Genomic DNA, 72,089 nt, shown 5'->3' with positions numbered 1-72,089 from the left:
GTTTGTGCACCAAGCTTTGTTGACATAAATGCACAATCCACCACCTCTGGTCTTACCGGAGCCATCTAATGTCCTATCCGCCCGGAGTGTGTGTCGTCCCGCTAGCTCAATAGCGTTGTCCGGAATGCCGCTGTGTAGCCATGTTTCCGTGAAAATCATGACATTACAGTTCCGAAGTTTCATGCTGTGTGTGATGCTGAGTCGAATCTCCTCCATTTTGTTTACCAGTGACCGAACATTGGCGAGGTAGCTTTCAATCCACCACGCTTCCCCTGCCTTTGTTTACAATCTCGACGCCGCCTGCGAGCACTTCCGCCCGGGCGGGTAGAGTAAGCTGCCTCGGGTGCTCTGGTGATCTCAGGAAGGAGATAAGGTTGTCGATAAAACTGTCGGGAAGTCGTAATCCAATATCCAAAAGCTCACGTCCGGTGTACGATGTATATGCACAGCTGTTCTGCACGAACAGACCCGATATGAGCAACAAAAATACCGCAAAATTGCAGATTCTGGAGAGACCCTGAGCCTCGCGATGTGCCCGCGCCGCCATCTTGGGTTGTCGACGAGAATGGGAGAAGCCGAAAGAAGAAAAAGATCATGCAGATTAGTGGTTGCACGATTCCTGTACCGTAACAGTGTCTGGTGGTCATATACATGAACACAGCTGTCTCATGGTGTCCATGAATTATGAAAAGTCAGGCTAAATACGGTAAAAGCACCATTTTTGGATCCAGAGAGGCCGCTGCGAGCTACTGTCGTGCTGCCATCCAGTAGTAGTACTACTAGACTACAGAAATCTGTTTCTTCTGACCTTGCTGCTGTACGAGAATTTTCATGACTGAAAGCAAAAGAGCATTCTGCCTGATCGCTTTATCACAATTACTGCGTCTAGTTTATTAGGGGGCGTGACTAAGCGTAACTAGGACCAGTTGCTTTCTTTGTTGTTTTTATGATTAAATCTAATTGTTAATTTGCTTAAACTCACCTTAGTGTTGATTTAGGTTATTCTCCATAGGGTTAACCATCTTTCACAGAACCAATTTTGAAAGAGGGCAAATCCACATACTGGTGTTACAGTAAATAGAAAGGGAAAAAGGAGGGAAATTAATAGTAATAGCAAATACAAAGATGGTTTCTTCTGTTTTTCATGTGGGGAGGGACACATAGCCACCAAGTAATAAGCACCTGAAAACACCTTACAAGGAATACAGAAATTGGTTCATGCTCTCCAAAAAGCTATGAATGAAAGGAACTGGATGGCTGGAGGCGGTGTTACTGCTAGCAGTTTAGATTGTTTCTCCAAAAGTAGTCAAAACTAGGTATGTGGAGTAAGTCTACTTCCCAGATGGTTAATGTGCTCTGCATCAAACATTTTAGTGGAGTTGAATGGATGTCTTAGTCAAGCTTTCTTGTATAATCAGTGGTCACCATTGTGTTTCACCAGTGGTATTCAGCAATCACCCACAAAACTGGTTTTAAATAAGTTGTTCCTGAGCCAGCTGAAAGACATGTCAATTGGAGAGGACCAGGAGTCCTGACTATTCCTTAGAGAAGTGAAAGGTATGCAGTCTGCAAAGTGGAGTGTGAAGCCTCTGAGAAAATAAATTGTTCTTGTGGAAACCCCTGTGGAGAGTCAACCTTCATCTGGAATGTTTATTCCATTGACTGTTCTGTCTTCCTCCGATATTATGTGAACCACTTCAGAGTGCAATGAGACTTCTAAAGACATCCGCATTCCATATGACACTGTAATTCCTAAAGTCTTTTCTACAACACAGTTACTTTTATGCCAGATGCTCCTGCTCTCCTGTAAAGGTTAGATCCTCAAGCTTTTAAGTTTGGGGATTCTCCTGTCCCTGCTGAGTGGGAGAAAAGGCTTAGCACAAAATTAGCAGAATGTGGCAACATGTTTTCTCTTGAACTGTAAAATGTGCCAAATGTGTGAAGCATAATATCTGGCTGAGTGACTGCAGACAATTTAGGGAGCAATCTAGACATTGTACATGCAGATATTGATGGTGCGCAGATTCACTTCTATGACCCGTTAGCTGCAGGCATCATAACCGAATCCAGGAACCATTACGCCTCAGCAGTAATTATTGCCTGAAAGAAGAACAGAGCTATTAGCATGTGCATAGGCTACTGCAAATTGAATTCCAGAACAATTCCTTATCAATATACCACTCCCTGAATGGAAGCCTTGGCTCTCTGTTTTGGACATCATACATGATTACTGGAGCCTCAGCTACATTTCAGCAGCTAATGGAGAGAGCTGTGGGAAATCAATCTTCTCCAGGTCATTGTTTATTTTGATGACCCCATTGCCTTTGGCTGTACACTAGAAGAGCATGAGCAGAGGCTACTGAATTTGTTGTATCGGCTGAAGTTCAAAGTGTCTATAAATAAGTGCCAGTTTTGTCAATCACACGTAAAATATTGACCATTTACATTTGCATAATTTAGCAGACACCTTGTCCAGAGCAAAATACAAAAGTGCTTTAATCAATGAATAAATAAAATATACACTGGTATGCTGGATTACTAACTTGGATCTGCCTACAACTAAAAGCAAAAGTTACATGATAATTGGATGTCAAACTTGCTTGTATATAATCTTTTTCTCCCTCTATACGCATATCCTTAGATGGGTTTCCTTACCACTGCTTTGCTGATGACAACTCAGATACCACAGCTTCTGCTCAGATCTTGGCATGCTGGATGGACATATCTTCATGGATGAGTGCTCATCAATTAAAACTCAATCCCAGCAAAACAGATGTTTGCCTACAAAACTGGACCAGCACCATCTTACCTCAAAGACCTCATCACACCTCACACTGAGGTCTGAGAGCCAACTGGTACTACCTTCTCCCAGGGTAAGAGGTAAGCATACTTCAAGGCTCTTCTCTGTTCCGGCACCAAAGTGGTGGAATGAATTTCCCCAAGATGTCCGAACAGCAGAGTCCCTGGCAGTCTTCAAGCGAAGTTTGAAGACCTACCTACTCCTGAAACACTTTTCCAAGTTGTTTTATTTTTTAAGATAAAATCAGCCTACAACTTTGAGTCTCTAGCAATAAATAAATCTACACTGGTATGCTAGATTACAAACTTAACACAAAGCACTTTTGTACGTCGCTCTGTACAAGGGCATCTGCTAAATGCGACAAATGTAAAATTATTGTAAAACCAGAAGATTGGCAAAGGAGAAATCAGGATGTTGCAATGGAACCACTGCCTATTAGAGTTAAGTGAGGATGCACTTATCTTAAGGAGTGAAAGAAGTCCAGTGTTCATTGGTGACCAGGGCATGAGCAGTGGAGAAAGCCCAAATAGATCAATCTGCACATCATGAGTCAGTAGATCGTGACGAAACTAGCCTGTGTTATGACTTCCCAGTTTAACGTCAAATAGCTTTTATCGTCTTTTCAACCAGATATAGCTGACAGTACAAAGTGAAATCAAACAACATTTCTTCTACATCACATGACAAAGCTACATACAGGCACAAAGCTAAAAGGACTAAAGTAGGTTCTCCAAGCCACATAAAGTGCATTGTGTGTACTGTAGTATCTTAAATGTATAGTATCTTAAATGTGTAATATCAAAAGGCCTAAATTTATGTTATTCTGCAATGGTGACATTCCTGGAGAGGCCAAAAGTTAATTACTGAACCGCCGGGACGGATGGTTCTCTTTAAGCAAAAGTGTATGAGAAGGCTTTAATGTTATCTCAAGGCTACAGTGAGACTGGCGCCGTGTTCTTAAAACAAATATAGAATGTGGTCAAGGATGTATATCCTTTTGGGAGGCGACCTCTGACCCGTTCACCATATACGAGGAGGTACAGGAAACAGGATGTGCTTTATGTTTATGTTCTGGGGATGTAACCCCTGGAAACATCTGGACATTTCAGTAGGGCAAAGGCAGGCTTTTCTTTACGTTCAACATTATTGTACAGTAAGCTCATATGCATCTCATTTACATTAAGAGGCGGACCCGGGAAACGGGCAAGCATTTAATGTGTGTGTAAGCATGGATCTGGAGTCAGACTTTGAATCAGAGCGTGCTGACTCCAGGCTTGACCGGAAGGCCTGTAAAGATGCTATATTTCTGTGCTGAATAAAAATCATTATTTACACGAAATACGGTGTCTAAGTAGAGTCCTTCCAGCCGACAACTACACCTCAAGACGACGAAATATACAACAGTACAAACAGTGCAAGACAATACAAGGCAGTGTAGGACAGAAACAAACAGCACTGACCAGTATACCTATTGAAAAATGTGTACAGTACAATATGCAAAAAGTAAACAAGCAAAAAACAGCAACAAGTAGGTGTGCAAAATAGCATGTAAACAGTTGTAATATATAGTTATAGCATAATATTGGTGGTGCTGACACATGCATGTGTAGGTGGTAGTTCAGTGGTTAAAGCATTGGACTTTTGGTCACAGGTTCAAATCCCAACACCACCAAGCTGCCACTGCTGGGATCTTGATCAAGGCCCTTAACCCTTTCCCTGCTCAGTTGTAAGTTGCTCTGGATAAGGGTGTCTGCAAAATGGCATAAATTTGAATGAAATTAAATGAGTAGAGTGTTGATTTCAAGTTGAGTGTGTGTAAATTCAGTTCCATTCTGTGCGTTAAGGAGAGATGCCGAGGGAATGAAACTGTTACACAGTCTGGATGTGAGGGCCTGATAGCTGTTAAAGTGTGTACGAGGGGTGTTTGGGGTCGTCCATAATGTCGATGAACAGCATTTGTACTTTTGTCCCTATTGTCCAGGTGGCTGAGGGCCAGATGGTGGGTCGTGTCGATAACTTTATCTGTGCAATGGTTTGGATGATACACGAATTGCAAATCAAACACCAAATAACACTCAGTGAGGATGTTAGCTGGGTCTTTGTGCCTCTTGAGGAGCCTCTTGAAGCACTTCATTACAATTGGTGAGTGCTATGGGACAAAAGTACCTAAGGCAGGGAGATTGTAGACTTCTTAGGCACAGAGACAATGGTCATTGTCTTGAGGCAGTGACTTAAAACATCCACTAGTTGTTCTGCACATTCCCTGACCACTGTCAGGAATGTTGTCGGGTCCAGCAGACTCCCATGGGTTAAGTCTGCATAGGAGTTTCTTACTTCAGCTGTGGTTAGACAGGGCTCTTGGTGGTTGGGAGGAGGGGTGTTCTTTCTTGCCACCACGCAAACGAAACATAGAAGTCATTTAGCCCATCTGGGAGGGATGCATCACTGTCACAGGCAGATGAAGTTGATAGCCTGGATGCATTGCCACATGTGCCGGTGTCTCCACGGTCCTGGGAAACACCGTGAATTCTCAGTGCGTGCGCTTTGGGACAGTTTGACCCTTGATGTTCTTTGTCCCCTTTTCTGAAGACAGAGTCTCGAAATTTTAGCAGCGCACACACCTTTGGGGTCATCCACAACTTTTGGTCGGAGTGTATGTGATTATCTTGGAGATGTGATGGTCTTGTTGACGTAGCTGGTCACTAACTAGGTGTACTCCAATTCAGTAACTTCACCATTGGTAGCAACCTCATGTCCCAGTTCATTCAAAGCAGTCCTGAAGAAAAGAGATGGCTCCTGCTGGCTAAGTTCTCGCCTGCATGTGAACTGGCTTTGAAAGACTGTTACGAGGTCTGTATCCTGGGCTCAGCATAACAGATGTGGCCGAGGTGGGGTGGAGTTTTGCCCAGTATACGCCCAGGATGTTTGTATAAACATCCAGCTCGTTTATGCAACCCCGTGTGTGCAATGTCCACATGCTGATTAAATTTAGGGAGCACAGTCCTGAGATTTGCAAGATTGAAATCTCCGGTGACAGTTCGTCAGGGTGCGTGTTCTGCAGTTTGCTTATGGCCCCATTGAGTACACGGAGTGCCTCCTTAGCATTAGTGCTATGAGGAATGCACACTCCAAGTACGATAACTGTGGTGAAATCCCAGGGTAAATAAGGGTCACAACTGAATCAAACTCCACCAGAGGTGAGCAATAGGTGGCAACAAGGACAGAGTTATTAGACCAATCCATGTTGATGAAAACGTAGTCCGCCACGAGTCTTACTGCACAGGGCTAGCCCCTCCAGCTGAATAACGGTATCTGGAACTCTCAAATGCGCAGCCACAGCGCCATTAAAACACATAAAGACACAGCAGACTTTGTACTCACACTGAGTGGCTTGCTGAAGTCTGATGTAGTCCAATGTATTGTCCAGGGAGAAGACCTTTACTAGCAAGATGGCAGGTAGAGCAGGCCAGCTAGGGTTAACCTTTAGCTTAGCACTAGCCCCACTTGCTTTCCACTTCCTTGCACACCCCTTTTAATGCCCCCTCCTCAATCAGTCTGCAGTAGGTAAAGCCAAGTTCTTGAAGCAATCAGAGGTCACTTAGCTTCTCCCACAGATCATTAATGTTGTTGGGGTTATTTCTGAAGAGTTTGGCGATTGCCCCAATGTCCATATGTTGCCCAAGTCTCTCGCTGACAACGGATTAAATGGCGGATCTGGAATTGGAAGGGGAAGACTGATGCATGTATGTTTTACAGGGGCTGAAGCCGAAATAGTTGAACTTCATCCTAAAAGAGAAATAAAACCAGTGAAAAACTATTAGCTGGGAAAACCCATAAAAAGGGAATTAACTCTGAAATTTCACTTGTTTCCACCCCTGTGAATGTAATGAGAAGGCTGATCGTAGAATTGGGAGAGGAGTGTTGCAGAATGGTGTTTTTCCCTGGGAGTTTTAAGCAAAAGTTTAAGGCTATAATGTACAACTGGCATTTTAGTGCAAAGATTATAATTTTTATATATATATATATATATATATATATAAAAAGTAGATTACGAGAATGGTCATTGCACTATAAGAATAAACTCAAATTATGAGAATAAAGTTGTAGCAGCACCATCTGAAGTACTGGCATGCAGGTGTATCTTCCTGTTAACCAACACCTCTCCATCTCAAACAGCACAGATATAACCATCGAAATTCTTTGAGCTGACAACTGGTCAGCATTTCAGCCTGCACAAACGAAGCAGTGTCCAATATTGATGGTTCAATTACATCTGAATAAAAGATAGTTAGACCCTATTTTGTGACCGTATTTTTTGGCCTTACAGGACGCGGTTGCCTAAATGTCAAGTCAGTCAAGTTTATTTCTATAGCACTTTTCACAATGGACATTGTCTCATTTACAGAATTTAAAAATTGAATGTGTTTATCCCTGATGAGCAGCCTGGGGTGACTGGTGGGGAAAAACTCAGATGTTATGAGGAAGAAACTTTTAGGAACAAGACTCAAAAGGGGAACCCATCCTCATTTGGGTGAGATCAAGAGTGTGATTATAAATCCCAATAATACAAAACACCGGAGAGTGAGAACAAACAGTCAGTCACTTTACTTTATGGAACCAGGTGCTACAGTGCAACATACAAGATCATAGATCCAACGGCAGCTTCTCTATGCCAGAGCCTTTAAACACGGAGGTCAAATGTCCAAACTCTTCATGAAGTGCAATCCAAATGGCGCTGGTATGTCTCTAGATGGTTTGGGATGTTTGCAGGCTCAGCATCTACTTTAAAAGGTCATTAATCTTAATGAGCTGGGAAACAATGGGAGCTAGCACAACCTCAGGATGGGTAGAGATAGAGAAGCTGCTTTTTATAATATTAACAAGCACAAGTTGATATGTGCATGTGAACAGATGTACTGGAGCACAAGGTTATGATGTGACGTGCGTTATGTGTAGGCCTTGCAAGTATTAATGTCTACTATTTCTAAACTGTGAGGGAATACATTTTTTAGATACCTGATTTGTAGTTAAGTTAGCCACTGTACTAAAATGAAACCTGGGATTGTTGTTTTCTATGAGTTTTCACAGGTGCTTGGCCCTAGCAGCATTTAGCGCCTGTCTGTAGCTGAGCATACAGTCTATAAGCAAGTCTAAAAACCTCAGGCAGGTTATTGGTGAACCTGTCCTTAGTGGTCGGAACAATAGTCCTACCAAGTCCATAGCATGGTAAAATGCAGATAATCTGCTTTACCGGTAGTGTACACAGTATAAGGTAATGTCTGTGATATCATCACTCTGGCAAAATATCTACCAGTGGTAACTTCTCCTTGGGATATTAAATCTAGTGTGTGATTAAACCGATGAGTTGATCTAGTGATGTTTGTGTAACCAAGAGTTTAGTAAATCCACAAATTTTAGTCCTGGGGAATCTTTTGCATCATCTACATGAATATTAAAATCTCCTACAAGCAGCACTTAATTTATCAAGCTGTCTGAAAGAAAATAAGCAAACACTTAAAGAAAATCAACGTAGTCCCCCGGGGGTCTGTACATGGTGGCCAGAGCGAGAGTACAACATTAAGAACAAGCACTTAATTATTTAAGCCTGAATCCTAATCTGAATAACATTAAGAAGGGCACTATAAAAGGTTGCTACACCACCCCTATGAACAGTCTGATTGGGCTCATGCTTTTAAATAAAAAATAAAATAAATAAATAAATAATATATATATATATATATATATATATATATATATATATATATATATATATATATATATATATATATATATATATATATATATATATATATATATATATCCTGAATGTGTAGACTAATGTAATCATTCAGTTAATCCAGGTCTCAGTGAGACAGAACAGAGATTATTATCTGTGATCTCATTTACTGTGAGTGTTTGGGTGCAAGTGATGTAATGTTTAAAAAGACCAAACTTTAGAACTTGTTTGCTTATTTAACATTTTCTAGTTTTAACTACAATAAGATTTCTGGATGTGTATTTATCCCTTGGTCTAGTCAAGGAAAAGACATGGTTTCTATAAAGTGGGCTGTGTGTGTACTTATTACTATTTGGTTTTTGTACAACTGCTATCATAATTGTAAATTGCATGATGTTTTACCAGTTAGAGGGTATGCAACATCCTGGAGATGTTGTCTGATAGAACCGTAGCTTTAACTCTGCTGTGGTGCAGGCCATCAGGACAGAAAAACCTAGGACACTGCCAGAGAAAATTCTAATTATCAACAAAGTGTAGTGCATGTTGGACACCCTACAGACAGTAGCCATTAATTTAGTGCAAAAAGTCTACTAAACTTCTCAATTCCTCGCTGGTAAGTGGTCCTCACACTCCACTCATCGTGGGCAATTTGCTGCATACCGTCTTTACCAGGACCCTGAAATCCCTCTTCAAGATCTGTTTGCCTCACCCTGGTGTCTCTTGTTCCGGCATGAACAGATACGAAGTTCTTTTTCAGGTTCGTGGGTACCTGTGCAGAGACATCGAGAACACGAGCACCAGGAAAACAGCGAGTGTGTACCTTACCTTTGACTCCAGGAGTGCGGACATGCCGGATGATGGAATCTCCAAGAATCACTGTCATGTGGGAGAGGGGCAAAGCGGTTCCAAATCGAGATCTGGAAGGCCAGTGGCAGTGGAAGGGGAGACGTCCTCAACCAGGGATTGGCTCATGTCTTTCACTGCATTCAGGGTCCGTGGCATCGGTGTAAAGAAAACCTGGGTGGGCCACGTTCTAGGTGTGCTGGGCCTGGACAGGGAAACATTTGGAGTTGAGGTGGTGGGAGTATTAGATTCAACCCGAGAATTAAAAATGGGACGAGTGAGTGTCCGCTTGGGATGATTCCAGTGCAGCTTCTCCGCTCCTGCAGCTGGGCATGCTTTGCATGTAGTTTGTGGCTGTTTCTCCACAGCCTCCAGCTCCGAGTCTTCACCTGTGCTCAAAGGCAGACACACAACAAAGTGCTTATAATGGCGAGTAGAGAAACTATGTGAGGCAATGCAATCAACACTGTTGCAGAGAAGTGTAAGGGGGAAAAAAGGAAAAACTAAGTTACTGTAAGCATGAGAACACTGACCTTGCGGCAAACAAATCAAACACAAAAAGCTACAGCCAATATGTAAAGGAGTCTTCTGTACATTTCAATTGGCGCATCCGTTTCTTCACAGCACACCAACTAACTGTTCCCCAGGCATTTTCAAAGTAATTATTGCATGGACATTTAACAAACAGCGGCCTCCAAATTTACACTTTGCATAGTGACATTTTCTGAGTCATCAATTTTAAGCTGCATTTGAGTAATAGTGCATTTTTTTTCCCTTGCCACCAAAACTTGTCATAATAAGGGGGACGTGTGCTAAAAGGGACAAATTTGGGCACAGAAGTGTTACCATGTTTGTTCAGTTGGTATTTGCGATTTGTTTCTTCTGAACTCACTGCTACACGCAGCACAAAACTTCATTTATTGTCATAACTGAAAGTGAAGTGCGTTAGCCCTGAACTCAACCCTACTGAAAACCTTTGAGATGATTTGAAATGCTGACTGCACCACTGACCTTCCTACCTGACCAGTGAGCAGCCCAAGGACAATTTACTGAAACCTGAATGTTTAAAAGTTGGAAGGAAATCCAGGACCTCTGAGGACATCTACATGGATTTGAGGAGAAATACGCCCAAGCTCACAATTAACCTACAAACCCTAAAACTCAAGACAGCAATTCAACCCTCCTATAAAATAAGATCAGGCTACATTAGATTAGATTAGAAGCACAGCTGTATGATGATTATGCTATAGCTCCCTAAGCTAGTCTCTTCATTTATGACTTCAAGCCTCTCTCTTTGTTACATTTCCAGGCCTAGGGGAGTGTAGGAACAATTTAGTTGTTGCAGGTTGTTTGGATAACAATGTGTAAAGGTGGTTAAAAACACAAGAAGTGACAAGAATACTAAACTTACTCACACAAAGAACATGGACAGTGCAAAGAAAAGAACATAGGAAAAAGGACAAACTGACAAAAAAGAACTAATTTGCTGACTAGACTAGGCTAGGCTACACTGTCAGAAGAATACAAGGGGTGGCACCTGCCCTCTAACCTAGGGTGTCTGAACAATGACAACTGTGGTGGAATGTAGGTGTGCACACACAATTACGTGTTCTCAAACCCAGCGAGCTTGTATAACAACAGCACTAGCAACTCCTCTTTCTTTCTCCTAGCCTGGGCTTCAGGTTGCTGCTTTTAAACCTTAGGCTCCACCTCCTCTGGTCAGGTTCTTGCTCTTCATTGGTTCCCTTTTTTTCCAGCTACCAATTACAATTAACAGTTGACTCCACCTATACAGCAGCAGAGAGTCAGAGACAGAGCAAACACAAGGGGTTTGGAAAAATACAAAAACAGAGAAAACAGCACAGACACATAACACCCTTTAAAGATTTGACATCTTTAAATAACAGTTGGTGGCATTTATCATTGTTTTAAATGTAAGCATGCTTGAAAAAGATGCAAAAAGAAGGAGGACATGAACAAGGATGAGAAAGTGAATAAAGATGCAATTACACTGTCTGATGTTTAGCGAAAGAGAAAGCGCAAAATGCGTCTGTAACAAGTAACATTCAGGCTATTCGGTTATTCTATTGTAACATATTCATTACTGAGTTGAAGTTAAGGCAATGGGGTGTTACATTTTTGCATTGGCCAGGTTAACTGATAGATTTGGGATAGAATTTAAAAATTACCTTATTTTTTATAAAAACATTTTATCACAAATAACATTTTATAATTTTTTTTTCAAAGTCATCTATAATAACCACAATAATTATCTTGGAACATATTTAACTGTGATACTGATATATCGTTTGTGGTCTACATGTAGCAACATTTTTTATTTATTTTTTGAGTTGTCTTTATTTGAATTTTTATTGGTCAGATAATTAAAAATAAAAAGCAAAAAAGTGCAAGATTGAACAAAAACGCGATGTAATTACACAAAATGAACAGCAGATGGCGGGGGGGCGTGCTTATCGTACAGGCATTTTTTAGATGAAAGGCAGAAAAAGAAGAGCGAAGTCGCACCTGTAGTGACACGATTTAACCAGCAAGGGGCATCATTGTGTCGTGCTTGGCGTGTAGACAATTAATAGACTATGTAAACTGTGACATGATTTCACCAGCAGGTGGCAGCACGATGTCGTGTTTAACGTGTAAGCGTTCATAAAAAAAAAAAAAAAACGTAGTCGTAATAGCAGTTGCACATTTTAACCAGCAAAGGGCAGCATTTTGCCGGGGCGTGTAGACATTTGTTAACAATTAGTAAAAGAAGTGTGTGTGTGTATATTACATACATATATATATATATATATATATATATATATATATATATATATATATATATATATATATATATATATATATATATATATATGTCATTTTTGGATCGATGGATTGATATGGCAAGGAATGCATATGTATGAGAAATGCATTAACAAGCTACTGGAAAAATGTTACCATGGCTAACATTATATAAAAACAAGCAGAAAATAATATAGTTAGTTGATCCCAAGAGCGTTCATCACTAGGCAACTTGGATGCTCGCAGACACACACACACACACACACACAAACACACACACACACACACACACATTATATATATATATATATATATATATATATATATATATATATATATATATATATATATATATATATATATATATATATATATATATATACACACAGCATATATGTAATGTATTGTGGAACCTTGAACCCTTATGGAACAATACATATGATATATTATGTATATATATTTATGCCTGGAATTTTGCAGTTGATATGGCATGTTTGACCAACGTGTTTGTGGTGACCAGTGTGCTAGAAGAGAAAAGATCTCAGACTGGCCACTCTGTATGTCAATCAAGTGGCAAATGCCATAGGGAGGATAAAATATTTTTTAAAGGTGACCAGTTTGAGCAGATTTGGAAGACTGTCTAAGATTGCCAAACTAGTTTGAGTTCTTCCCCACTCAAATGCAGATGCATAGAGAGTGTTGTCTATGGTGGGTTTGAACAATACTTAAACTAGGAGCAGTTTGACTCTGGATGGAAGGCTATCATCCTTCATGATGGTAAAAATCGCTGGCCTTGAGCCACAGTGCTTTAAGTGGAAGCTGCTGCAAATATTGAGAGGCTGAATAGCTCCTCCCCTATCAGATGTAATCTTACTCCAGACATTTTATAAAGGTTGCACAGGTTAGTGCAGGTGTATCATCTGCCTAAAAAAAAGAACCTGAACAAAAATGACAGACTTGAATAAAGAGTGAATGTTAACTGACCGAAAATCTTGGTCCAATGGACCAAGAAAAAACCGTGGTCTAATGCAAGTATGAGCTTTATGGATACAAGGCCAGGTCTGTTTAAATAAAAAAATGCTGGAATAAAAAATATTTTATCCTATTTGATGACATTTTTTTACATTTTCTTTTACAAAGCCAGATAATATCTGTTGATCACATCAACCAACCACATATCCGAACCATATAATAAGTGGGGCAGTGCATCTCATTTCATTAACACACATCTGAAAATATAGATTGTTGTTCATTTGGGTTATTAAAATTTCTACTGATCTTTTTTTAACTGTTAAATATATTAAATGCAAACTTCAGTGCAGGATCTAAATATCATCTAAATATTTAAATATGATACTTACTGACCCTTTGTTGTTGTCATGTTTTGGGGTAAACGAGAAAGCAATGCAGTTTACAGGCAGAAAATTGGCAGACAAATACAAACTGACAGTCAGAATAATAAACAGTAAAAAGGCAGTAGGTCAAACTGCTAGACATGATGTATGCAGGTGGTGCAGCTGCGGCTACAATGAAAGGAGACTTGTTGAGTTGTGTTTATTGGGTTTCTTGATTTAATAATAAAAATTCATTCTCAATGCATGAGATTCTGTGATGTTATACTACATTTCTGTACAATATAGATGGTTTCAAAAGCCAGGGTGTCACAATGATAGTATTAATTCAGGTAGGACACCACTGAAGGCCTAGTTGTTAAATGCATGGCCTGCCATTGCTTTGTTGACATACAACGTTTAAATTAGGGCTGCCAATCGATTAAAATATGTAATCACGGTTAATCGCATGATTGTCATGAGTTAATTCATGATTCTCTGAATGTACCTTGAATTAATAGATTAAAAGATTAAAAGGGCGTGGAAAAATATTGATGCCTTATCCAAATGTATGTTTATTTTTAGTAAATCCAACCTCAATATAGAGCATGAAGACAAAATATCTTTGTCAATGTTTTAAAATAATTATGTTGTTTAAATTACGTAATTCATCAGGACATCAACTGGAACTTTTGCTCTGTTTCCACACAGACGGATTTAATTGCCGGATGTGTGCATAATGGTGGATTTTGGTGCTCGATTTAAAACTTGGCACATCAATAAATAAAAGTTTAGTGAATACATATAACTTTTTGTTAAAGATTATTTGTTTTTTATGAAGAAAAAGAACAAGTAAAGAAAGGACATAGCGAATAAATGTGTATTGTGTCGAAGGTTTTTTAATTTTGCCTTTTATATTTATTTATTTTTAATAAAAAGGGTCAAACGGAAATGCATGCTGCATTAATCACGTGTAAATAAAATTAGTGCTGTTAAAATAAATTTGCTTCAATGCTCTATTAATTTGTTAATTTTTACAGCCCTAGTATTTATACAAAAACTAATCGAAAACTAAACTCAAAGGTGCAAAAAAATAAAGATGAGCAAAAAAATATCCAAGACAAGTATGGAGACATGACATTAATCAAAACAAAGTGCTGCAAGCCAGCATAAGGTCCTTGGACTCCAAGATACATTTGAGGAGATAATTTCTGACAGGTGTTCCCAGACCTCACTTTGAAAACCTCTGTCTTCTGGGTTTGATGGCCCAGAAGAGACAAACTGAAAAGGACTACAAGGTGCTGATGATGAGTAAAACTGTATGTGCACAAAATTCTTCATGTAGCAAATTTGGTTCACTTCAATTCCACGAATCAAATCCACTTTCCATTTATTAAAAAAGAACATTAGACAGTCCACATGCTGTAATATTTAATTAAAACTTATGGTGGATCTCAAATCTACACTGAGAACTCTGAGAAAAAGAATGTGAACATACACACCATTCAAACATATTCACTCAAGCTCAGGATCGCAAAAAGGACAGAATAATAAGAATTCAAAAGCATAAAGCATAAGCAATAATGGGTTTCTCTGACAAAATGTTTTAAATCTAGAACCCATGGCTCAGTGTCTGTGGAATTTCATGGACCCCACTTTGTGAACTACTACTCTGTGCCAACTACATTTGCAATATTACAGAATGAATTTGAATAGGAAATTATAGAATAAATAACAGAATCTGGACCCAGCATGACCCTGACTAAGATGATGATGAAGATATTCAAAACTACATACAATAGAAAATAGTAATAATTGTACATATCAATAGATGTATGTAGACTATGCATGATGTTCACACCGCACATTAATTCACAAGTTAAAGTTACAGTTTGTGAACCCCAACAGAATTCCTGGACATGATAAACTATAGATGTGGTATATACACTCACTGGCCACTTTATCAGGTACACCTTTCTAGTACCGGGTTGGACCCCCTTTTGTCTTCAGAACTGCCTTAATCCTTCGTGGCATAGATTCAATGCGAATCTTCCGTTCCACCACATCCCAAAGGTTCTCTATTCAATTGAGATCTGGTGACTGTGGAGCCATTTAGTACAGTGAGATTCACATGAGTACAGTGAGTTCACATGAGTACAGTGAACTCATTGTCATGTTCAAGAAACCAGTCTGAGATGATTCACGCTTTATGACATGGCGTGTTATCCTGCTGGAAGTAGCCATCAGAAGATGGGTACACTGTGGTCATAAAGGGATGGACATGATCAGCAACAATACTCAGGTAGGCTGTGTCGTTGACACGATGCTCAACTGGTACTAATGGGCCCAAAGTGTGCCAAGAAAATATCCCCCACACCATTACACCACCACCAGCCTGAACCGTTGATACAAGGCAGGATGCTTTCATGTTGTTGATGACAAATTCTGATCCTACCATCCGAATGTCGCAGCAGAAATCGAGACTCATCAGACCAGGCAACGTTTTTACAATCTTCTATTGTCCAATTTTGGTGAGCCTGTGTGAACTTTAGCCTCAGTTTCCTGTTCTTAGCTGTCAGGAGTGGCACCCGGTGTTGTCTTCTGCTGCTGTAGCCCATCCGCTTTAATGTTCGACGTGTTGTGTGTTCAAAGATGCTCTTCTGCATACCTAGGTTGTAACGAGTGGTTATTTGAGTTACTGTTGCCTTTCTATCAGCTTGAACCAGTCTGGCCATTCTCCTCTGACCTCTGGCACCAACAATGCATTTGCGCCCACAGAACTGCCGCTCACTGGATATTTTCTCTTTTTCTGACCATTCTCTGTAAACCCTAGAGATGGTTGTGCGTGAAAATCCTAGTAGATCAGCAGTTTCTGAAATACTCAGCCCAGCCCGTCTGGCACCAACAACCATGCCGCGTTCAAAGTCACTTAAATCACCTTTCTTCCCCATTCTGACGTTCGGTCTGAACTGCAGCAGATCGTCTTGACCATGTCTACATGCCTAAAAGCATTGAGTTGCTGCCATGTGATTGGCTGATTAGAAATTTGCGTAAACGAGCAGTTGGACTCCAAGCTCTTACATGCAATTAAATAGTTTGTTTCACAAGGTTTGTTTTGCAATTAGTTACAGGGAGAGAAAAAAAAATTGCTTATTGGTTAAATGTAGATAGAATTAACATTAATCATCATAAATGCTTGCATGATTAACAAAAATTTAACACAATGAATGTAAGAATAATTTTATCTCATCAGTTTACAAGCCCATTCTTGTCTTCATGCATAAGGTGACATGAAAATAACTTCTTACAGGTGTCTGAAACCAGTCCGGATGGATTTCTTACACTGTCTACTACTGTCAGGGATCCACCTGCCATGCCCCCTTTGGTGGCTCTCTATGCCTCTGCTCTCCCTGGAGCTCCAGGCATAACCACGCACACCTGGAGCTCGTTGTCACTCATGCCTCTGCTCTCTCTGAGGCTCCAGGTTTAACGATGCACACCTGAAGCTTATCATCACTCCACCCCTCTCCTACATAAACCCCTCACTCCCCGTTCGTTATTGCATGTGTTGGGACTTTACGTGCGGTCTATGTTTACGTGTGCTCAGCTCCGCTCCAGGACTTCCAGGAGAGCTCAGCTCCGCTCCAGGACTTCCAGGAGAGCTCAGCTCCGTTTCAGGACTTCCAGGAGAGCTCAGCTCCGCTCCAGGACTTCCAGGAGAGCTCAGCTCCGCTCCAGGACTTCCAGGAGAGCTCAGCTCCGCTCCAGGACTTCCAGGAGAGCTCAGCTCCGCTCCAGGACTTCCAGGAGAGCTCAGCTCCGCTCCAGGACTTCCAGGAGGGCTCAGCTCCGCTCCAGGACTTCCAGGAGGGCTCAGCTCCGCTCCAGGACTTCCAGGAGAGCTCAGCTCCGCTCCAGGACTTCCAGGAGAGCTCAGCTCCGCTCCAGGACTTCCAGGAGAGCTCAGCTCCGCTCCAGGACTTCCAGGAGAGCTCAGCTCCGCTCCAGGACTTCCAGGAGAGCTCAGCTCCGCTCCAGGACTTCCAGGAGAGCTCAGCTCCGCTCCAGGACTTCCAGGAGAGCTCAGCTCCGCTCCAGGACTTCCAGGAGAGCTCAGCTCTGCTCCAGGTCTCCACAGAAAGCTCCTCTCTGTCACAGAGCGTCCCCGAGAGCTCCTCTCAGCTCCAGCATGTCCCCGAGAGCTCCTCTAAGCTCCAGCATGTCCCCGAGAGCTCCTTTCAGCTCCAGCATGTCTCAGAGTGCTCCTCTCGGCTCCAAGGTCTCCAGGCGAGCTCAGTTCCGTTCCAGGACCTTCAGGACAGCTCCGTTGTACCCCGGAGCTCCCCAGAACACTCAGCTCAGCCCCAAGGCCGCAAAGGGGGATGTCGAGCCGCCGCCTGGCCACAAAGGGGACATTGCCCCGCCGCCTGGCCGCGAAAGGAACGCCGCGCCGCCGCCTGGCCGCGAAAGGAACGCCGCGCCGCCGCCTGGCCGCGAAAGGAACGCCGCGCCGCCGCCTGGCCGCAAAAGGAACGTCTCGCCGCCGCCTGGCTGCAAGAAGGAGGTCATATCGCCTCCGACCGACCGCCACGGTTCCTCTGACAGCCCCAGGTTGCTTTCAGAGCCATCCGGCAGTGATCTCGCCTCCGAGCACCTCTGATGGCGACATCTCGCCCCTGAGCTTCTCCGATGGCGACGTCTCGCCTCTGAACTCCTCCGATGGCGACGTCACTCCTTTGAGCTCATTCGATGGCGGCGTCACTAATGTCAGGGATCCACCTGCCACGTGTGAGCAAAGATTCACATCTTATTCCTTCTAGATTCTTAAGGAATGGAGTAAATTAAGGGAATGTATCCCACACTTTATACAGTTTGCACATTCTCTTGGATCAAAATACTGAATATCATCATAAGTAACTAAATGAAAATAAGTTCAAATATGACAGTGTTTAATGTAACTGCATACACTGTAAATGCTGTTCTGTAACCTGTCTCTGGTGAATAGCAGGGATTTGGTACAGTTACATTTTTGAAAATAATACTTCTGTATCAGGACAAATCAATTAGTACCACATGTCCTTTTTTGGAATAGGTTTTTGTCAAAGATCAAATTTGCACCAGGTGTGATGATTACAGTAATTTCTGTACTATTAAACGCACCCAAATATAAGCCGCACCCACTGAATTTTACAAAGATTTTTATTTTGAACATAAATAAGCCGCACCTGCCTTCAACTAAAACTAATTAACTTTGCACAGGCTTTAAGGAAAGACAGTACCTGTTACACGGCTTGTATCTAAACAGTAGTTTGTTGTTTACCGTCTTCCTCCTTTCTTTTACAACTATTTCTCTAGTTTTTCCTTTGGCATCGTCGTGCGATTAAAAATCACCATCGGTGAAGCTTTTCTCCCGATGCCGTGCAGCTCAGAACACAGGTGAAGTGTGTGTTTTCATGCCCGGTTGTTTTCAGCGTGACGAATGATTCACATTTCCTGTAGACAGTCCGAGTGAGAGGCAGGTCAAACGTCAGTGGAACATCATCAGTATTTATGATGTGGTGCGGCCCGATTCAGTGGGAGCGCATCTGATTTAATATAAAGAGTTTCATTGGTTCACCTGAACCCGTTCAGCAATTTCATTGGTGTAGTGTTATGTCGTTCAGTTTTTTGGCTTGAAGTTTGTGAAACCGGGAAAAAACCCAGGAAAAATCCATACATTAGCCGCTTCATTGTTTAAGCCGCGGGGTTCAAGAGTTGGATCATAAATCTTTAAACAAGACAGAACACTGGAGAGTGAGAACTAACATGAGTACTGGACTGTGTGATTATAAATAATGTTCTTTCTACAGTGTTATACCCTCTTAATGGTTATTAAACTAGGAACTACTGAGCAACTCATAATATAGTTCAACATAATATAGATCAACATTCGTGATCATCACAGATCCAGCACCAGCTTCTCCATGCTAGAGCCTTTAACCACTCCAGGAGGTCCACTATCAAAACTGCACACATGTAGTGGGATCGAATTGGCACTGGTACGTCCCTAGATGGTGCAGGATGTTTGCGAGTTCGGCATCTACTTCTTTAAATGTCCATAATCTTCATGAGGTGTGACGTGACTGGAGCTGGCCAAACCTCAGGATGCCTCGGGATGGGGAGAGGATATTTATGTTACATATGTTGCACTGAGGTCTGGGCTTTCACCGGTCTGTGATTTAACACCGATTTTAATGTATTTGTACCATTTTAGTATAGCTTTTACAGAATGCTTAGGTTTGTTATCCTTTTTAAAACCCTCCGTTTCCTTGTCTTAAGTCTGTAAAATGTTTTCTCCTAGGATTGCTCTATATTTTAGGTAAGTTCTAAAAAGACAGCAGCTGTGTAATTTAGAAATTAATGAAATTTTCATTTAAATGGTGTAGAATTCATTATTTTGTTTGTTAGGTTTTTAGTTAGGTTCCCTTTGCAGTCTGCCAGTAACTGCCAGTGAATAAATTTTAACTTGAAAGTTTTTCCACGCAGTGCATCTGCTGATGTGGTTTTCTAATATAATGGAAGACAGCTCACATATAGATAGGTACCTGTGAGTTTACTGTATCAAGCAGAACTGTCGCATTACACTTCAATCGTGAGTTTAATAAAAAAAAAAAAATATTTAAAATTAAAATTGAATTTCATCAGAATTAATTACTTTGTTTGTTTTGCCAAGGGCAAATTTTTAACTGAAAATGTATTATTGGGAAAAAGGGAAGGTTTCTTTCTCCATCACAATATAAGCATCACCACTTACACAGTGTTTTACATCAAGCAAGAAGAGTCTCTTGTGGGTGGTTTAATGTTTAATAAACTGTATTCAATCTGTACATTTATTTACTTGTATTTTTCTTGCAGTGCCTGCAAAGCCAGAACTATAAAAAAAAATCAGTAGTAAAACTATGGTTTGTTTATGGGATTTTAATTGAATAAAAGAATTGCTCTGCAACCCAGCCATTATGGATGCACAAGCCAGTGCACTCTTAGCGCCGGTCCCAAGCCCGGGTAAATGGGGAGGGTTGCGTTAGGAAGGGCATCCAGCGTAAAACATGTGCCAAATCAAATATGCGGATCACAAATGAGAATTTCATACCGGATTGGTCGAGGCCCGGGTTAATAACGACCGCCACCGGTATCGTTAGCCGACAGGGTACCGGTGGAAATCGGGCTACTGTTGGCCGAAGGAGAAGGAGAGGAGGAAGACGTCTACAGAGACAGCAGTGAAAGGAGCAGTGCAGGAGAGTGGAGGTTTGAGTTGGTACTTTAGTGCAGGAGAGCATAAGGAGAAAGAGGTTGGCAAAACAGAAGTGGGATAGACAGAGTGATGAGAAAAGTAGGCAGGAGTACAAGGAGATGCGGCAGCAGGTAAAAAGGGATGTGGAGAAAGCCAAGGAAAAGGCATATGAGTAGCTGTATGAGAGGTTGGACACTAAGGAAGGAGAAAAGGATTTATACCGATTGGCCAGGCAGAGGGACCGAGCTGGGAAGGATGTGCTGCAAGTTAGAGCAATAAAGGATGGAGAGGGAAATGTGTTGACTAGTGAGGAGAGTGTGTTGAGAAGGTGGAGGGAGTATTTTGAGCAGCTGATGAATGAGGAAAATCAGAGAGAGAAGGTTGGATGATGTGGAGTTGGTGAAGCAGGATGTAGATAGGATTAGTAAGGAGGAAGTGAGAGCAGCGATAAAGAGGATGAAGAATGGAAAGTCGGTTGGACCAGATGACATACCGGTAAAAGCGTGGAGATGTTTAGGAGAGATGGCAGTGGAGTTTTTAACCAGATTGTTTAACAGGATTTTGGAAGGTAAGAAGATGCCTGAGGAATGGAGAAGGAGTGTGCGGGTACCGATCTTTAAGCATAAGGGTGATGTGCAGACCTGCAGTAACTACAGGGGAATTAAGTTGATCAGTCACACCATGAAGTTATGGAAAAGAGTAGTGGAAGCCAGGCTGAGAGAAGAGGTGACTATCTGTGAGCAACAGTATGGTTTCATGCCGAGGAAGAGCACCACAGACGCATTATTTGCTTTGAGGATGTTGATGGAGAAGTATAGAGAAGGTCAGAAGGAATTGCATTGTGGATTTGTGGATTTAGAGAAGGTGTACGACAGAGTGCCAAGAGAAGAGTTGTGGTATTGTATGAGGAAGTCAGGTGTGTCAGAGAAGTTTGTGAGGGTGGTGCAGGCCATGTATGAGGAAAGTTTGACGGCAGTGAAGTGTGCAGTAGGAAAGACAGACTGGTTCAGGGTGAAGGTTGGACTGCATCAAGGATCGGCCCTGAGCCCTTTCCTGTTTGCAGTGGTGATGGACAGGTTGACGGACGAGGTCAGACAGGAGTCTCCCTGGACTATGATGTTTGCAGATGAAATTGTGATTTGTGGTAAAAGTAGGGAGCAGGTTGAGAAGAGCCTGGAGAGGTGGAGATGTGCGCTGGAGAGAAGGGGAATGAAAGTCAGTAGGAGTAAGACAGAGTACATGTGTGTGAATGAGTGGGAGGGCAGTGGAGTGATGCGGTTGCAGGGAAAAGAGGTGGAGAAGGTGGAGGAGTTCAGGTACCTGGGGTCAACAGTGCAAAGTAATGGAGAGTGTGTTAGGGAAGTAAAGAAAAGAGTGCAGGCAGGGTGGAGTGAGTGGAGAAGAGTAACAGGAGTGATTTGTGATAGAAGGGTATCTGCAAGAATGAAAGGGAAAGTTTATAGGACTGTGGTGAGACCTGCGATGTTGTACGGTTTAGAGACAGTGGCATTGAGTAAAAGACAGGAGGTGGAGCTGGAGGTAGCAGAGCTGAAGATGTTGAGGTTTTCGTTGGGCGTGACGAGGATGGACAAGATTAGAAATTAGTTTATTAAAGGGACAGCGCATGTAGGATGTTTTGGTGACAAGGTGAGGGAGGCGAGATTGAGATGGTTTGGACATGTGCAGAGGAGGGACATGGGGTATATCAGTAGGAGAATGCTGAGGATGGAGCCACCAGGTAGGAGGAAAAGAGGAAGGCCAAGGAGGAGGTTCATGGATGTGGTGAGGGAAGACATGCAGGTAGTTGGTGTGAAAGAGGCAGATGTAGAGGACAGGGTGGTATGGAGACCGAAGATCTGCTGTGGCGACCCCTAATGGGAAAATTGGAAAGAAGAAGAAGAAGAAGAAGAAGAAGAAGAAAGAAGTTTGAACAGTTAATAGCATTAAATGCCTACTCTGGGTTTGAGCTCTGGGTTTATATATATATATATAATATATTTCACTAAGAGCTTTATCCTGGGTATGGTTATGGTGGATCCACATACTGTTAACTGTTATATTCTATAATATAAAAAAAGTCTATGATCCCCCTTCTCACAAATAACTCACGTCTCACAGGTGTCTAAAAACAAGTCTGGATGGATAACGGCAACCAAACTAAAATATAAATAATGAACATATTAATAAAGGTATAATAATAAATCATTTACCATACAGATCTCAGACTGTGTAGTAGATGCTGTTCATACTGTCCAAAATGCAAATTCTTTTTTTTTTTTAACAATACACAGAATAAATGTACATGCATAATAAGAAATAATATTAAATATTATTTAAAATATAAAATAATTGATCACACACCCGAGGTCTGTTCTTCTTACATTGCTAACTACATAAAATAAAATGAATAGTATAGCAGGATTAAGATATGGGCAATAATTGTGCTTTTTTTTTTTTTACTGATGCAGAGAAAGACTTATTGCTCAGAGGCTATAATATGGACGGCTGACTGTATAAGACTGTAGAAAGGACATTACTTATAATCACACACTCCAGTGCTCATTGTAGTTCTCACTTTCCAAAGTTTTGTATTGTTTTAAGATTCATAATCACACTCTTGATATCCCCCAAATGAGGATGGGTTCCCCTACTGAGTCTGGTTTCTCTCAAGGTTTCTTCCTCATAACATCTAAGGGAGTTTTTCCTTGCCACAGTCACCCCAGGTATATATATATATATATATATATATATATATATATATATATATATATATATATATATATATATATATATATATATATATATATATATAAATATTCCATAAACTCTGTACTTTATATAGAATTACATTTGGTTACTAGTAGCATTTATTATTCACGAAAGAACATTGCAGTGTTTTTGACTGCACAGGTTTGCACGATAATGCTTAAAATCCACTGCAGCTTCTCCCAGCACCAGTATATTACTATATTACTATACTATACTTACTTCCTTTTTACCAACACATACAACTAGCTTTTAGTATGTTAAAAAAGCTTCGCAGAATGGACAGTTTTTTTGGTAAAGTTCAGTAGTAATCATTACACAGTATTATGTGATCATGTCAGCAGTAGAAAACAGCTCTTAGACTTCATGTCTTGTTCCTTAATGGTCTTATAGTTATTTATTTGGAATTTCAGCAATGGGCCTCTGTAAGTGCTATAATAATGAATTATTATTATTATTGAAATTAGACTCCTAGCTATTGTACAATAGGATAACACTTCCGCCATTACAAACTAATCGTACTTAACAGTTTCTTTCCTATTTTCAAAAACATGGTACATTTTAAACATTTCAAAGCGAATGAACACTGCAACAAACTTCTAAAAACACAATTTACTTGCAATTACTTTAAAACATATAAACAATTCCTATAATAAGCCCATATAGATGGCATACTCTGCGAGGCGCTCTTGTATTCATGTTAAGTATCATGGTATATAATATAAATACTTAAATCCTAATATGATGTAAAAATAAATACATTTTCATGAATTTTGCACTTTTAGTACTTACCATTGCTGCTACATTTATAAATAGATTTCCATACAGAAATCTGATATATAGCAGTACAGTATACACAAAGCGCATATTTTGCATACATGTTCATATTTGGATTTCACAGATATAGAAATATATGTACACTTGTACATTTATGCCACATATATTTTAAAATATTACAAAAATGTTTTTGTTTTTCATATATGTAACATAAATACACACATATATGTCACGTATTTGCGTATAGAATACATGTTCATATATGGGTGATGTTTATAGATGGTTACTGTACAAGTAAACATTGGATGTTTAGCCGCAATTTTTTGCATTTCTGACTAGTCATTCTTGCTGATGAGACCCACCTCAGTCATGTCATTAGCACTGTAATTCATCTGATTTCTTTCGCATAACTGCTGCTTACTTTTTTCTAAACGAGTATGTTTAAACTCTAAAGACTCCCATGCATGAAAATCACATGAATTTCTAAAATACTCAATGCAATCAGTTTTTGCTTCCATTCTGATAATTAATGTAAACATAAGTTCAAGTTTATTGCCATTTGCACACCTACATAGCAGAACATGTATGCGGGAATTCTGCATTTCTCAGTGTTAGCAAAAGGTTTACACAGTATTGACACAAAATAGAATACACAAATAGAAATAAAATAAAATCTATAATCATAAAAAGTAGTGAAAGTGAATAAATAATGTTGTACATTGTGTAAATAAGTTGCATTGCATGTTGTTGACATATTGCCAATGTTGGTCAACAGAAGTAAGATTTGAGTAACGTGTGAACATTAACTATCATATTCTACATTATGCTACTGTCACATAAACAGCTGATTGAACTGATGTTTCGACTGCACCAGTCTTCCTAATAAAGTGGATATTAATTATATAAATAGTTATGAATAACTGGTCGTAATGTAATTGTGGATTAGTGAACTAGGTTTTATAGGTTTGTGTGCAATATACCATCACTTTGCACCTGCTCCAAGAAAAAAAAGTATTTATAGATGCCTCAAAAAAACACATAATCTAAGAGCTGCAATAGAATTTATTTTGATGATATTAAAGCTGGAGAAACAATATTAAACTTAATCTAATTTAGCTCCCGACAGAAGAGAACGAGCTTCTCTCACTGTTCACTCTCTCATAGAGGAGCAAATAGGCGTTAAGCAACCTCTTCTGTACCACTTCTTTCTCAGTGGTCAGAGTGATAAACTCGTCATTGCAGGTCCACCACTGAGGAGGATTCTTAGTGAAACAATCTGTCAAAAAATGTCCTGAGAAAGATACAGAATATTGCATACATTATATATATATATATATATATATATATATATATATATATATATATATATATATATATATATATATATATATATATATATATTTGTGTTTTTGCATATTTGTGTCCTTCTCTAAATAACTAATGTAATATGTCGGCTATATTTACATGTGATTGTTTTATATCTTACCATCATTTGCTTTTTTCCCAATATAGTTGATTACACTGATCAGTCGGTAAATCGAGGTTGATTCACCCTAAAAACAACACACATCAAACGCAGGTCACATACAGGCAAACAACTCGAGTGTACAAACTACAGACAGTGTTCAATCCTCCATCTCAACTATCTTTCCCATCTTTCTCACTTCATCTTTCATTGTATCTGTGTGACTCTCTCTCACCGGTTTATTGTTTCCTTTGTTTCTAGCCTCAGCTTTACTGTTCTCTACATAAGGAAGGAAGACACAAAAGAAAAATGAGCACTTACTAGATGGTAAGATAAAGTTTAGAATGTTATATATTATCACTTTCAGACTGATGTATAGGTTTAAGGTGCAACAAACCTTTTTGTGGCTTATATATTTCAGTAAGGCTGAGTAGATACACACTTTGCTGGTACATGTGGCCATTGCAGCTGCAATACACGTGAAATATTCAGTTTAATAATGTGGAATCATATACAAAAAATAAACTGTGTGTGTGTGTGTGTGTGTGTGTGTGTGTGTGTGTGTGTGTGTGTGTGTGTGTGTGTGTGTGTGTGTGTGTGTGTGTGTGCTTGTGCATGTGCGTGTGTGTTTTCACCTTTGAGTCCTAGTGTTTATCTTTAGCTGAGGTTGGATGGCCACTGGATTGTTAAGCTTAATAAGTTTGCTGTTCTTGTTTAATGCCTCCCTTTGCAGGTACAAAATCAAAAACCTGGAAAAAGACAGAGCTGAAGATCTAAATTGCTGTTGGCACTCTTGTACTCAGCTGGATTAAGTCTGCACCATTGTATCTTGAGTTTAAGCACAGAGCTCAGAAAACAGACGAGACATGGCTGATTGACCAGTGTCTTGTCTGGCGGGAAATTTTGAAAAACTTAAGAAGAAAACTTATACAGTGGGTACGGAAAGTATTCAGACCCCCTTAAATTTTTCACTCTTTGTTATATTGCAGCCATTTGCTAAAATCATTTAGGTTCATTCTTCTTCCTCATGAATGTACACACAGCTCCCCATACTGACAGAAAAACACAGAATTGTTGACATTGTTGCAGATTTATTAAAAAAGAAAAACTGAAATATCACATGGTCCTAAGTATTCAGACCCTTTGCTGTGACACTCATATATTTAACTCAGGTGCTTTCCATTTCTTCTGATCATCCTTGAGATGGTTCTACACCTTCATTTGAGTCCAGCTGTGTTTGATTATACTGATTAGACTTGATTAGGAAAGCCACACACCTGTCTATATAAGACCTTCCAGATCACAAGGCATGTCAGAGCAAATGAGAATCATGAGGTCAAAGGAACTGCCTGAAGAGCTCAGAGACAGAATTGTGGCAAGGCACAGATCTGGCCAAGGTTACAAAAAGATTTCTGCTGCACTTAAGGTTCCTAAGAGCACAGTGGCCTCCATAATCCTAAAATGGAAGACGTTTGGGACGACCAGAACCCTTCCTATAGCTGGCCGTCCGACCAAACTGAGCTATCGGGGGAGAAGAGCCTTGGTGAGAGAGGTAAAGAAGAACCCAAAGATCACTGTGGCTAAGCTCCAGAGATGCAGTCAGGAGATGGGAGAAAGTTGTAGAAAGTCAACCATCACTGCAGCCCTCCACCAGTTGGGGCTTTATGGCAGAGTGGCCTGACGGAAACCTCTCCTCAGTGTAAGACACATGACAGCCTGCATGGAGTTTGCTAAAAAACACCTGAAGGACTCCAAGATGGTGAGAAATAAGATTCTCTGGTCTGATGAGACCAAAATAAAACTTTTTGGCCTTAATTCTAAGCGGTATGTGTGGAGAAAACCAGGCACTGCTCATCACCTGTCCAATACAGTCCCAACAGTGAAGCATGGTGGTGGCAGCATCATGCTGTGGGGGTGTTTTTCAGCTGCAGGGACAGGACGACTGGTTGCAATCGAGGGAAAGATGAATGCGGCCAAGTACAGGGATATCCTGGACAAAAACCTTCTCCAGAGTGCTCTGGACCTCAGACTGGGCCGAAGGTTTACCTTCCAACAAGACAATGACCCTAAGCACACAGCTAAAATAACGAAGGAGTGGCTTCACAACAACTCCGTGACTGTTCTTGAATGGCCCAGCCAGAGCCCTGACTTAAACCCAATTGAGCATCTCTGGAGAGACCTAAAAATGGCTGTCCACCAACGTTTACCATCCAACCTGACCGACCTGGAGAGGATCTGCAAGGAGGAATGGCAGAGGATCCCCAAATCCAGGTGTGAAAGACTTGTTGCATCTTTCCCAAAAAGACTCCTGGCTGTATTAGATCAAAAGGGGGCTTCTACTAAATACTGACCAAAGGGTCTGAATACTTAGGACCATGTGATATTTCAGTTTTTCTTTTTTAATAAATCTGCAACAATGTCAACAATTCTGTGTTTTTCTGTCAGTATGGGGTGCTATGTGTACATTCATGAGGAAGAAGAATGAACCTAAATGATTTTAGCAAATGGCTGCAATATAACAAGGAGTGAAAAATTTAAGGGGGTCTGAATACTTTCCGTACCCACTGTATGTGACACAGATGCAGATCTCCATGTAAACATTTTTCTGTAATTTCTTTTTTTTTTTTAAAGCCTGACAGCTGTTTTAAGCTGGAAATTGTTCTATTACTGAACATTATATTGGAAATACAAATAGTGAGTCTGAATAATTACAGATTTTTTTTTTACACAATTTTATTTATACAATTAATTCTGTTGCCAGTTGTTCCGTTTTTACATTAAACAAAAAAGCAAGAAAAAAAGCAAAAAAGATTATAACATACAGCTGTGTGTGTGTGTGTGTGTGTGTGTGTGTGTGTGTGTGTGTGTGTGTGTGTGTGTGTGTGTGTGTGTGTGTGTGTGTGTTCATGTATCCGCTTTACTTAGGCAGACTGTGGAATGTCCAAAAGTAGTTGACGGTCTGTTTTTGACACATCTGGCACTTGTCCTGTAACGGCTGCCGGTTCTATGATACGTACATAAAGCATACACAAAGAGTTTATTTACAATAGAATGTGATTAATGTTTTAAAAAAGTGGTGGAGGTGGTGGTGATGGGGGTGAGGGTTACATTAACTATGCTGGACAGGCACTGGTCCACAGAGTTGTGCACCAGGGGCAGAGAGATATAATTCATCTCTTTCAATATGTTCTGCTGGAATCCACATCTGCAACACACAGCATGCATCAACAACAAATTATCATCTTCATCACGGAATCTATAACATTTTTTATTTTACGTTTTTATGTGTCATACCTGGAGCATGTTGTAACTTTCTTCATCGTGATTTTGAAATTGGACACGACTGGATATATAGGGGTAGAATTATTTTCCCAACCCATCATTTGCCCAGCTTCCTCTATTTGTTTTAGACATTGGCAGAGAAATGTAAGGGCGCTCTACACACACAGCAACAAATGTTCGATTAGACTGAGGACTGTGGGTTTTTTTTCTGCATGTTCTTATACATGTTTGTGCTTTGTTTGTCCTTACATTCCTGTCACTGATGGCAAAGCTTGGGTTGAGCCCTATAAACTCATTAATAAGGTCCATGAGGAGATTATCTTTGTGGATCTGACCTTGAACGTCTAAGTTGTTCCTCATCCTCCACAAATTCACAAAGCAACTGCAAAAGAATTCAAACTTCCCATTAGTTGAATCTTTAGGAATATTCCTGATCTCAGCCCATTTTACATTTTCATTAACATTTTTCTACTTGCTGATATTATATATGTTCTCAAACATCGTTAACACGATGGGTTCAACTATAGACACTAGTGGAAAAAGGGGTTGACAGTATTCAGTAAATTGTTTACTAAAATGTGACCTTCCAATTTAGTCTTTTTTGTGAATTGCTTGTTAGCTTCCTTAGCTATTATAAGAAGTATGTCTATACTCTTTATATAATGCTATATAAAAGTATTTTTTTATAATAAATTGTAAACATTCAGTAATGGATTGTCTTAGTACCTGAGGAATTTAGCTTGTGGTCTGTCCATACAATTGTCCATGAGGTTAGACAGCTCTTTGCAGAAAGCCTCAGCTGTTAACAGGAACTGAAGACTCGAGTTAATGTAGCAGGTGTTTCCAAAATTTGGCAACCTGAAACAGATCCACCTGTTACATACACACTTACACTGACAGATCAGGGTCAGGTCTATAAAAACACACTAGGGCTTTGTGAACAAAGAATAGTATTCCAATAAATTTCAAATTTAATTCACAAGTCCAATCGAGTTTTTGGTTTATCTCTTAAAACCTTTACAATGTCCCTGGTTGACAAATCAATCTTGTAGGAGCAAGTAATACAGATCTGCCTCCTGTAGTTGTACATTAACGTATGTAATATTTTCAATTTTAGAATTAGTAAACATAGTATATGAATATCTGAATATTACTTTTACATAAAAATGAGATTTAAACAGTGTGCCATACCCAAAACTGATCTGTTTACAATTTGACATGTTAGTCGAAATCATCATATTTCCCCCGGATGTAGTTAGAGTCTGGCTCTTCATGTTTTCCTCAGATGGAGTTGAAGTCAGACTATCGATTTTTTCCCCAGATGGAGTTGGAGCCAGACTTTTAATAATTTCCTTTGATTGAGTTGGATTCAGACTCTTGATGTTTTCCTCTGATAGAGATGGAATCAGGCTCTTAATAATTTCCTTAGATGGAGTTGGAGTCAGACTCTTGATTTTTTCCTCAGTTGGAGCTGGATTCAGACTCTTGATGTTTTCCTCAGATGGAGTTGGAGTCAGACTCTTGATGTTTTCCTCAGATGGAGTTGGAGTCAGACTCTTGATGTTTTCCTCAGATGGAGTTGGAGTCAGACTCTTGATGTTTTCTTCAGATGGAGTTGGAGTCAGACTCTTGATGTTTTCCTCAGATGGAGTTGGAGTCAGACTCTTTATAATTTCCTTAAATGGAGTTGGAGTCAGATTCTCTATAATTTCCTCTAGTGGATTTGGGGTCAGACTCTTGAAATCTTCCTCAGATAGGGTTGGAGTCAGATTTGTTATAAGTTCCTCAAATGGAGGTGGAGTCAGACTCTTTATAATTTCCTCTGGTGAAATTGGAGTCAGACTCTTTATAATTTCCTCAGATGGAGTTGGAGTCAGACTCTTTATAATTTCCTCAGATGGAGTTGGAGTCAGACTCTTTATAATTTCCTCAGATGAAGTTAAGGTCAGACTCTTTATAATTTCCTCAGATGGAGTTGGAGTCAGACTCTTTATAATTTCCTCAGATGGAGTTGGAGTCAGACTCTTTATAATTTCCTCAAATGGAGTTGGAGTCAGATTTTCCTCTGGTGGAGTTGGAGTCAGACTCTTGATATTTTCCTCAGATAGAGTTGGAGTGCTCTTTACATCTCCCTCGGGTAGCATCATTTTGAAACTGAAACAATGAGATATTGAGAGTGAGGTTTTGCTTGAGGTTGATCTCATTATGGAGATGCACATGTCTGTAATGTATCTTACCTTTCTGTAGATGACATAGGTTCTGAAGGCAGCACCTCCTACAGATAATTAAAAAATAACACATAAGTGGTGTTTATAAAACATTATTTTCCCCCAATCATGTAACAGTTCTTTTTTTTCTGGAATTTCAACAAATTTACTTCCTTGTTTGTGAGAACCCCAATAATCCAACACAGTCTCATGGTATTTCGTAATATAGTCATGATCTTTAATCTATTGGACACGAATTTCCCTCTTTTTTGTGTCACTCAGCACGACTGACTGTGAGACGGTCTGGCTCCGTCTCCATAGCAGCGGAGGCTGAGGATCATGGGTTATATAAATTGTACATATTTTATTTACGTGTTTCTAAAGTCGATGTCAAACAGACAGTCAATCAGATCTTATTGAAGGTGGGCAGATGTAAGAGAAGCTGCACATCAGTCTGATGGCTTCCATTTTACCAACAACACCTAAGAAACATTTAAAAAAATGTCCCCACTGTGGGACGAATAAAGATATATCTTATAATTTTCCAAACAGAAAAGATAAAACACTGAGAGTAATAAACAGTGATGCCAACATGTACGTACATTTAACATAACTCGGTGCATTACGTTGCTTTCGCTTCTTTTTTTTTCATGCATCGATAAATAAAACCATAAGTGCCCAAAGTAGCAGTAATTTCGCGCATGCGCAGTACAAAAAAAATGCGCAGTGTTCGCGGTACGGATCGAATAGCCACACCGGTCAGTGGAAAAATCGTCTTTCGTCAACTGGACCTTGATTCTCTGCGTTAGATGACGTGTTTTTGAGATACGGAGATGCTTCGCTTTCAATAAGGAACAATGGAAACGTGATGTGTGAAAGTTTCTTACGTTTGGACAAAGCGGCAGTAGTGAATTCATCTTAAAGTTTCTTGAAGACAGTAGAAGATACTCACTGTGCAGGCACCCGGAGTAAATGAACATGTCTGCCAGTGTGCTGCATTAGATACCGACGCACGCGCTCACGTTTCAGCCAGTTACTGTGACGTAATATAATTTTTTTTGAGAATCCAAATACAGAAATATCATATATTTTAAATCATATAATAGTCTCAATATTCTGTATTTGTAGGGATGAAATCCACCCAGATGACAAATCAATAATATTTGAATGGACCATGTGGTCTTTCGGATTATGGCTTCTTAATTATAATTGCTATTTGGTTTATTATAGTGTTTCGTATAGATTAAATTGCTCTGATTGATGCAGAGCTTTGATCTAGATACGCCTTAAGGGGGCACAATTGTGCTCAGGGTAAATAAGGAGGAGATTAGAGCCAGAAAGTCCATCCTGGCTTGTAAAGCATTACTATATAACACCACCAATTATTCTTACAAATCATATTATAATTATTATTTCATACAGATTGTATACATTAATTCATACAGCAGCTGAAGTTAAGGCTGACATGTTCACCAGAGCAACTGTGGATACATAAAATTACAATTTCAGTCCTAAACTGGAAGGTTTACAAATCTTTAAATCGTTGCTTAACTTAATATATATTTACACTGAGAAGGATTCTTCTGACTAAAACAGAGGGTAAATCAAAACTCTTTATGTCATGCCTGATATATTGCCCCTAAAACAACCTAACCTGTGAATTCTATTTGATTTAAGTTCATTTGGAAACTGTTGAACATATTATTTATGCAATTCCTACTTGACAAAAGAGTATGGGGTGCCCCACGCAGGGTGGGATAAATGCTATCGTTTTTTAATCTCTTTTTAGGAAATTTGAGAATGAAATGGCTGAAAGAATATCCCACACTTCTTATGGTACTCCAGATCATGTTTTTAAAACTATAGGTTGTCTTGAATTTGCGCTGAAATATGATTATATTCTTAGTGGAATTTCTCTGATGCTGTAAAATTTCCATACACATTTTTATCTGTGACCACGGGGTTGCTGAAACTAATTCAAAGTTTTAACATCCTTATCCAGGCCTGAACATGCCTCAGAAGAACACTTTCCTCAGATCACATTTTCCTATAAAATAAAAAAAAAAAGATACATATTCCATTAATAACTTTACAAGCACAATTTGTGTCAATCTACATGTACAGTTTTGACAAAGCCTTAACTACTAAGCTTACATTTCCCCTACTTGCACATTGTGTTGCCCATATATTGCTCCTTAGCTCAGCTTACCTTGTGGAATGTTTTCTTCCTGTTTGAGTTGGTTTCCTCTGGGTTTTCTGATTTCCTTTCACCTCTCAAAAAAATACCAGTAGGTCAGATAGCGACTATTAATTGTTTAAGGTGTATTTCCAGCTCATACCCAAAGTTCTAAGGATAGTCTCTGAATTTATTATGATCCTGATCAGGTTAAAACACGTGCTACTAAGGTCAGGTCTTGCAACAAACTATTATTTATCGCTCTTGCCCTGATGAAGAGAACTATTTTAGTTCTAACGTCAATAACATGGTTAATTTTAAGCACTGACTTACACAATACCTCCTGATGTATAATACAATGTAAAAAATACCAATTTCTGTTTCGGCTTTAATTTAATCACTTTGTCCTGCATATTTTTCTTGATAAGATTTGGACAACCATCTGTTGTACAATAACACCTACCAGTTTGTCCCATTTCAGTCCCAGCTTGTCCAAGCATGCTTTCACCTCTGTGAACAAATGACTCCTCAGTGAACGCATTGCTGCCAGCTCTCATCCAAAACCAAGGAGGAAAAAGTCAGAATTCTCCAATTTATTTTGCAGTTGAAGCTCCAAATTCTCTGCGATGACCTTCATATTTCTTGTTACAGATCATCTGGAGATGGGCATATATATGGGCTAATATAACAATTGCTCATGGCAAGTATCTGCAAAAATGTATACAAAATGCTGCTGTCCCATTAACAGCTTATTAGAGTATGCATTTCATGTATGCATATTTTATCATATTAAGATATTTACAGATGTAATTGTTGTTCAATGGCTTAAGAATAAAAAATAAAAATAAAAACAGCATTAAACGCAATTTTATACAGCTTCCAACATAAGAAACCAGACTTTTACTCACATAAGAGTGATGTCCACAACCTAATTTATTTTTGTTCATATAAAATCTGGAGAAAAAACATTAAACTCAATCTCATACAGCTTCCGACAGAACAGGAATGGCTTCACTCAGTGCTCATTTTCTCATAGAGGAGCAAACAGGCATTAGACAAGCTCTTCTGTAACACATCTTTCTCAGTGGTGAGAGAGATCAACTCATCATTGCAGGTCCACCACTGGGGAGGACTGTGAGTGTAACAATCAACTATACCATGTCCTGGGAAAGAGACATGAACATCATTAGTACATATGGATCAGTATAAAGTATAAAAGCTGGATTGGATACTGTAAAAAATGTAAAAAAAAAAAAAAAAAAAAAAAAAAATTGCAGTGATTTGCAAATCTCAAACCCATTTTTTATTTGAAATAGAACATTAAATTATAAAATACTTTAACTTAAGAAATAAACCATAAAAAAAGAAGCAATATTGAATTTGATGACTTTAACTAGTCTCAAAAAAGGCTGTTAAGGTAAATATCAAGTAGAAAAAACAGCTGAACAAACATTTTGCATTTAATTTGATTAATTGGACATGAACCTGATCCAAAAACTTAACTGTGTTCTCTGGGCTGTGGTAAACTGTGTTTCTGTGATAAGTGATCAAAATGTAAAAGTATTTTTGGAAACCATACGCTTCCATCCAAATGATGCACTTTTCAGGGACGGCCTTGCATATTTCAACAAGACAATGACAAATTGTATACTGCATCAAGCCCTGGATCTCGACTCAGAACCGCTTCGCCCCTCTCCGCGATACCATGATTCATGGAGATTTCATCGTCCGCCATGTCCGGGCTACTGCAGCTAAAGGTAAAGTACACACTCTCTGTTTTCCTGGTGCTTGTGTTCTTAATGTTGCTGCACAGTTACCCGCAATCCTAAATGAGGAACTTCAGAGCTGTTCTTCATGTCGGAACAAACGACACCAGTCTGCGGCAAACGGAGATCCTGAAGTACACAGCACATGGCCCACGACAAGGATCATAATGTCCGGACCTCTTCCCATTTACCAGTGAGGAATTGAAAGGCTCAGTAGACTTTTTTACACTAAACAAATGGCTACATACTCTTTGTTGATAATTGGAATCTTTTCTGGGAGCGTCCTGATGGCCTGCACCCCAGCAGTGTTGGAGCTACAACATCAGACAACATTTCCAGAAAATTGTCAAATAAGCAAACACATAAAAGTTCCAAAGTTTGGTCTTTTAAACATTAGATCACTTGCACCCAAAGCACTTATTGTAAATGAGATCATCACAGATAATAATCTCGATTGTATTAAACCAAATGATTACGTGGGTCCAAATGAGTCTACACAATCAGGATATGCTCATAAGCATGAGCCCCGTTAGACTGGTCATGGGGGTGGTGTAGCTACCATTTATAGTGCCCTTCTTAATGTTAGTCAGAGATTAGGATTCAGGCTTAAAACATTTGAAGTGCTTGTTCTTAAAGTTGTACTTTCAGGTTGAACAAGCGGTAAGACACAGCAGAGAGACAAGCGGGAGGTGACTAAGTGCGGTTGGGCACCGGTGAAAGACGTGCCTGTCTCTCTTTATTTCAGTGCGGTACCAGTGAATTTGTTACACAGACATACATATAAAACATTAAAGCATTGATTTTCTTCAAGAGTTTCAAAAAATGTAAGAGTTTCAGTGAGGTTTCAGGCCCCATCACAGCACAGAAACTGTGCTAGATAAAATTACATATTACCTGTTTTTAGCTTCAGACCAAGGCTACATCTCTCTGTTAGTTTTATTAGATCTTAGTGCTGCATTCAACACTATAGATCATGACTTTCTCCTGGCTCGCTTACAGCATTACATCGGCATTTAGGAACAGGCATTAAGTTGGTTTAAATCCTACCTGTCTGATCGTTACTATTTTGTAGATTTAAATGGAGAACTATCCAGGTTAATCCAAGTTAAATATGGGGTGCCCCAAGGTTCAGTTCTAGGACCCCTGTTTTTAATAATATACATGCTTCCCTTGGAAACATTATTAAAAGGCATGGGATTAGCTTCTACTGTTATGCTGATGTTACCCAGATATATATCTCATCAAAACCAGACGAAACATCTCAATTGACCAGGTTAAGCGACTGTGTTAAAGAATTAAAAGATTGGATGACTCATAACTTTCGATTGTTAAATTTTGAGGTATTGCTCAACCGCCCAAAAACTAGTACACAGAAGCTCCAGCATTTCAACTTTCATTGAGAAGCATGTAATGTAAACACTAGTTCAACAGTTAAAGACCTGAGATTTATTATAGACAGCAGCTTATCTTTTAAAAATCATATCACCTACATTACAAAAACAGCCTTCTTCCACCTTAAAAATATTGCTAAGCTAAGAAACATGTCTATATCTGATGCAGAAAAGCTCGTCCATGCGTTCACGACCTCCAAACTGGACTATTGTAATGCATTACTAGGTGGATGTCCTGCATCATTAATAAACAAGCTAAAGTTAGTCAAGAATGTAGCAGCCAGAGTTCTCACAAGGTTGAGAAAATATGATCATATAACCCCAATCTGCTCATCCCTACACTGGCTACCTGTTAAGTTTCGAATCGACTACAAACTATTGCTACCTACCTACAAAACTCTAAGTAGCTTAGCTCCCATGTATCTATCCAGTCTTCTAACACGCTACAATCCATCACGCTCTTTGAGATCTCAAAACTCTGTACTTTTAGTATTTCCTAGAATAGCAAAGTCTTATTAAAAACGTATCTTTTCACAGTCCTACACATAACACACATCACATATCATAACCTTGTGCTCCAGTTCATCTGATCACATGCACATTATCAACTTGTGCTTGTTAATATCATGAACAGCAGCTAAACTAATTCCTCTACACTTCTTTTCTTTCTCTACCCATCGCGTGGCATCCCGAGGTTGCGCCAGCTCCAGTTGTGTCCCACCTCATGAAGATTATGAACCTTCAAAGAAGTAGATGCCGACCCCGCAAACATCCCGAACCATCTATAGACGTACCAGCATCATTTAGTTTTCACTTCATGTAGAGTTTGGACATTGGACCTCTTTGAGTGTTTAAAGGCTCTGGCATGGAGGAGCTGGTGTTGGATCTATGATGATCTCAAATGGTGAGCTATTTAATTTTATTAAATATTCTATCTATATATTTTATTCTATTTAATGGTGACACAACGTCAACTGACTGTAAAAGTCTTGGCCTGGAACCAATATTTTTTAGATGTGTCATGGCTATCAAAAGTAAAATTACCTTTTTTACCCCCTCAGTTTAAGCAGTCATATATTAAGCAATATGTTAAAGTTTAAAGTAATATATTTGCTATGTTCTATTGGGAATAAAATACGGGTTTGTGAGATTTGCTAACTTGCATTTTGTTTTCATTTACATTCTACACAACATCCCAACTTTTTAGAATTGGGGTTGTACATCGCTTTGTGTGTTATATGTGTGTTTGTAATTAATTAATAAACATGCCTACTGTATTTATATGCATGTTTGTATTTATCTTACCACTCTCTGAAGGGTGCGTAATAACGCTCATGACACTTATCAGTTGATAAGTAGAGGCTGATTCATCCTAAAAAACACACAACCCAATACAGGTTACACACAGACACACAACTTGAGTGTACAAACTATAGACAGTGTTCAATCCTCTTTCTTATCCTGCTTTTTCTCACCAGTTTATTTCTCATTTTCTCTATGACCTTGGCTTTGTTGTTCTCTACAAGAAGAAGAAAGGCACAACGGAAAGATGAGCTTTTCTTTTTATTAACCTGAATGTGATTATATTGGCTATAAACATCAGATGACTTTATTAGAAGCTTATATATATATATATATATATATATATATATATATATATATATATATATATATATATATATATTTTTTTTTTTTTTTTTTTTTTTTTTCTTTCTTTTTTTTTTCTTTTTTTTTTTACATCAAAGAGGAATTAAAGATTGATGTGTATATGTAAGGTGCAACATACCTTTTCGGGGCCTGAATATCTGAGAAAGTTTTGAGAAAAAAACGTTGCGACTGTAAAACACGAAATATTGTTTCATTAAATTACCTTGCACTAAATTGTACTGTGTGTGTGTTTGTGTGTGTGTGTGTGTGTGTGTGTGTGTGTGTGTGTGTGTGTGTGTGTGTGTGTGTGTGTGTGTGTTTTAACCTCTGTGTAGTATTGTTTATAGTCAGAAAAGGTTGGAATTTCACTGGACACTTAAGCATGATTTGTTGATTATTCTTGTCCACTGTATCCCTTATCAGGTACAGAATCAAAAACCTACAGAGAAAAGAAACAAAAAGAATGACAGACCTAAAGATCTGAATCACTGGTGGCACTATTACATGTGTTCAGCTGTTTTTCCTGCATCATTATATCTGAAGGTTGTGCACAGGAAATCAGAAAATTGACACATGACCGATTAACCAGTTTCTCATGGAAAATTAGTGGAAAATGTGCCAAAAGTGTGCAAAATAAATGCAATCTTGTCGCACGGCTGTTTCAGGCAGGGAGTGGTTTTAATACGTAACATTATTTGTATTGTAGTACAAAACGTTGATCTGATAATAATAAATTATTTTTACTTTCTCACTTTGTAAGGGGTGGGGGGGGGGGTGCAGCCTTACCTGGGCAATGGGTGGAATGTCAAAATGGAGCTGGCACATTGTTTTCCACACTTCTGGCACTTTTGCAGCAACTGTTTCCTCTACGATACACACATTATTCATAAACATACACATTGTTTAAGTGACAATATGATGAGATTAATGAAGATGAAAACAAAAAAATAAGCAAACTTAAACGTACAATATCTCACAAACGTGAGTACACCCCTCCCATTTTAGCAACCATCTTAGTATATCTTCTTGAAGGAAGAATACTGTAGAAATGAAACTTGGATATATTTTAGAGTAGTCAATGCTTGTACAGCAGTACAGATTTACTATCCTCTAAAAAGAACTCAACATACAGCTATCATTGTCTAAATAACTGGCAAAAAAGTGAGTACACCCAAAGTGAACATGTCAAAACTGTGTGAGCACCATTGTTATCCAGCACTGCCTCCATCCTCCTGGGCATCAAATTCACCAGAGGGGAATCCTGGGATCCTGTTCTACTCCTCCGTAATAACATCACAGAGAAGCTGGATGTTAGATGCTTGAGGATGCCTTACAAGTGCTCAATAAGGTTCAGGTCTGGAGACATACTTCACCACTTCATTACCTTCACCTTCAGTTTCCTCAGAAAGGCAGTTGTTATCTTGCCGGTGTGTTTGGGGTCATTAGGGAGGGCATCCTGTTCTTCAGTATGTCACAGTAAATGTTGGAATTCATGTTTCCCTCAATGAACTGCAGCTCCCCAGTGCCAGCAGCATTAATGCAGCCCCAGACCATGATGCTACCACCACCATGCTTGACTGTAGTCAAGACACAATTTTCTTTGCACTCCTCACCAGGCATCGCCACACATGCTGGACACCATCTGAGCCAAACACGTTTATCTGAGTATCATCAGACCACAGGACATGGTTCCAGTAACTCATTCTTTTGGACAGGTCGTCTTTAGCTAATTTTTTGTGGGCTTTTTTGTGAGCCAGCTTTGGAAGAGGCTTAATTTTTTGGATGACAACCATGCAACCCAACTTGTTGCAGAGTGTGGCGTTTGGTCTGAGCACCGACCTTCCCCTTCTGCAACCTCTAAAGCAAAGCTGGCAGCATTTATGCGTCTGTTTTATTTTTATCTACCACCTTCTGCACCTGATGCACAGCACTTGGGCTCATTAATCGACCCTTGCAAAACCTCTGTATGACCCTAGCCACTGTATTAAAACTTAGTTTCAGAGTGTTACCGATCTTTATATAGCCTAGGCCATCTTTGTGGAGAGCAAAAATTCTCCAAAAATAAAAAAGTAGAACATCTAGTGGTCAATATGAGAGAATTGCACTCAAAGCACCAAATTTTAACTACTCTAATACAAGATACACAAATGTGTATGGTCCTGTTAAGCAGACAAAAACATGAACATGATGAATAGGACGTGTTGCTTTGCACGTCCCTTTAGAAGATATATTAAAAATGGTTGCTGAAATGTGAGGGGTGCACTCATTTTTGTGAGATACAGTACTTACATTAAATATGTTGTACAAGCACTGGTCCACTGATTTGTATGCCAGGGGCACAGTAATTATACTGGAATCATACAACATGTTCTGCTGAAATCCACATCTGCAACATACAACATGCATAAACATCTTATCATTATCTGCATTGCTGAACGCAGAGAATTTGTCATGTTAATTTATATGACATACCCGGAGCATTTTATAACTTTTTTCATCTTGATGTCAAAATTAGACCCGACTGGACATCTAGGGTCTGAGTCATCTTTCCAACCCAGCATTCGCACAGTCTTAATGATTTGTTCTAGACACTGGCAGATGAATGTAAGGGTGCTCTACACACACAGCAATAAACACTCGATTAGACTAAAGACTGGTTTCTTTCTGCATGTTTTGATGTGTTTGTGTTATGCGTGTCCTCACATTTGGCTCAAAGATGCTGAATTTTGGGTTGACAGCTGTAACCTCATTAATCAGAGACAGTAGGAGAAGATCCTTTCTGATGCCAAATTGACTTCCTGCACTGTATCTCAACTTCCACAACTTCACAAAGCAACTGCACAAAACTCAACAATTCTCATTAGTTCAATCTTTGGGAATATTCCCGATCTTAACTTAACTCACACTTTCATTAATATATTAAACATGCAGTAAACATACAGTAATGTACAGTCTACCTGAGGAATGTAGCTTCTGGTCTGTTTATATAATTGTCCATGATTTTGGAGAGCTTTCTGCAGAAAGCATCAGCACTAAACAGGAACTGCAAACTTGAGTTAATGTAGCAGGTGTTTCCAAAATTTGGCAACCTGAAACAGATCCACCTGTTACATACAAACTTTTACAAAGCCTACAGATTCGGGTCAGGTTTAAAAATCCAAACAAACAAACAAACAAACAAACACTAGGGCTGGGTAAACAAAGGATATTTCTTAGGATTTTTGTTGTAAAATAATTAATAATAAATAATATATATATATTAAGTATATATACTGTAAATATATAAATAAAATATAAAAATAAATCCCTTGTGTTACTTACGAGGTTAAAATTATAAGGATGTTGGAAAAATACATATAATAAATAAATAAATAAATAAATAAATAAATAAATAAATAAATAAATAAATAAATGCCTGAAATACATGGTACATACAACTTTTACATTGCATACGAAATTATGCAAATGTGTACACAGTAAATATTTCCTTATGATGTCCAATATTTTCAAACTAATTCCAATCTGAATATTACTATAACTTGCAATAAGACACAAATATATCAGTACCCGACAGGAGTGCATAGCTCCCCAGCTGAGATGGACAGAAATTTGTTGATTTCCATAGATGGAGTTGGACTCCGACTCTTTAAGATTTCCTTAGATGTTGTCTTAGTGCTCTTTGTAATTTTCTCACATAACGTCTGAGTGTACTTTTGCTTTTGCTTAGGTAAAGGTACTTTCAGGAGCTTTATGGATGAAATGCCTGCTGTATATTTCTCATGTAGCCGTATTCTGAAACTGAAACAGTGAGATTTAGAGTTTGTAGTGGGGTGTACTGGATATTTAGATGTAAATCTGTACGTTCCACTGTATCTAAGAATTTATATAGGGCATCTTTTTTCTCTTTAACTCACCTTAATGTGTATAGATCTGTCATGATTTTCTCTTTCGACATCTTATTGCAATTTCTAAAGGGTGAGATCCAGAACATCTACCTCAGTCTCAGTCTGAATTCATTACTCATAATAACTTGAGGTTTGTTTCAGTTTGAACAAATCATGAAGATGCACATCTGTAATGTAGCTTACCTTTCTGTGGATAGTACAGGTTCTAAACAGGGCACATTTTTACATCTGTATTTCTACAGATAATTAAAGGAAACACACAGACAAATAAGTGTTATTTATAAATCACAATTTCTTCCCCTAAACATGTTTCAGTTCTGTTAGTATTTTAAGGCCCTCACTATTGTGTCTGTGTAATGTAGGATCTACAGGGGGGTTAGTCGGGGCATCATAGCTCGGGTCTAGTTTTAATTTTAGTTCAGACATGATACAATCTAACAAGTTCAGCTATTTTTCTTTCAATCTTAAAAAGAAAAAAAATCACTACAGAAGCATATTAAAGATATTTGCTCTTTTGTGAAAGTGTAATTAACTCTCGTCTACACACACACACACACACACACACACACACACACACACACACACACACACACACACACCACCAAACACTCGAACAGTGAACGTGATGTGTAAAGGTTGCAGGATTAGGGAGCTTCTTACCTTCGACCAAAAGCGCGGTATGGAGTTCATCCTGAAGCTTTTTGAAGACAGTAGAAGACGTTCACTCTGCACGCACTCGAAGTTATTAAACATCTGGATGCTCGCGCGTTCGTTTTTGGACTCGGCGGTCCATTATGAGGAAAGCGATGACGTAACCGTTTCTGTGACGTAGCAACAGTTCCACTGAAAATCATAGTTTTTCACTTAATGGCACGTGGCACAGGGGACATACTGAAGGACATTCGTCCAGATATCGAGGTCCACTATGTATACATTTTATTCACAAAAATAAAAATCTCAGATGAAAAACAGAGGGTTTAATTCTGCATGGTCTGCCAGCATGGTTGATGAACCCTATAACGCCAAACGCATCATATTTGATATATGGGATTCAGAGGCCACTGCACCAACTACATCAGGGGTGGGCAATTAATTTTTACAAGGGGCCACATGAGAAACCTGAATTGTTTCAGAGGGCTACACCAACGATAATATTTTAGGGATGCACCGAAATGAAAATTCTTGGCCGAAACCAAAAACCAAAAATGAGGAAACCAAGGCCAAAACCGAAAACCGAAACACCGAAAGAAAAGATTATGTCAATTATTAGAACCATTGCATTTATGGCTATGAGTGTGTACTAACCTCACTAAAATCAATGCATTGCAATTCAGTGTTTTATTTATTATTATAAATCATTGTTATTTATTTGTTACCATTCATAGTATTGACAGACAGACAGCGGTTCATTATTATTATTATAGCGGTAATTATTATTAGCGGGTCTGTTAAAAAAAAAAAAATTGACTGCCGAACGTTTGGAAGCCCATTCAAGTGAATGGAAGGTTCTAATCTACAGCATTAAGAAGAGCCGTGTAATAAATAATATTATATTATAATAATTATTATTTTCGGGATCCACGGGGACTGTTTCAATGATGAATTCCATCATTGTTTTGTTTTATGCCTTTTGCCTTGGCATCATCACTGGAAAACTTTCCTGCCTTTTCAAAAACGTCCGCTACAGACGGAGTGCGCATGCTCGGATTTCAGGTGATAAATTAAACCCGACTTGGAGAAACTCTTTGCAGATACATCCCCTCTTGAAATTTCAGCATTGTATGTTTTGCACATCGCTATCCGTGGGCCTTTCTCCGAGATATTTTGTATATACATCTTTTTCTTTTGGCGAAAGCCAAGGAAAAGGCATATAAGGAAAGAGAAAAGGATCTGTAGTGATTGGCCAGGCAGAGAGACCGAGCTGGGAAGGATGTGCTGCAAGTTAGAGCAATAAAGGATGGAGATGAAAATGTGTTGACTAATGAGGAGAGTGTGTTGAGAAAATGGAGGGAGTATTTTAAGTTCTGTGTCCCATTACGTTTGGCCTTCTTCACTTTGTCAGGCAGGTCTCATTTAAGAGATTTCTTGATTGTGAACAGGTGTGGCAGTAACCAGGTCTGGGTTTGGCGAGAGAAATTGAACTCAGGTGTGATAAACCACAGTTTTAACAGGGGGGCAAACACTTTTTCACACAGGGCCATGTAGTTTTGGATTTTGTTTTCCCTCAATAATAAAAACCTTCATTTAAAAACTGCATGTTGTTTTCACTTGTGTTATCTAATATTTAAACTTGTTTGATGATCTGAAACATTAAAGTGCAACAAACATGCAATAAAATAAGGATTCACACCACTGTATATGCAGGAATTTATAACAAAAATGCTGCTGTCCCATAAACAGCTGTTTGGATTGGCATGACATGTATACATATTTTATCATATGAAGATATTTAGACTTGTAACTGCAATTCAATGAACAAAGCATAGACTTAAGCCTAAAAATGTAATTATTTTGTTCTATAATTTTTACCTTCTGTAAAGCTGCACTGAAACAATGTGCCTTGTGAAAAGTGCTATAGAAATAAATAAACTTGAATTTAAATGTTTGTTGGAGACACAACATTAAACCCGATGTAAGAAGAATCTTACCCACATTAGCTCCACAACACAATTTATTATAATTTATTTTTTTATATTTAATCTGGAGAAAAAACATTGAGCTCCTACAGCTTCCGACAGAACAGGAATGGCTTCACCCAGTGCTCACTCTCTCATAGAGGAGCAAATAGGCATTAGACAAGCTCTTCTGTAACACATCTTCCTCAGTGGTGAGAGAGATCAACTCATCATTGCAGGTCCACCACTGAGGAGGCCTGTGAGTGTAACAATCAACTATACCATGTCCTGGGAAAGAGACATGAACATCATTAGTACATATGGATCAGTATAAAGTATAAAAACTGGATTGTATGCTGTGGAAAAAAAATAATAATAATTTGCAATTTCATAACCCCCATATTTTATACAAAATAGAACATCAACACGTCAAATGTTTAAACTGAGGAAGTGAACCATTAGAAAAAAAAAGAAATTTGAAATTCTTTTTGGAAACCATGGACCCTCCAGGTGAAAGAGGAGAGGGACTATCAGGCTTGTTATCAGCGCTTTCATAAGTGGAAATTCACCATCAATGCTGAAAGGTATATATGGGTTTTAGAGCAACATATGCTTCCATCCAGGAGATGCATTTTTCAGGGAAGGCCTTGCATATTTCAGCAAGACAAAGCCAAATCGTACACAGCATTTAAAAAATGAGCATGTCTTTGTAGTAGAAGAGTCCAGGTGATGAACTGACATGCCTGCCATTCAAACCATTTATCAATTTAAAAAACAAAATGAAGGGTGAAATGAAAAATATGACAAAAAAGACCCAGAACTAGTGAGTATCTAAAATCCTTTATCAGACATGAATAAGACAACATTTCTCCCCCAAAACATCAGCAACTGGTCTATTCAGTTTCCATATATCTTTAGTCTATAGACCAGGGGTCTCCAATCTTTTCCAGAAAAAGTGGGTGCAGGTTTTCATTCCAACCAATCAATGGTCACACCTGATAGTCATTGAAAATGAAGATCATTAGGTTTGAACAGGTAGAATTTGTTGTGGACTTGCTTGGTTGGAGTAAAAACCTGCACCCAAACTAGCCCTTTCTGGAAAAGATTGGCGACCCCTGATATAGACTGTTGTTAAAAGAAGATCGAATGCTACATAGTGATACACTTGGCCCTATACCAACTTTTTTGATACCAATTTTTTATATCAAATTAAAATGATCTTTTTTATTTTCTCAAAATAATAGGTTTCCTCACTTTAAGCAGTTATTTTTATTAGGAATAAAAGATGGGTTTATGAGATTTGTGTGTTATGTGTGTGTTTGTAATGAATTAATAAATACACATACTGTATTTATGTGTTTGTGTTTATTTTACCATCCTCTATAGTGTCCATAATAACGCTTATGACACTTATCAGTTGATACGTGGAGGCTGATCCATCCTAAAAAAAAAACCACACATCACAATACAGGTTACACACAAACCCACAAATCGAGTGTACAAACTACAGAGTGTGTTTAATCCTCTTTCTCATCCTCCTTCTTCTCACCAGTTTATTTCTCTCTGTCTCTTTGACCTTGGCTTTGTTCTTCTCTACATGAAGAAGAAAGGCACAAAGGAAAGATGAGCTCTTCTTTTTGTTAACCTGAATGTGATTATATTGGCTATAAACATCAGATGATTTTATTAGAAGCTTATACAAAAAAAAAAGAAGATAGAATAGAATAAATGATCAATTAAAGATTGATGTGTATATGTAAGGTGCAACATACGTTTTCGGGGGCTGAATATCTGGGAAAGTCTTAAAAAAAAAGCATTGGGGCTGCAAAACACATGGAATATTCAGTTTAATTGAGTCAAATCGCATGAAAAAAAATGATCGCATGTTTTTGTGTGCGTGTTTTTAACCTCTGTGTAGTATAGTTTATAGTCAGCTGAGGTTGGATGACCATTGGATACTTAAGCATGTTTTGTTGGTCATCAATATCCACTCCTTCCCTTTCCAGGTGCAGAATAAAAAACCTGAAGATGAAAGAAACAAGACCTGAAGATCTGTATTACTGGTACAGCTCTTGTGTTCAGCTGTTTTTGGAAAAGGATCGGGAAATGTGCTAAAACTGTGCAATATGTAATTGCCTTTTTTTTGATAAAGCAAACTCTCTGTGTGTGTGTGTGTGTGTGTGTGTGTGTGTGTGTGTGTGTGTGTGTGTGTGTGTGTGTGTGTGTGTGTGTGTGTGTGTGTGTGTGTGTGTGTGTGTGTGTGTGTCTGTGTTGGCCTTACTTGGGCAATGTTTCAAATATCCAAATAGAGCTGGCATGTCGATTTTGACAAGTCTTGCACTTTTGCCATAACTGTTGCTGCTCCTACGATACACACATTATTCATACACATACACAGGGCTTAAGTGATATGATGAGACAATTGAAGATAAAACAAGAAGAAAACTACAGAAGCGCATTGCATTCACAAAGAAAAAAACAATTCACAGCAAGGATCTCATAATTATGATTTACTAAGCATGACTTAGTATCTCATAATTATGACTTAGTATCAAAAGGAATCATAATTAATATATGTTACAAATTATGACTGTCCACTTGATAAAACAAACTTGAACACATAGAACGTGTAGCACATATTAGTAGTGAATGTTGAAATATAATAATTATAATAATAATAATAATAATAATAATATCGATAAAATCACCAGATGTTAAAATATAATAATAATAATAGTTAAATAAATAAAATAAGAATCATTAATAATAATAAATAAATAATACAAATTTGTTTTATCAAGTGGACAGTCAGAATGTGTAACATCTATTAGTAGTCATTGTTAAAATATAATAATCATAATAATAATAGTTAATGCCCCGTATCTGTTAACTGAAGCAAGACTTACCGTAACTAAGTAAATTAGCAGGAGAAGCAGGTCAGCGAGGAAATGTCCAGTAACTAATTAAAGTAATATACTGTTTATTATGACCAAACAAAACTTCATTCTTGGAGAGGTTTTCCATGTGATCTATGATGCCTGTGGTGTCTTTTCTGATCAGGGAAGAATCACAGCACACAGCATGGCACATATGTTCTTTTTTGAATTTAATGCAGATAACAGACAAGTATATATACACACACACACACTGGAAAAAAACCTGAGCTAAAACTGTTCCTGATTGGGTAAGGAGACATAATAACCGGAGAGTTATGTTACGTGTGAGTTCAGATAAAGACTTCCTGTATACCTTACATACTCACATCATAAAGACCCTATAGACACTGAACAGATAATAGGACTGTGTTTAGAGAATCAGTGTGGGAACCATCTTAACACTAACATATACAGTCATCAAGCTAAACCATACAATAGCTTCTACATCTCCATTGTTGCGCAATGAGGCGCTTCCGAGCAAAAAATGCAGTAACGTCAGATCCATTGTTATGCGCTAAAACGCTCCCCTGCCACAGACTGCCCCAACTTATCTCATAATTATGAGATACTAAGTCATAATTATGAGATACTAAGTAATAATTATGAGATACTAAGTCATAATTATGAGATACTAAGTAATAATTATGAGATACTAAGTCATAATTATGAGATACTAAGTCATAATTATGAGATATTATGTAATAATTGAGATACTAAGTCATAATTATGAGATACTATGTAATAATTATGAGATACTAAGTCATAATTTTGAGATACTATGTAATAATTATGAGATATTAAGTCATAATTATGACATACTAAGTAATAATTATGAGATACTAAGTAATAATTATGAGATACTATGTAATAATTATGAGATACTAAGTAATAATTATGTGATACTATGTAATAATTATCAGATACTATGTAATAATTATGAGATATTAAGTCATAATTATGAGATACTATGTAATAATTATGAGATCTTCTTCTTCTTTCGGCTGCTCCCATTAGGGGTCGCCACAGCGGATCATCCGTCTCCATACCACCCTGTCCTCTATATCTGCCTCTTTTACACCAACTACCTGCATGTCTTCCCTCACCACATCCATGAACCTCCTCCTTGGCCTTCCTCTTTTCCTCCTACCTGGTGGCTCAATCTTCAGCATTTTTCTACCAATATAATTCATGTCCCTTCTCTGCACATGTCCAAACCATCTCAATCTCGCCTCCCTCACCTTGTCACCAAAACATCCTACATGTGCTGTCCCTCTAATAAACTCATTTCTAATCTTGTCCATCCTCGTCACTCCCAACGAAAACCTCAACATCTTCAGCTCTGCTACCTCCAGCTCCACCTCCTGTTTTTTACTCAATGCCACTGTCTCTAATCCATACAACATCGCAGGTCTCACCACAGTCCTATAAACCTTCCCTTTCATTCTTGCAGATACTCTTCTATCACAAATCACTCCTGTCACTCTTCTCCACTCACTCCACCCTGCCTGCACTCTTTTCTTTACTTCCCTAACACACTCTCCATTACTTTGCACTGTTGACCCCAGGTACCTGAACTCCTCCACCTTCTCCACCTCTTCTCCCTGCAACCGCATCACTCCACTGCCCTCCCTCTCATTCACACACATGTACTCTGTCTTACTCCTACTGACTTTCATTCCCCTTCTCTCCAGCGCATATCTCCACCTCTCCAGGCTCTTCTCAACCTGCTCTCTACTCTCACCACAAATCACAATATCATCTGCAAACATCATAGTCCAGGGAGACTCCTGTCTGACCTCGTCCATCAACCTGTCCATCACCACTGCAAACAGGAAAGGGCTCAGGGCCGATCCTTGATGCAGTCCAACCTTCACCCTGAACCAGTCTGTCGTACCTACTGCACACTTTACTGCCGTCACACTGTCCTCATACATGTCCTGCACCACCCTCACATACTTCTCGGACACACCTGACTTCCTCATACAATACCACAACTCCTCTCTCGGCACCCTGTCGTACGCTTTCTCTAAATCCACAAATACACAATGCAGCTCCTTCTGTCCTTCTCTATACTTCTCCATCAACATCCTCAAAGCAAATAAGGCATCTGTGGTGCTCTTCCTCGGCATGAAACCATACTGTTGCTCACAGATGGTCACCTCTTCTCTCAGCCTGGCTTCCACTACTCTTTCCCATAACTTCATGGTGTGACTAATCAACTTAATTCCCCTGTAGTTACTGCAGGTCTGCACATCTCCCTTATGCTTAAAGATCGGTACCCGCACACTCCTTCTCCATTCCTCAGGCATCCTCTCCCCTTCCAGAATCCTGTTAAACAATCTGGTTAAAAACTCCACTGCCATCTCTCCTAAACATCTCCACGCTTCTACCGGTATGTCATCTGGTCCAACCGACTTTCCATTCTTCATCCTCTTAATCGCTGCTCTCACTTCCTCCTTACTAATCCTATCTACATCCTGCTTCACCAACTCCACATCCTCCAACCTTCTCTCTCTCTGATTTTCCTCATTCATCAGCTGCTCAAAATACTCCCTCCATCTTCTCAACACACTCTCCTTACTAGTCAACACATTTCCCTCTCCATCCTTTATTGCTCTAACTTGCAGTACATCCTTCCCAGCTCAGTCCCTCTGCTTGGCCAATCGGTATAAATCTTTTCTCCTTCCTTAGTGTCCAACCTCTTATACAGTTCCTCATATGCCTTTTCCTTGGCTTTCGCCACATCCCTTTTAACCTGCTGCCGCATCTCCTTGTACTCCTGCCTACTCTTCTCATCACTCTGTCGATCCCACTTCTGTTTTGCCAATCTCTTTCCCCTAATGCTCTCCTGCACTTCCTCATTCCACCACCACGTCTCCTTGTCTTGCTTTCCATTTCCAGATGTCACACCAAGTACTTTTCTAGCTGCCTCCCTCATCACTCCTGCAGTAGTTGCCCAATCATCCGGCACCTCTTCACCACCACCAAGCCCCTGTCTGACCTCTTCCCTGAACCTCACACTACACTCTTCCTCCTTCAGTTTCCACCATCTTATTCTTCTTTCAAACCTTACTTTCCTCCTCTTCTTCTTCGCCCCCAAAACCATCCTACAGACCACCATCCGATGCTGTCTAGCTACACTGTCCCCCGCCAACACCTTACAGTCTCCAATCTCCTTCAGGTTGCATCTCCTACACAAAAGATAATCCACCTGTGTGCACCTTCCTCCACTCTTATACGTCACCCTATGATCCTCCTTCTTCTTAAAATACGTGTTCACCACTGCCATTTCCATCCTTTTAGCAAAATCTACCACCATCTGCCCTTCCACATTCCTCTCCTTAAAACCATACCTACCCATCACCTCCTCATCACCTCTGTTCCCTTCACCTACATGCCCATTAAAGTCTGCCCCAATCACCAATCGTTCTTTCCTAGGTACACCATCTACCACTTCATCTAATTCACTCCAGAATCTTTCTTTCTCCTCCATCTCACAGCCAACTTGTGGAGCATAGGCACTGATGACATTTATCATCATCCCTTCAACTTCCACCTTCACGATCATCACCCTATCAGAAACTCTTTTCACCTCCACTACACTCTTACTGTACGCTTCCTTCAGAATCACCCCTACACCATTTCTCTTCCCATCCACACCATGATAAAACAGTTTAAACCCACCTCCAATGTTCCTGGCCTTACTCCCTTTCCACTTGGTCTCCTGAACACACAACACATCTACCTTTCTCCTCTCCATCATATCAGCTATCTCTCTCCCTTTACCCGTCATAGTACCAACATTTAAAGTACCAACCCGAACCTCTACTCTCCTACACTGCTCCTTTTCCTGCCGTCTCTGTAGACGCCTTCCTCCTCTCCTTCTCCTCCTTCGGCCAACAGTAGCCCAATTTCCACCGGTACCCTGTCGGCTAACGATACCTGTGGCGGTCGTTGTTAACCCGGGCCTCGACCGATCCGGTATGAAATTCTCATTTGTGATCCGCATATTTGATTTGGCACATGTTTTACGCTGGATGCCCTTCCTAACGCAACCCTCCCCATTTACCCGGGCTTGGGACCGGCACTAAGAGTACACTGGCTTGTGCCCCCCTAATGGCTGGGTTGTAATAATTATGAGATACTAAGTCATAATTATGAGATACTATATAATAATTATGAGATACTAAGTCATAATTATGAGATACTAAGTCATAATTATGAGATACTATATAATAATTATGAAATACTAAGTCATAATTATGAGATACTAAGTAATAATTATGAGATATTAAGTCATAATTATGAGATACTATGTAATAATTGAGATACTAAGTCATAATTATGAGATACTAAGTCATAATTATGAGATACTATGTAATAATTATGAGATATTAAGTCATAATTATGAGATAATATGTAATAATTATAAGATACTAAGTCATAATTATGAGATATTAAGTCATAATTATGAGATCCTTGCTGTGAATTTTTTTTTCTTTGTGAATGCAATGCGCTTCCGTAGAAAAGAAAGAAAGAACAAAAAAATAAATAAAACCAAGCAGACTAAGACTTACTTACATTACATATGTTGTACAAGCACTGGTCCACTGATTTGTATTCCAGGGGCACAGTAATTATATTGCACTCATGCAATATGTTCTGCTGAACATATGCACATCTGCAACATACAATCATACATAAACATCTAATCATCATCTGCATTACTGAAAGTAGGGAATTTGTTACATTACATCATGTGACATACCTGGAGCATTTTATAACTTTCTTAATCTTGATGTCAAAAAAAGACCCGACTGGACATCTAGGGTCTGAGTCATCTTTCCAACCCAGCATTCGCACAGTCTCAATGATTTGTTCTAGACACTGGCAGATGAATGTAATTCCATTCTACACACACAGCAGTAAACACTCGATTAGACTAAAGACTGGTTTCTTTTTGCATGTTTTGATGTGTTTGTGTTATGTGTGTCCTCACATTTGGCTCAGAGATGCTGAAATCTGGGTTGACAGCTGTAACCTCATTAATCAGAGACAGTAGGAGAAGATCCTTTGTGAGGACAAATTGACTTCCTGCACTGTATCTCAACTTCCACAAGTTCACAAAGCAACTGCGCAAGAGTCAACAATTCTCATCAGTTCAATCTTCAGGAATATTCCTGGTCTCGAGTCATCTTACATTTTCATTAACATGTATTTTGCCTGTTAAAATGATAAATGTTTCGTTCTTGCAGGAATCCGATTCGAACCAGGTAACATTTTTTCAGTCTCTTTTATGAAGACCTAAATACAATCTTTTTTCCCAAAGGTTTGGCACAGCAGTACCTATTTACAAGTTTTTCAGAGAAAAATATACAACATTTATCTAAACAAAATCCTTTTTTTTTTTTTTCTTATAATTTAGTCCTTTTAGTGAGTTGCTTAATTGCTTCCTCAATCATTATAAGCAATAAGTCTAGATTCTTTAAATATTGCTATATAAAAGTATTATATCATTATAAATTATGAACATACAGTAATGTACAGTCTTGCTACCTGAGGAATGTAGCTTCTGGTCTGTTCATATAATTGTCCATAATGTTGGAGAGCTTTCTGCAGAAAACATCAGCAGTAAACAGGAACTGCAAACTTGAGTTAATGTAGCAGGTGTTTCCAAAATTTGGCAACCTAAAACAGATTCACATGTTACATACACACTTTTACAAAGCCTACAGATCAGGGCTTTGTGGCAGGTTGGTGATAACGGGGCTTGTTCCGCCCCCTCCCTTCTGATCACTAACCCAGAGCCTTAACCACTGAGCTACAACCCCCATTATGAAAACACACTAGGGCTGTTTGATCAAAGGCTGTTTTTCTAGAATTTTATGTTGAGCCACATTTCAATAATTAAGCTCTTGTGTTTCTCATAAGGTTCACTTAATGTTGTTGGGAAACAACAGATAATGCCTGCAATTCACAGTACATTCAATTTTACATCGCATACAAAATATGCGACCTAACACGTGCACAGTAAATAATTTCTTATGAAATCCAATTAATTCCAATCTGAATATTACTCCTACAATGAGACACAAACAAATCAGTGTGTCATACCCGACAGGAGTGCATAGCTCCTCAGCTGTGATAGTAGGAGTCAGACACGTTGTTTCTTCCTCAGATGTTGTCTTAGTGCTCTTTGTATATTCCTCATATTGAGTCTGAGTGTACTTTTTCTTTGGCTTAGGTGAAGTTACTTCCAGGATCTTCGTGCTATCTTCAGATGGATTGCTGTTTGTATCTTCCTTATCAAGCAGCACTGAACTGCTGAAAACAGTGAGATATGGAGTTTGGATCTGTACTTTCCACTGTATCTGAGAATTTATATAGGACATCTTTTCTCTCTTTAACTCACCTTAATGTGTTTGGATCTCTCACTCTTTTTTCTGCTAAACTCTTGAGCTTTCTAATGGGTGAAATCCAGAACATCTACCTCAATCTCAGTCTGCATTCATTACTCATAATAACTTTTTGAGTTTGAACACATCATGGAGATGCACATGTCTGTAATGTAGCTTACCTTTCTGTGGATGGTCCAGGTTCAGAAGGAGGCACATTTTCACATCTGTATTTCTACAGATATTTAAAGGAAACACACGAATAAGTGTTATTACAATTTCTTCCCCTAAACATGTTACAGTTCTGTTAGTATTTTAAGGGCCTCACAATTGTTTCTGTTAACACACATTTCTATGGTGTCTGTGACATGTCAAGTCAAGTCAAGTCAAGTTTATTTCTATAGCGCTTTTCACAACAGACATTGTCTCAAAGCAGCTTTACAGAAATCAACAGTCAAGGATCAGCCATGGTGACTGTGGCAAGGAAAAACTCCCTTAGATGTTATGAGGAAGAAACCTTGAGAGGAACCAGACTCAAAAGGGGAACACATCCTCATTTGGGTGACATCAAGAGTTTGATCATAAATCTTTCAACAATACAGAACACTGGAGAGTGAGAACTAACATGATTACTGGAGTATAAGATTATAAGTAATGTTCTTTCTACTGTCTTATACAGTCTTTATGGTTATAAAACTAGGAGCTACTGAGCGCTCAACATTTGTGATCATCACAGATCCAACACCAGCTTCTCCAGTAAGGATCTACAGAGGTCTAAGACCTCTTCTGAAGCTGAAGTATAATTTTTAGTTTGGACATGATACAATCTAACAAGTTCAGTTAAACACAACACAAACGAAGCTTATTAACTCTCAATTCGCATGTTATTGAGTATTTAGTGCACTATGTAGTGTCTATGACACTGTTATGTTGTGCCCTACATAGTGAACATGAGGACATTTGGGATGTGACCTTCAGTATGTGACTTTTCTCTTGTTCTCGAGTTGAATGATGTTAAAGTGGAATAAATGTGAGCACCAAGAAAAACATGACCGGATAACTAAATCCTTTCATACATTAAATTCTGAGATGAAATGATGGTGTGGCCTCCATGTGAGATATTAGTGTGTCTGTGGAAGTGTAATTACTCTCGTCCACACACACACACACACACACACACACACACACACAAACATGCGATCACAACACTCGTCTCCTTTCATGTGCGCTAAAAGACGAACGTTAAACGTGTAAAAGTTTCAGGGTTTGGAAGTTTCTTACCTTTCGTACCTTCGACCAAAACCGAGTTATGGAGCTCATCCTGTAAGACAGTGAAAGACACTGTTCTCACTCTCCAAAAGCTCAGAGTTGATAAACACCTGGCTGCTCACGCCTTCATTTTCGACCTCAGAGATCTTTTATGATGCAAGTGTGACGTAACAGTTACTGTGACGTAGCATCGTGCGCTTTTACACCCATATATTAAGCACATTTATTTTTTCTAGTTAACATAATTTCAGTTCCGATTGATCATCAAACTAATTTAAATATTGTTTGATCAAAATTTAAAAATTTAAAATTTAAATTTTCACCCCTACTGATATACCCCATGTATCTCCTCTGCACATGTCCAAACCATCTCAATCTCACCTTCCTCACCTTGTCTCCAAAACGTCCTACATGCGCTGTCCCTCTAATAAACTCATTTCCAATCCTGTCCATCCTTATCAAGTCAAATCAAGTCAAGTTTATTTCTATTGCGCTTTTTACAACAGACATTGTCTCAAAACAGCTTTACAGAATTTAACAGTTAAGGTGAATGGTGTGTATTTATCCCTGATGAGCAGCTGTGGCGACTGTGGCAAGGAAAATAAACCCTAGATGTTGTGAGGAAAAAACCTTGAGAGGAACCAGACTCAAAAGTGTGAGTCTAAACCTCATTTAGGTGACATCAAGAGTGTGACTTTAATCAATACAGAACACTGGAGAGTGAAAACTAACATGAGCACTGGGGTGTAAGATTATGAGTAATGTTCTTTCTACATTCTTTTACAGACAGTTGTGGTTATAAAACTTAGAGCTACTGAGCAACTCATAAAATAGCTCAACATTTGTGATCATCACAGATTCAACAGCAGCTTCTCCATTCCAGAGCCAATGAAAACCTAAATATCTTCAGCTCTGCTACCTCCAGCTCAACCGCCTGTTTTTTTACCCAATGCCACTGTTTCTAAACCATACAACATCGCAGGGCTCACCACAGTCCTATAAACTTTCCCTTTCACTCTTGCAGATACTCTTAGGATTCACTCAATAATACAAACCTTCATTTACAAACTTCATGTTGTGTTCACTTGTCTTATCTTTAACTAATATTTAAATTATTTTGATGATCTGAAACATTAAAGTGTGACATGCAAAAAAATACTTTTTCACACCACTGTGTATATATATATATATATATATATATATATATATATATATATATATATATATATATATATTGAGTTTTAAAAGACTCTGGTTAAAGTTGAAGTACTAATTATACTTTCTCACTCAAGTTAAAGTAAAGAAGTTTGGGCTCTGACATGTACTTAAGTAAAAAAGTAGCTATTGCTGCTACCTGTTTTAGTGTCACGCTAGTAACTGGACCTCACATTATATCAGTATATTAATTCAAAAGAAATTACAATTTCGGCATTTAATAAATGTATTCAGGCTGAACATCCACCATGTAGAACACAAGCAGAGAAAAGATGATGATGATCAGGTGATCAGGAATGTCTCTGTTCTCAGTCATGTTTACATCACTGACTCCCTCTGTCTCATCCACGTTACCCCCAGACTTCTTGTTACCTTCTGCCTTGTTCGTTGTTATCTTTGGAAACTAGTCTACATCTGTGGTGTGTAAGAGCCAGGAAATGATACACCAGTGGTAGTTTGAAAAAACTGTGCGATGACAGGAAATCGGTTGATGGGCTGAAAACGGCACGTAATGAGAAGAAATAATATTGATCATGTCACCAAATACATTAAAACTAAACTTTTTGACATACTGATATATTTAGTCTCGCTGTGTATTGAGACCAAGTTTGCATTGTGATTAGGACTGAATTTCTAGAATGAGTTAAAGTGAATACATCCTAGATAGGACATTAGAGTACACGTAACTCCAAAAATCAGAACATCTAACAAAACATATGAATGTAACATCCAGACACTTGGCTAAGCTTTACAAATATTCCAAGGAATATGTAGACCATATTTTGTGATTTGTATCTCTAAAATACAATCTATATTTGTAATATTATAGTACAAATCGATATGAAATGTTACGGAATAACTAATAAATTGTGGATCCAACATGACCCCTCACCAGGATAAAGTTCTTAGTAAAGATATACACACACACATATACTGAACAAAATTATAAATGCAACACTTGTTATTTATAATTATAAACCCCCATTTTTCATAAGCTGAATTCAAAGATCTAAGACTTTTTCTATGTACAAAAAAGGCCTAATTCTCTCAAATATTGTTTACAAATCTGGCTAAATCTGTGTTAGTGAGCACTTCTTCTTTGCGAAGGTAATCCATCCTCACATGATTATTGCACAGGTGTGCCTTAAGATGGACACAATAAAAGGCCACTCTAAAATGTGCAGTTTTACTGTATTGGGGGTCCGAAAACCAGTCAGTTTCAGATTAATGTGTACATTAAAAAAAAGTCTTAGATTTTTGAGTCTAGTTAATAAAACATGGGGGCAAAAACAAAAGTGTTGCGTCTATAATTTTGTCCGGTACATGTATATATTTTATGTAAAGTCAAAATGAATCAAATTTAACCAAACCTCTGCAGAAACCAGAGCTGAAGATGTTGAGTTTTTAGTTGGGAGTGACGAGGATGGACAGGATTAGAAATGAGTTTATTAGAGGGACAGTGCATGTAGGACGTTTTGGAGACAACGTGAGGGAGGTGAAATTGAGATGGTTTGGACATGTGCAGAGGAGGGACATGGGGTATATCAGTAGGAGAATTTATATTTATTTAAGTTTTTATGTTTTTGTCATGTTATTAGACAAATATTGATTCTGAACTGCTCCAGATGTTTTAGGTGCAGAGTTGCGGTTGTAGTGTGGAGGTTTGGAGTCCTAACTGGTTTTCTTGCTTTAGTAAAATGGTATTCACTCTCCATATGTGAAATTCCTCTCTCTTTGTAATGCCACCCTTTGATACATTGCGTTTTTGTATTGTATAGATGGTTTCTATAATTGCGAGGTGATAGTGGTGGTATTAAGAGGTGGATTAAGTCGGGTAAGTCCCAGGTACCAAATGCACGGCCCACCACTGCTAGAATGGTACAAATCCAATAAACAGAATGTTTGCATGCCTCAATTTCAGCACACGATAAGATTTTATGCCCAGCCTGTCAAAATGTATTGTGTTTGTAGAGTAAACTGTTTGAGAACATTTTATACTGAGAGGGTGGTAATAACGTTCAATAAAACATGTTCATGTAGACATAAACACTGATATTCAGTATTTTAGTATATGGTATATGTAAAACTATGGTACATGAACAAAATTCTGGGGAAAGAATGCTGTTTGGTTTTGTTGCTTAAACAGCTGATGAAGACTAATTTGAAACATCCTGTTTAGTGTACTGCTTTGCTTGCATAGCTGAAGGACAAAGTCTGTTTCTATAGAACTTTCTGTGTAGAAAAAGTCCACCTTACACTTTATTAGGAACACCTGTACACCTGATTATACGCTTTTGTAAACAGTATAACCCATTTTAAAATACCAACATGATTATTGCTGAAATCATTTCCAATTGATCATCAGTCCAATTCACTTTTGTGAATTGTGTTCTTTTTAACTGCATTAGGGTCATTTCTATAGAGCAGAAGATGTATGGCTTTTAAAATATTTCTTCTTGGACTGATGAGGCCACAGTGACACATATCACAACAGTCACCCCATAACAACTGTCAAACCTAGTAATGAAAGGCTGATAATTTGGGCATGATGTTTCTCTTGCAGAAACATTGTCATTGAGACAACTGTGAACTCCACTGTAATATTCCCAAATATTCCTGAGACAAGTGAGACTATCTGTCCAGACCAAAATGTAATTATGTAACAAAAAAATTATTTAAAGAAAAAAAAAAAAACTTTTTTTTTTGCGACTTTATTTCTCACAATTATGACTTTTTTAGCCAATCGAGCAGCGTCACCACCTCTGTAGTGCCAGAAAGCTTTACACATGGAAAATGAAATTGGCCACAATCAATAGATCGATCTGTGAAACACTGGATACAATCAAAGACGACAACAGTCTTCTAGATGCAGCCCATGTAGCCTTAACACCAGTCTGCTACTGTATGTACATGCGTTGCATTGTAACATTAAGGTGGGTAGAAGTGATGGTGATAGCTCAAGCAAACTCTTGGTTGTTAAAATAGAACTCAGAATTGACTTCAATAAAGTCAGAATTGCAAGAAATAAAGTCACAATTAAAAAGCATTGCCTGTGGGTAGCTGATGTTAAATTGTCCTTTATATTATTAGTTGCACTGATATTTGATTAAGCCTTAGTATTGTAGGTAAGTTGCCTGAATAGTCAGAGTTCTCTCAGCATTAGAATATTTACATACATACATTTATTAACTGTATTAGTCCAAATTTAGGCCTCATAATAGCACAGAAACAGCACTGGTTAAAGTGGTAAATGACCTACTACTGACCTTTGATCAGGGCTGCTTGCTTGTGTTGCTTGACCTTAGAGACACATACAATTTTCCTTAAAGATACATGTATAAAATTAGTTATAGTTAGTTAGTTTATTAGTAAGGGGAATGACAGTCTCCTGGCTCAGGACTGTTATTAGTTTGTATATGTATATAGGAAATTCTCTTAGCTCTCTTTTCATCGTGTGCATAGACCTAGGTGTGATTGCTGACTCCAGTCTTTCCATCATTTAACATAACATACTAACTTGGATAACAACTTGGATAACCTTAATTAATTGCCTCAGAAATATTGCTAAGAAATACCTGTAGTTTGGGCTTTTGCGTTATTTTATGTAGTTACTTATTATGTAGTCCAGAATGCAAAATGCAGGAGCAAGAGTCCTTAATACAACTAGAACCAGAAGATATGACTGCATTACCCGATCTTAGGCCACATTACCTGAGCAAACTTTTGATCTAATATAATCCGCAACACCTACCTGAATCAAAAGTTGTTTTAGTTAAATTATAATAATTTTTATTTTATTCAGGATTAAACATTGTGTTTAGGTAAATGATGTTTGGAAACTTTCTCCCTCCTTCACTCACACATTTACTGTGGTTTGTTGAAACTTCATGAAGCATTATGTAACCAAAAAATACAACAAAGGACACCCAGAACTGTTGAGCAGCTGGAATCCTGTATCAGACACATATGGGACAACATCCCTCTCTCAAAATCTCAGCAACTGGTCTCCTCAGTTTCCAGATATATACGGACAGAAGACATCATTCTACGCAGTAAACATGGCCCTGTCCCAATTTCTTGGTGGAATTGGGGTTGTAAATCAATCAAACAAAAAACATATCAAACTTGTTTTGTCTGGCTCCCCCCCCAATCCAATATCCAGTTGACACACTTTGCTTAATTTATTCTTTATTCCACTACTCATCTAATGACAATTAACTGTGTATAAAATACAAAATTTTACGATATTATTAAAGAGCTCCAATGTAACCTCCGACATTCTGCATCATGTCTCTTTAAACACCTGTGTTTTAGACATCGGGGTCTCCTGGTCAGTCAGCATCAGGCAAAACAAACAAATGTAAGCTACTACAACAGGACTCCTCACTCTCGCGTCTGCACAGAAACTTCCTGCAGGTGTTGGCGCACAACACTGTCCAGCACTTTGCTAAGACCCTTACAGGCGACTGTCGCAGCCTCCATCAGCGCTGGCAGGTGGTCCTGGTGGAGACGAGCATCCATCTGCACAAGTGCGATATTCTCACGCCGAGGCAGCAGCGCCAGGGACAGCGTGGTTCCGCCGCCACTCTCCTCAGCGTGGCACAGGTCAGCCAGCGGCGTGTCCTCGACAAAGCCAGCCGTACAGGCACACACATAATCGCGCATGGGGATGCCAGCGTCTACCAGGGCCAGAGTAGCTGCATTAACACACGCACTGTAGTTTCCACCATCTGACTGGAGGATCTGCACAGGAGTACAAAACGTATTAATGGGTGCAACAAGAACAAACTCCAATCATTTATTTAGAGTGTTGTAACGAGTGTTGTATCATTCTCTTGCTATGGGGAAACCCCATTCTTGGAGGATACGATTTCCTCAGCTGAAAGACTACCGTTGTTGCTACACACACGTTATTAACGTGGTTCATGGTTGGGTGTATGGGTGGCATGGTTCTAAAAGGAAAGTAATATTAAGTATCAACATCACGCACCTTAACATAGATATCTATCTGGGAGCGTGGGTAGAGCTGGGTGAGGACGGCAGCTTCGAAGGTCTGTTTCAGGTGAAGGCTCATCTCGCTGGACTTGCGATCGCCGTGCGGTCGTCGTTTCCTCTCTGCCGTGCTGAATGTGGCCATGCTGTACTGACAGTTAATGACCGCACGGTCGTGAAGGGATTTACTTCTGGCCCCACGAACCTTAAAGAGAACAGTGGAGAATGAAGGAAAAAATATATATTTAGGACAACTGACGCATTACTGTCCTACTGTTCTGTCCATCGAGTTAAGTATTTTGAAGATGGCAACTTTTTGGATAATAGCCAAATATTCATTCACACCACAGTGTTTAATTGATGGGTATTTCATCCCTTGAAATTTCGTATTTCTTTTTCAAATGCATGAGTTTTTGGGACACTATACCCTGGTTTCTCAACAAGGAGAGCAGAATAGTGAAAAGACATGATTTTAAAGGATGAACAGACCCCTGGTACTTGAAACGGTTATTCAAAAAACGAACTAAAATGGTCACTCGTTGTTTAGTGAGATGGTTTTCAAATGAAGACAAATACTTGAATCAATGGACAGAAAACCCAGCAGTTAAATGTGTTAGTGTGATTCTCAGTTCCTGGAAGCAGACAAGGTTAACAAGTAGTTAAAACGAGTATGTTGAAGTGTTTTAATAGGATATGTAGATGTCAATAAATAGAATCGTCTCCTCCCATTTATTCGCTTTAGACTTCTAACACGCTACAATCCGTCACGCTCCTTCAGATCTCAAAACTCTGAACTTCTAGTAGTTCCTAGAATAGCAAAGTCCACTAAAGGTGGTAGAACATTCTCACATTTAGCTCCTAAACTTTGGAATAGTCTTCCTGACAGTGTTCGGAGCTCAGACACACTCTCCCAGTTTAAGTGCAGTTTAAAAACATATCTTTTTAGCAAAGCCTACACATAACACACATCACACACATCACATCACAACCTTGTGCTCCAGAACATCTGATCACATGCACATTATCAACTTGTGCTGTTAATATCATGAACAGCAGCTACGCTAATTCCTCTCCACTGCTTCTCTTTCTCTTCCCATCCTGAGGCTTCCTGAGGTTTCCTGAGGTTGCGTCAGCTCCAGTCAGGTCCCACCTCATGAAGATTGTGGACCTTTAAAGACATAGATGCCTGCAAGCATCCCGAACCATCTAGAGACGTACCAGAGCCCTTTGGATCCCACTTCATGTAGAGTTTGGACACTGGACCTCCTGGAGCGTTTAAAGGCTCTGGCATGGAGAAGCTGGTGTTGGGTCTGTGATGATCTCAAATGTTGAGCTATTTTATGAGTTGCTCAGTAGCTTCTGGTTCCACAACATCAACTGACTGTATAAAACTGTGGAAAGATCATTGATACTGAAGATTTTCTATTGGAAAAAAATGACTGACTTGGTCTCTACTGGTAATTAGCTGTCTGCATTTGGTATGTTTGTCTAGTGGAACCCATGAAGGACCAACAGAACACTTCTGGCAACTTGTAGATCACATGTTGGTATGTGGTGGACACCACCAGGGTGCATCATCCAGATTCCTCCAATGCACAATAGTCCTACAATAGTACAATAATGATGCGTGTGTGTGTGTGTGTGTGTGTGTGTGTGTGTGTGTGTCACTAGGGCCTTCTAGCATTTTTACATCCTTTGATTGGATAGTCAGACAGCACACTAGAGCTTGCAACCCGCATCTGTCGCAAACTTCTCAAGCTTTAACATATTCACATGGATTTTATAGCTGTTTTTTTAATGGCTCCATTTATTCCACAACAGCTGGCAGAAGAGAAGAAATTGATTTGGTCTCTGATACACTGTTACATTTACAAACCGGACCTTTTTTAAAGCTAGAAATCATAAGGAAACCCCCAGAAAACCTATACTGCACAGAATGAATGCACAAAAACGGACTGAAACTCATAGTGGTTTATAAAGTGAATACTGAAGCTTCTGCTGGAGATGATGTGTGCAGGCGGTGCAGCTGCGGCTACAGTGAAAGGAGAATTGTGAATTGTGTTCATGTTTTGTGCTTCAGTAGTGGCATTTATTCTCACTGTATGGGATATATATATTATTATTATTATTATTATTATTATTATTATTATATTTGTTTTTTTTTCCTTGTATTCTCATTATCTCAGCAATAACTTAATCACAACTTAATTTTTCTGTATAAGGGCATGTTCTAGAGGCAGCATCTAATGCATTTAGGATTTCTGTGTCATTATATATATATATATATATATATATATATATATATATATATATATATATATATATATATATATATATATATATATATATATATATTCTACATCTGGTCAGGAGAGTAGTGAACGGAAGTAAACCTCATGTGGTCCGTAAACCACCGCGAGCGCCTTCGTGTTCCCCTGCTCCAGGTACGCAGATCCATCCGCCTGGCCGAAAACTCCCATACGGGCCTGCAACTTCCGCAGTTCGGTTGCTTTCCGCCCGTCCAGCCGGTACCCCTGATCGGACAGCAGCTCGAGTCCGGCCATTCTGTCACTTTTTCCTTCCTAATGTAAAATGTTCAAAACAAACCAACACAATGCGCCATGTGCTGAGCTGCTACTTTACTATTATTTCTCTCCCTATCCACATTCCGGCAAGTCCCGCCTCTTCTTCTTCATCTGTTGTTTAAATGGCGGTGTGCATATCAACTATAAAGGTGAATTATACCGCCACCTACTGACCTGGAGTATGGAGCGCGACTTGATGGGAAACAATGCAGATAATAATAATAATAAAAAAAAATTATATTATAATAAATGTATATTATATATTATAATACACAATAGCAAACAAATACACATCTAAATATCCCAAACTATGAACTATAAAGTAATAATAAAATCTAACTAGAAACAATGAATCCTTTTTAATAAAAAACAAAGATAGGAAATAAAAATGAGGCATAAATAAACATTTATTATATAATAAACATTTTATATTTTATTAATCAATTCGTCGTTACATGTAGTTAAACGACAAAATATAAAGAGTTTAATATCTTACAGAAAGCGGGTTAATTCCGCGACACTGTTGACGGATCCCCGGTTGAGCCAAAATGTCGAAAGAAAAAATTATATATAATAAAAGCCCACTTGAAGCGTGTCATAAAAATAAATACATACATAGAGAAAGAAAGAAAGAAAGAAAGAAAGAAAGAAAGAAAGAAAGAAAGAAAGAAAGAAAGAAAGAAAGAAAGAAAGAAAGAAAGAAAGAAAGAAAGAAAGAAAGAATTTAGTTTATATATTACGTTTCGTCCTGTTTTTTTTTTTTATTGAAAGGCGCAGTATTTATTTATTTATTTAAGTTACAATAATTTAATTACATTCTGCTTGTTTCTCTCCCCTAAACTAAACATTGAAACGCACGCACACACACACACACACACACACACACACACACACACACACACACACACATACACACACAAACACACACACAGTGCATTCAGAAAGTATTCAGTCCCCCTTTGACTCAGCAAGCTGTGCACATCTGGATTGGGGGATTTTTTTTCTCACGGACAGTCATCTCAAGGTGGGTCAGGTTTGATGTACAGCATCAGTGGACAGCCAGTCTTAGGTCTCTCCAGAGATGTTCAATCAGATTCAAGTCAGGGCTCAGGCTGAGCCACTGTAGGACATTCAGAGAGTCATGAACCTTTGGCCCAGTCTGAGATCCTGGAAGCAGTGGAACTGTTTTTGTATTAAAATCATCTTTGTACTTTGCTCCTTTTAGCTTTCCCTCAACCCGTTAAGAGTGAGCAGAGGTTCTTGGTCACCTTCTCCCCAAATTGTTTAGAGGACCAGCTCTTGAAAGAGTCCACATTTCCTGTATTTGAGAATAATGGCAGCTACTATGCTCAGCAATTTTTTTTTTTTTGTAGCTTACCCCAAATCTGTGCCTTGCAACAATCCTGTCTCTGAGCTCCGCAGGCAGTTCCTCTGGCCTCATGGCTCTGATCTGCATTGTCAGCTGGGAGGCCTTCTATAAAGAGGGGCGAGTCTTTTCAATTCTTGTCCAATCAATAAACTTTTCCACAGGTAGACTCCAATTAAAGTGTAGAAACATCTCAGCAACAATCGAGAAAAATGGGAGGCACCTGAGCTGATTTTAAAGTGTTGTTGCAAAAGATCTGAAGACTTGTATACATGTGAGATTTCAGTTTTTTTAAATAATAATAATAAAAAAGAACATTTCTAGAATTGTGTTCACTTTGTCGTTATGGGGTATTGAGTGTAGATTCATTGGAAGAAGAAAAAAATCAATCTGAACAATTGTAGTATCAGGCTGCAACAGAAAAGTGAAGGGGGTCTGAATACGTTCTGAATATGTTGAGGGATTCTGTGGCAATTTGATGAAAGGAACAATATGAACATGTTTGATTGACTACTAGCAACAGTATAATGGATTTAATACAGGAGAATGGAACAACCTTAACCCAAAATTATATCAGGCAGTTTTCACATCTAAAAACAAGAGTAATACTGAGGAACCCGACGTTGAACACACTGGTTCTCTTTTGCACATCATTTTGTTTACATTTTTGTTACTGTTCACTTTACGTCTCTTACACACCACAGTGTGCAATATATAACAGATTTACTGGTGGTGCTATTGTGTGTTTTGTGTATTTGTCTTACACTGTCTTGTGTTGTCTTTGCACACGATGCACTTTATGTGGCGAGGACACTTATTAGTCCTTAGTCCTGTGTTTTCTGTTTCTGTGATTGTTGTTTTATGTAGCACCAGGGTTCTGGTGAGACTTGACTTGAGACTTGACTTGAGACTTGACTTGAGACTTGACTTGAGACTTGACTTGAGACTTGACTTGAGACTTGACTTGAGACTTGACTTGAGACTTGACTTGAGACTTGAGACTTGAGACTTGAGACTTGAGACTTGAGACTTGACTTGAGACTTGAGACTTGACTTGAGACTTGAGACTTGACTTGAGACTTGAGACTTGACTTGAGACTTGAGACTTGACTTGAGACTTGACTTGAGACTTGACTTGAGACTTGACTTGAGACTTGAGACTTGAGACTTGACTTGAGACTTGAGACTTGACTTGAGACTTGACTTGAGACTTGACTTGAGACTTGACTTGAGACTTGACTTGAGACTTGAGACTTGACTTGAGACTTGACTTGAGACTTGAGACTTGAGACTTGACTTGAGACTTGAGACTTGACTTGAGACTTGAGACTTGACTTGAGACTTGACTTGAGACTTGACTTGAGACTTGACTTGAGACTTGAGACTTGACTTGAGACTTGACTTGAGACTTGACTTGAGACTTGACTTGAGACGAGACTTGAGACTTGACTTGAGACTTGACTTGAGACGAGACTTGAGACTTGACGAGACTTGAGACGAGACTTGAGACTTGACTTGAGACTTGACTTGACTTGAGACTTGACTTGACGAGACTTGAGACTTGACGAGACTTGAGACTTGACTTGAGACTTGACGAGACTTGAGACTTGACTTGAGACTTGACTTGACTTGAGACTTGACTTGACTTGAGACTTGACTAAATCCCAACACACCACCATGAGCAGGTTGTTAAAAGGCACTGGGGGGTAATTTAGTAACCTATTAACCAAGTGCTAATCTTGGTTGCTTCCCACATGAATTATGCATTAATGAACGTATACATTTTGCAACAGTAATCCAAAAATAAGCACCATGCAATTTTAAAAATAAAATTTATTAGCATCTCTAATGTGTATAAATAAAAACATATATAAGAAACAATGCATATATGCATTATGAGCAGAACAATAACTGAATTCTGTGATACAAAGGAGCCGAGGCAAACAAACCCCGGGCAATTCTTTTTTTTTTTTTTTTATATATTTTTTTTGAAAGTATGTGTGTCTGTGAGAATGTACCTTGGAAATCAAGCATTGCAAACATCATCCATACCTACGAGTTGCCACTCTAAATTCAGTCAGTACAATGAAAATTAAACAAGGACAAGAAACAGAATTTGGAGCATGACGTGTTGGAGGGTGAAAAGAAAAAAAAAAGAAAAAAAAAAGATATATAAGATTTCATGTGCATCTGGCGAGTCTCATTGTTAGTTTCCACAAAAAAAAAAAATAAATAAATAAAATAAACAACATGGGAAACCATCAGTTCCACATTCACAGCAAACGGCATATGCTACAGATCATTTCAGAAAAATGTACAGTACTGTGTGTTTTGAGCCAATTTATTTAAAAAAAAAAAGGTACCAGGGGCATTTTTAGATGGAACCTCGTCACCAATGGAGACCCGTTCAAGCTGTCAAAAGAATACAGAAAACAGCCAGAGAGCCAGAGCAAGTCTGTAACGTTTGGAGTTTTGTCTAGTAGGACACTAGGGGGCACTGTAACGCTCATGGACAGAGGATCTGTGGGTTCAGTCGTGATCAAAAGTTCGAGCAACCCACGGCTCGGTCGTTTTGGTCATGCTTTCAAAAGTAGCTGAAATTAAAACCCTTCTAAAATCACCAGGTATGCACAAGACGAGGAAAAAAAAAGTTCAGAGGTTGAATCATCTGAAGTAAGAAAACTGCTAACAAAAAAGAAAATATTACACAAAGCATGTAACAAACGCAACACGTATCCTTCAAATGGTAGCTACAAGACACTGTTGAGATCACAACTGGCTTCGAGTCTCAGCAGCGTGCCGGTTTATTACCCTCACCCGCTGTGTACTTCTTTACTATAACTTAGAGTTCCTGACTGCAGCCCATCTGCTCTTCTATAGAGGAGCTTACACATTATTTCAGCAGTGGTTCATTCTGAGGCACAGCAGCGACACGGACCCAGACGTGCGCTAACGGATTTGATATAAAGTTGTGGCTCTGTCTGTAAAAGCTTTGGTTTTCTGCTCAATAAGTTGTCAATCCAAAGTCGAAAACCACCGACCTGCTCATTTCTGAGCTCATGAACAAGACCCCTAGCAGCACTCGTTGGCAGTGTAGACGAGGAGACCCCTTTATTCCTTCGTTACTTATTTTATGCTTTGAACACACGTTAGGTAAAAAGTATACTTCGAACAGGAAGAGGTACGACGTTAAAAAGGAAGAAGAAAAATAAATAAAACGATTTGACCTTGCTGTGACCTCGACGCGGATAACAAGTGTTGTCGGATAACCATAATCTCGGACAATGAGGAAACCCCACCCGCCGAGAGGGTACCTTGCTACATCCGACAAAAACTACAGTAAGAACCTATGATAGGGTTTTACTGGGAAACCTTGGGTCCTGACGTTAACGTGGAGGTCACGCCGACACACACACAAACCACTGACCTACACACAGCTGTAGAGCAAGTACGATCCTTCATGGTAGTGGTATTTTTATAAAAACCAGTGGCCGCTTTCTGTGCAAAAAACTGCCCAGGAGTTTGAGATGCTACAGCAGACGTTCAGGTGAGGTGTCTCTCAGAGTCCATGCCTGGAAGCTGTTCTGGCAGCAGAAGAGGAACCTACACCATAACAGGCAGGTGGATTAAATGTTATAGCTGATCAGCATGTGTACATACACACACACACACACACACACACACACACACACACACACGTAGATGCGGTATTGTAGCTAAATGATTCATAGTACACAAGACATTTACCAACGATGACTTTTGTCTGAAACTTTGATCTAAGGTGGTGGTTTTGCCTCATCTGGGAGTTAAAAGTTCTGAGAATGAAGCAGAAAGACTTATTTGTGTTAACTGTTTGCACGGCAGCTTTATACTGCCTACATAAAAAAAAAAAAAAAAAAAAAAAAAAAAAAAAAAAAAAGCATAAAATACAATTATTAACGCCCCCTAGTGGCGGGAGTGCTCTTGCAGTCTTTTAAAAAACGGTATATGCTGTTGTACTAAACAATGACACGCCCAGACGTCTAATGAGCCCAGACGGTCCGCGATGGAACAACAGAAAGGCTACAGTCAGAACTTCAAACTCAACATTCGGAAAGTTTACCCGATAAACTGGCACTCGGGTGCGTATTGGCATTTGACCTCCTAATCCTGAACACTGCTGAAAACCTTTTCACTTTTAAAAACATTGAAGAAAACGACATCGTAGACATTTATCGGACTGAAAGAAAAAAAAAAAAAAGAAAAGAAAAAAAAGCGAGTGAAGAGTCTGATGTAACGTATAAAAGCGCGAGGGCTTTGTTGGCCTCTTGATGAACCAGACGGAATGAAGGAGCTATGCAGTAACTCTGAAGTGGTGATGTGGTCTCCGCTTCATCCCCCCATGTCTTTAGAGTGCAAAGATCCCATTATTTCGTTTGCTGTGTGGTTATACACACGCTCGCACACGCATTCATGCGCACACAGTCACACACACTCGTAAATATATATGTATTCGTATCGATAAACACATACGTATATATGTATACGTATTGCTCCGACGTGTCCAGACTAAAACTCGGCAAACTCCTTCGCGCATTTCTCCGTAACAGACACGCGGATGTCCTCCTCTTCGTAGTCGTCGAAGTTGCTCGTGTCTCCTGGGCCTCTGCATTTCGGGATAAATGGAGCCTCAACCTGTGTTAAAAAAAAAAATAAATCCCACAGTGAGTGTAAAGCGTCTTCATAGAACACGTTCATGATGTTGCTGTAACCACGATACACGGTGCTGTGTTTTTTTGCACATTTTTCACACACAGCAAATTTTGAATACAACACAAGGATAATGTACACAGGCTTTTAATTGATTTCAATTAGTACCAAAAACATCTCCAAACCTGCCTGGCCCTATATGGAATAGTAAGATGAGATGATTTAGATTTAGTTTTTGGAAAACTAAACACAGGATTGCATAAAAAAAAAAAAAAAAAAAAAACCACTTTATTCCAACAGTAAAACATGGTGGTGGTAGTGTGATGGTCTGGGGCCATCCATGGTCAGCTTCAGGACCTGAACGACTTTGCCATAACTGATGGAACCATGAATTCTGCACTCTAGCAAAAAAAGTAGGAGAATGTGCAGTTCATGATCTCGAGCTCACTTTTGTTATGCAGCAGGACAAATGATATGAAACCTGCAAGTCCACCTCTAAATGGCTAAAAAAAAAAAAAAAAGATTAAAGTTTTGGAGTGGCCTAGTTAAAGCCTGTTTGAGATGCTGTGGCATGACCTTAAACAGGCCGTTTATACATGAAAACCATTCAAAGTGCAGCAAAATTCCTCCACAGTGATGTGAAAGACTCTGTGGCAATTATCGCAAATGCTTCAATGAAGCACTCTTACAAGTTATGTGTAATTACTTTTTCACATAAGGCCATGCAGGTTTGGACAGATTTTTTCTTTAATAAAAAAAAAAAAAACCCTGCATTTTCAGGTTACACTTTTACTTTAAGTGATTATCCTCACACCTTTCTCTCATAGATGGCGATCCAATCTGTTGTGGCAAACCATTTGTGGTTTTTGATGTCGTTGACGCCGTTCTTGAGGTTGCCGTACCGTTTCGTTAGGTCAACCTGAAGCAGATTCCTTAGCAGGTCTTTCAGATCTGAACTGAAGTGGGACGGGAATCGTACCTACAGAAAAGACAGCAGGGGGGATTAAAAGTGCTGCAGGATTCAACATGGGGTCTCAGTAGAACTGCGTTCCATTGAATTACCTCGTTAATCAGTTCTATTGTTCATAGTACATATATATTCATCTGTGTACTCATAGTACATATACATCTGTAAATTACTGATTATAGTCCTATATTACCATTCTATTTTACTTACCGTAATTTCCGGACTATAAAGCGCACCCATATATAAGCCGCACCCACTGAATTTGACAGTGTCTACACTGAAACTAATGAACTTTACACAGGCTTTAAGTAAGACAGTGTCTGTTACACGGTGTAACGGGTGAAATATGTTGTGGCTCCTTTAAGAGCAGAGCGGTATTTTGGGAATAGCCTGCCGCCGCATTTTTCCGCTATTACTGCGTGTGTGCAAGGCCGAGGAATATGTCCTTATTATTTTCTGATGTTCATTTCTAAGTTTCTTTGACTAACCCGCAACGCTGTTGCCAAGAAAAATAAAAAAAGCACGCGTTTTGGAAACCCGTTTGTGCTTATACTGATTTGCAACTGGAGTTAGCGAGCTCTCCCTTCACCCAGACTCAACACGTTACAACGGCTTGTATCTAAACAGTAGCCTACCAAGAAAGCCATTGTTCACTGTCTTCCTTTCACAACTATTTCTCTCGGGAGTTTATCTTTTGGCATCGTCGTGCGTTTAAAATCAACACCGGTGAAAGTTTTTTCTCCCGTTGCCGTGCAGCTCAGAACACAGGTGAGGTGCGTTTTTTCGTTTCCGTTCGGAAATTTCATTAGTCTAATGTTATGGGGTTCAGTTTTTTGGCTTGAAGTTTGTGAAAAAACTGGTTAGACCCAAACTGCATTTCGTTGCCTTGTACTTG

The 72,089-nt window shown here is 39.0% G+C and overlaps 4 protein-coding genes and 1 long non-coding RNA gene across 16 annotated transcripts in view; all 5 read right to left on the bottom strand.

The window, feature by feature from the left end:
* Positions 1-8,944: 8,944 nt before the first annotated feature.
* Positions 8,945-11,033, bottom strand: LOC310726026. The gene is made up of 3 exons (XR_014533615.1): positions 10,987-11,033; positions 9,149-9,769; positions 8,945-9,030 (listed from the first exon to the last, which is right to left on the bottom strand). It is a non-coding gene; the product is annotated as an uncharacterized lncRNA (long non-coding RNA).
* A 13,828-nt stretch (positions 11,034-24,861) lies between these two features.
* On the bottom strand, positions 24,862-34,071 carry LOC310725998 (uncharacterized protein). 2 transcript variants are annotated; one of them, XM_083541135.1, is made up of 14 exons: positions 33,920-34,071; positions 33,490-33,553; positions 31,311-31,348; positions 30,265-31,227; positions 29,800-29,931; positions 29,323-29,455; positions 29,086-29,228; positions 28,900-28,996; positions 28,713-28,795; positions 26,427-26,540; positions 26,189-26,259; positions 26,027-26,070; positions 25,813-25,879; positions 24,862-25,617 (listed from the first exon to the last, which is right to left on the bottom strand). In XM_083541135.1, the coding sequence occupies exons 3-14, from the start codon at positions 31,325-31,327 to the stop codon at positions 25,439-25,441; spliced, it is 2,043 nt and encodes a 680-aa protein (XP_083397261.1). In that variant the 5' UTR covers positions 31,328-31,348; positions 33,490-33,553; positions 33,920-34,071; the 3' UTR covers positions 24,862-25,438. The 2 variants fall into 2 exon arrangements, with proteins under 2 accessions (XP_083397261.1, XP_083397260.1); XM_083541134.1 differs by lacking the exons at positions 33,490-33,553; positions 33,920-34,071 and adding an exon at positions 32,168-32,271.
* A 294-nt stretch (positions 34,072-34,365) lies between these two features.
* Positions 34,366-55,532, bottom strand: LOC310726842 (ubiquitin carboxyl-terminal hydrolase 37-like). 8 transcript variants are annotated; one of them, XM_083542833.1, is made up of 21 exons: positions 52,298-52,400; positions 47,062-47,144; positions 46,689-46,802; positions 46,553-46,602; positions 46,330-46,373; positions 46,127-46,221; positions 44,695-45,068; positions 42,826-42,986; positions 42,349-42,401; positions 42,175-42,228; positions 41,828-42,058; positions 41,218-41,349; positions 40,964-41,096; positions 40,733-40,875; positions 40,550-40,646; positions 39,047-39,126; positions 38,586-38,699; positions 38,400-38,449; positions 38,089-38,132; positions 37,919-37,985; positions 34,366-34,619 (listed from the first exon to the last, which is right to left on the bottom strand). In XM_083542833.1, exons 8-21 carry the CDS (start codon positions 42,916-42,918, stop codon positions 34,468-34,470), a joined length of 1,443 nt encoding a protein of 480 aa, XP_083398959.1. In that variant the 5' UTR covers positions 42,919-42,986; positions 44,695-45,068; positions 46,127-46,221; positions 46,330-46,373; positions 46,553-46,602; positions 46,689-46,802; positions 47,062-47,144; positions 52,298-52,400; the 3' UTR covers positions 34,366-34,467. The 8 variants fall into 8 exon arrangements, with proteins under 8 accessions (XP_083398959.1, XP_083398960.1, XP_083398962.1 ...); XM_083542834.1 differs by having other exon boundaries at positions 46,155-46,221; XM_083542836.1 differs by lacking the exon at positions 42,175-42,228.
* Positions 55,533-60,766: 5,234 nt separating this feature from the next.
* On the bottom strand, positions 60,767-64,297 carry exosc4 (exosome component 4). Its single transcript, XM_083542949.1, has 3 exons — positions 63,981-64,297; positions 61,586-61,792; positions 60,767-61,338 (listed from the first exon to the last, which is right to left on the bottom strand). The coding sequence occupies exons 1-3, from the start codon at positions 64,149-64,151 to the stop codon at positions 60,979-60,981; spliced, it is 738 nt and encodes a 245-aa protein (XP_083399075.1). The 5' UTR covers positions 64,152-64,297; the 3' UTR covers positions 60,767-60,978.
* Positions 64,298-68,667: 4,370 nt separating this feature from the next.
* Positions 68,668-72,089, bottom strand: part of prkacbb (protein kinase, cAMP-dependent, catalytic, beta b) — a 20,034-nt gene continuing 16,612 nt past the window's right edge. For 2 of the 4 annotated variants that reach the window (XM_083541211.1, XM_083541210.1), the window contains exons 9-10: positions 71,042-71,206; positions 69,948-70,212 (exon numbers count right to left, since the gene is read on the bottom strand). In XM_083541211.1, coding sequence (XP_083397337.1) covers positions 70,087-70,212; positions 71,042-71,206 — 291 coding nt within the window. In that variant the 3' untranslated portion in view covers positions 69,948-70,086. Of the gene's footprint in view, positions 70,213-71,041; positions 71,207-72,089 lie in introns of all 4 variants that reach the window. The other 2 variants (XM_083541208.1, XM_083541209.1) reach the window with 2 other exon arrangements.

Source organism: Silurus aristotelis (genome assembly GCF_946808225.1).
Source record: "Silurus aristotelis genome assembly, chromosome: 5".
Lineage (NCBI taxonomy): Eukaryota > Metazoa > Chordata > Actinopteri > Siluriformes > Siluridae > Silurus > Silurus aristotelis.
Note: the sequence above shows the minus strand (reverse complement) of the source record. Positions and strands in the feature narration are given on the sequence as shown.

Excerpts from the sequence above, each read along its gene's own strand:
- LOC310725998 (XM_083541134.1), bottom strand. The coding sequence starts at position 32,260 with ATGTTCATTTACTCCGGGTGCCTGCACAGTGAGTATCTTCTACTGTCT. Across the intron at positions 29,456-29,799 it reads CCACAAGCTAAATTCCTCAG|TTGCTTTGTGAATTTGTGGA; the intron begins GTACTAAGACAA and ends ATTCTTTTGCAG. Across the intron at positions 26,541-28,712 it reads ACATTCCACAGTCTGCCTAA|GTTTTTGATTTTGTACCTGC; the intron begins GTAAAGCGGATA and ends GTCTTTTTCCAG.
- exosc4 (XM_083542949.1), bottom strand. The coding sequence starts at position 64,151 with ATGGCCGGACTCGAGCTGCTGTCCGATCAGGGGTACCGGCTGGACGGG. Across the intron at positions 61,793-63,980 it reads TGGTTTACGGACCACATGAG|GTTCGTGGGGCCAGAAGTAA; the intron begins GTTTACTTCCGT and ends GTTCTCTTTAAG. Across the intron at positions 61,339-61,585 it reads AGATAGATATCTATGTTAAG|ATCCTCCAGTCAGATGGTGG; the intron begins GTGCGTGATGTT and ends ACTCCTGTGCAG.
- LOC310726842 (XM_083542833.1), bottom strand. The coding sequence starts at position 42,918 with ATGTTTAATAACTTCGAGTGCGTGCAGAGTGAACGTCTTCTACTGTCT. Across the intron at positions 42,402-42,825 it reads TACCGCGCTTTTGGTCGAAG|AAATACAGATGTAAAAATGT; the intron begins GTAAGAAGCTCC and ends AATTATCTGTAG. Across the intron at positions 38,133-38,399 it reads GATATTCAGGCCCCGAAAAG|AGAACAACAAAGCCAAGGTC; the intron begins GTATGTTGCACC and ends TTCTTCTTGTAG.